The sequence below is a fragment of the Panthera onca genome, chromosome B3 (genome assembly GCF_046562875.1).
Source record: "Panthera onca isolate mPanOnc1 chromosome B3, mPanOnc1 haplotype 2, whole genome shotgun sequence".
In the NCBI taxonomy this organism is placed as follows: Eukaryota; Metazoa; Chordata; class Mammalia; order Carnivora; family Felidae; genus Panthera; species Panthera onca.
In genome coordinates, this window is record NC_138344.1 from 62,359,205 (window position 1) to 62,420,152 (window position 60,948).

At 51.0% G+C, this 60,948-nt stretch overlaps 2 protein-coding genes across 7 annotated transcripts; both read right to left on the bottom strand.

Annotated features, from left to right (window-relative positions):
* Positions 1–30,366: 30,366 nt before the first annotated feature.
* CHST14 (carbohydrate sulfotransferase 14) lies at positions 30,367–32,437 on the bottom strand. The gene has a single exon (XM_060618941.2). It carries the CDS (start codon positions 32,196–32,198, stop codon positions 31,068–31,070), a length of 1,131 nt encoding a protein of 376 aa, XP_060474924.1. The 5' UTR covers positions 32,199–32,437; the 3' UTR covers positions 30,367–31,067.
* Positions 32,438–34,878: 2,441 nt separating this feature from the next.
* On the bottom strand, positions 34,879–59,918 carry BAHD1 (bromo adjacent homology domain containing 1). 6 transcript variants are annotated; one of them, XM_060618940.3, is made up of 8 exons: positions 58,538–58,890; positions 44,850–44,933; positions 42,298–43,737; positions 40,100–40,482; positions 38,969–39,128; positions 38,480–38,556; positions 37,584–37,684; positions 34,879–37,110 (listed from the first exon to the last, which is right to left on the bottom strand). In XM_060618940.3, the coding sequence occupies exons 3-8, from the start codon at positions 43,721–43,723 to the stop codon at positions 36,921–36,923; spliced, it is 2,337 nt and encodes a 778-aa protein (XP_060474923.2). In that variant the 5' UTR covers positions 43,724–43,737; positions 44,850–44,933; positions 58,538–58,890; the 3' UTR covers positions 34,879–36,920. The 6 variants fall into 6 exon arrangements, with proteins under 6 accessions (XP_060474923.2, XP_060474921.2, XP_060474915.2 ...); XM_060618938.3 differs by lacking the exon at positions 44,850–44,933 and adding an exon at positions 54,215–54,306 and having other exon boundaries at positions 58,538–58,636; XM_060618932.3 differs by lacking the exons at positions 44,850–44,933; positions 58,538–58,890 and adding an exon at positions 59,850–59,918 and having other exon boundaries at positions 40,100–40,479.
* Positions 59,919–60,948: the final 1,030 nt, after the last annotated feature.

Genomic DNA, 60,948 nt, shown 5'->3' on the forward strand with positions numbered 1-60,948 from the left:
AGAATGCTTTGAATTGTCACCTATATACTTTGAGTGGGTTCACTTCTCCAGACACGGAGACTTCCCTCCACCTGGAAGACCTTGTTTATTTGAAGGACGAGACACGCATCAGAAAGACCAGACTCAAAAAGATTAAAACCTACAGCTTGTTTCTAAGCATCGACTATACTCAAAGAAAATAAAGAAATAAATAAAACCTTCATCTTTTAAAATTCATTAAAACTCACATTTATAGAAAAATGGGGACTCGTTCTATGTCAGACTGTCTAGGTGTTGACCTCAGTGGTGAAATGGAATATGGTTCTGTGTGAAATTACCATAACAATAATCACTCATCTTTACAGTGCTCTGGAGTTGAGCCGTCCAATAGAAATATAATGTAAGTCATACGTACAATTTTAATTTTCTAGTAGCCACATTAAAAAAAATAAAGAGGGGGAGCCTGGGTGGCTCAGTCGGTTAAGTGTCTGACTTTGGCTCAGGTCATGATCTTGCAGTTTGTGGGTTTGAGCCCCGCGTCAGGCTCTGTGCTGACAGCTCGGAGCCTGGAGCCTGTTTCAGATTCTGTGTCTCCCTCTCTCTCTCTGCCCCTCCCCACTCGTGCCATGTCTCTCTCTGTCTCTCAAAAATAAACAAACATTAAAAAAAAAGAAACAGGTGAAATTAATTCTAGTAATATATCTTATTTAACCTGATATATTATCATTGTGACATATCTTCCATGGGAAAAATTATTAATGAGATTCCTTGCATTTTTTTCATACTAAGTATTCAGAATCTGTGTATTTCACACTCGCAGGACATATCAATTCAGACTAGGCATTTTACAAGTGTTCAGGAGCCACATGTGGCTAGTGGCTCATGGATTGGCACAGTTTTTCTTTTTAATTTTTTTTTTATGTTTATTCATTTTTGAAAGACCGAGAGAGACAGAGCACAAGCAGGGGTGGGACAGAGAGAAAGGGGGGGACACAGAATCTGAAGCAGGCTCCAGGTTCTGAGCTGTCAGCACCAGAGCCTGATGCAGGGCTCGAACTCATGAACCGCGAGATCATGACCTGAGCCGAAATTGGACGCTCAACCGACTGAGCCGCCCAGGCGCCCCGGATTGGCACAGTTTTAGTGAGGGACACTGTCTCATCTAATCCTCTGCTGTAGGTATTATTGTTCACATTGTACAGATAATAAAATTTCTGCAGAACTGAAGCGATTGCTCCAAGACACACAGCCCTAATGGAAGAATCAGGACTCAAAGCCAACTTTCCCAATGGGCAGTGTATCCGGGTATTAAGTGGGTTGACGTGGAGTCACATGGAACTGGCTTCAAATCCTGACTCTGACGGTTACTTAACTGTGTTACCTTTGGCACATTTTTTTACCCTGACACTCAGTTTTATTATCTGAAAAATAGTGATAATAAGAACTCTCATCGGCTACTGTGGGATTAAATGAGACAATGCATGCAAAGTGCTCATCACAGCGCTCACCCACGGCAAGTAGCATGGTCATTACCTTGACAACATGCCTGGTGCTCTTTCCACCTTCCCCACACTGCTTCCCAGGAGCTTCATTGCATTCAATGAGGGTTCATTTTTTTTTTTTTTTAATGTTTATTCACTTGAGAGAGAGAGAGAGAGAGAGAGAAGCAGAGAGAGAGGGAGACACAGAATCCAAAGCAGGCTCCAGGCTCTGAGCTGTCAGCACGGAGCCTGATGCGGGGCTCGAACCCACGAACTGCAAGATCATGACCTAAGCCAAAGTCGGTCGCTTAACCGACTGAGCCACCCAGGTGCCCCAATGGGGGTTCATTTTTAATGGGTAACTCTTACTGCCTGTTCTGACTCCAAAGGGCCTCACCCTTCTACATCACAGCTGCTTTGCTGTCCATCTTGTTTAAATACATTGTTGCCACCTTCCAACAGCCCCAGGGTGCTGACAAACCACAAAGCAAACCCAGAAATGTTGTATGCTAACCACACAGTCCCATTCTGAGATCCCCCATCAAAGAGCCACCTCATGGCTGTGGGGGGTCATAGGAATACCTGGCACTTGGTTCTGGGACTGTCCACTCCTTCTTTAAGCCCTCTGCAATCCGCACAGCGGACGGGAAGTGGTTGAATGTCCCCAGGCAGGACCTGGGTGTTCTCCTAGCCTCCTCCCTGCCTGGCACTGATATGCTCACTTATCTGCAGTGTCGTAACATGACCCCTTCCCCCAGAGCCAGGTTTAACCACCCGCAAGCCAGTAACACAGTGTTTTTTACCGCCCTGAACGAAATACTTTAATAAAATATGGGGTTGGAGTATCGAGCCCACAAGTAGAAATATTGTGGTGCTCACACAAGCCATGAGCACCGGTGAGAGACCGCCTCCAAAAGTGTTTTCTTTGCCATCGTAGAGCAAGGAGTTTGCTGAAGACAGGCTCTCAAAAGCTTGACATGTAATGAAGTGAAATCCTAGTTCATCCACTCGTTCAACAAATATTTATTGAGCCCCTACCACAGGCCAGGTGTGCAAGATGCTGGGGATGCAACAGTGGGCAAAAGACAAAATTGCTGCCTTGCATGGCCTTATCTTTTCAAGGGGGATGTAGATATAAATCAAATATAGGATTACAAACTCTCGTAAGAGCTACAGAGGGGAGGGAGCAAACCTCCGAGAGATCTGATCTGGTCTGTGGGTCAGAGGAGGCTGCCCTGAGAAGTAGCAACTGAGCGGAGGAGGCATAGCCTATGTGAAGGGAGGCATCTTGACAGGGCGGAAAGTGTAGCAAGGATTATGCTGGAGTCACCTCAGGGTCCAGAATAACAGAGCTGGCTCTCAAGAGCCTCTCTTACAGGAAGGCCCTCTCTGTGCCCTGGGAAAATGGCAGAGCAGAGAGATTTTGGGATTCAGGTTAGACTCTGGGGGCTCCACAACCAGCACCCCTAAGTAAGAAAGGTAGAAAAATGCTGCCCCAAACTTCTAGCAGAAGCAAGCCCGGTGGGCAGGTTGGAGAGAGCTGGGCTACGTGACAGCATCCGGAGAAACTAGCCGATGGCCCATTCACAAGCCAGACTGTTCAGGATTTGGCTAGACGAGAGGGAGAGAGAGAGAGAGAGAGAGAGAGAGAGAGAGCTAGGCTTAGTGATGGTGGAAGAACCCTCCCACCCCTGAATTGAGAGGGGATGGCAGCTGCAGCTGAATGTCACAAGGGCTGGGGTAGTGGCCCCGGTTTCTTTCAGCACTCAGTGGGCAGAGCAGTAAGGAAATGGTGGCTACTGAGAGTGGCGGATGGGAAAGGCAGGAGCAGGGACGGCAGCTTTAGCTGAGTGTAAGCGAGTGGCATTCACCCAGTGGAGAGGGTGGGCCCGGGGTGTTAGGGTCTCACCCAGTGACGTTAGCGTGTCGGGGGCTGGCCACTAGAAATCGTTGCTTTTTCCAATGCCCTTGACTGACCTCCAGACTGTCACGTTGCAGAAATAAGATGATAAAACCCCCAAAATGTCCACAGTTGCAGGGTATGTGTGGGGAGCGCAGCTCACGTTCCCATGAAGCAAGTGTCAGTCTCTCAGGGGACATTTTCAGCAGCACTGAGAAGCAGCAGGTGCAATAACCACCTGGCACATTCAGAGTTTAAATAAGATCTAGGACATGAGAAACAGCATTTAGTGTAGGCTCTGACTCTTGGGGTGCCCACTCTTCCCTCATTTTTGTAGATCTACCCACAGCTGAGATACATATCAAGAGAAAATAGGTAAGAGTAGGGAACTTTCACATTTATGGTCATTTAAGGAAATGTAAATAGAAACCCATTAAATACTTAAAAAATTTTTTTTAATATTTATTTATTTTTGAGAGAGACAGAGACAGAACTGCGAGTGGGTTAAGGGCAGAAAGAGAGGGAGACACAGAATCCGAAGCAGGCTCCAGGCTCCAAGGTGTCAGCACAGAGCCTGACGTGGGGCTTGAACTCACGAGCTGTGAGATCATGACCTGAACCAAAGTCATTGGCTCAACTGACTGAGCCACCCAGGCATCCTGAAACCCATTGAATACTTTCTTAAAGCAAAGTTCAAAAGTCACTTTTATTGTTAAATTGTTTAACATTTTGAGTACTTGTAATAAGCTAAGTCTGCGAGGCTGAACCAAGGGTTGGACATAGTCCCTACCCTCATGAAGGTCACTGGCTAATGGGGGGGAGAGCTATCAATTCAGTAATTGCACTAACAGATATGTAATCATGCAGTCAGGGGAGCCATAAAGATGAGAGATATGTCTCACTGTGGGAGCTTATGACAGGCCACTTGATCTACTGCAGGGGGTCAGGGGAGCTGCTCCCCTGAGGAAGTGACAACTGAGAAGATCTGAATGATGAGGAGTTAACCAGGCAAAATGAAGTGGAGGCCGAAGAAGGAGAACATTTCAGACAGAGGGGACAGCATGTGCAGAGGCCCTGTGGCAGGCAGGGAAGCCGGGGTAACTAAGGAACAGGAGGTGTGTTCTAGGAAATGGAGGTCAGAGAGGAGGACAGGAGCTGGATGGACCATTCAGGGCTTATGGCTGTGTTGGGGATGTTGGGTCTTCACCTTAAGAACAGAGGGAAGCTATGAGACACCTGGGTGGCTCAGTCGGTTGAGCACCCAACTCTTGATTTTGGCTCAGGTCATGATTTCACAGTTGGTGAGTTCAAGCCCTGCATCGGGTTCTGTGCTGACAGCTCAGAGCCTGGAGCCTGCTTCGGATTCTGTGTCTCCCTCTGTCTCTCTGCTCCTCCCCTGCTCACACTCTGTCTCTCAAAAATAAACATAAAAAATAAAAAGAACAGAGGGAAGCTATTGAAGGATATAAGCAGAGGTGAGTGGGAATGGAGCAATGGTGGTTTGGGGAGAGAGAAAGGAGGCTACTGCAATAGTCCAGGCACAAGATAATGTTAGTTGTCCTCAATTTTGGTACTAGGGAGATGGAATGGAGATAGAGAGAAGTGGAGATGTTCTGTAGGTAGAAGGGATGGGATTGGTGACTGACTAGAATCTGCACTTGGGGAGAAAAGATACTAAACAAGATTTCGAGGTATGTGGCCGTGGAACTGGATGAATCGTGGTCATGTTCATGGTGACAGGGATGGAGTACAAAAAGCAAGCCTTGCTTTTTCACCATTCTCTCCTCTCCCTTTCCCTTCCCTTTTCCTCTTTCCCTTTTCTCTCGTCTCCTTTTTCTTGGGGGAGAACCGTGAGTTTTGGACTGAGTTGGTGATGTTAATTAGCAGTTGGACACAAGAGTCTGTAACTTAGAGGGGGAGGCTTGGGCTAGAGATCTGTGTGTGAGATGATTGGCACATATGGTATTTGACATAGGGCTGGGAAGAAAGCATACAGGAAGAGGGAAAGGGGCCCAGGAAAGATCTTGATGAGTTTCAACACTCAATGGCTGAATGGAGATAAGACCACGAGACAGCCAGAGCAGTAGGGTCTGAGAGTGAGAAGAACACCAGTAGAGGGGATGTCCAGAAATCTAAGGGACAAGGGTGTTTCAGGAAGGAGACAGTAGGGCGCCTGGGTGGCTCAGTTGGGTAAGTGTCCATCTTTGGTTCAGGTCATGATCTTTCGGTTCATGAATGTGAGTCCCACATCAGGCTCATTGCTGTCAGCACAGAGCCCACTTCAGATCCTCTATCCCCCTCTCTCTGCCCTTCCCTTGTTTACTCTGTCTCTTTCTCAGAAATAAATAAACATTAAACATTTTTTAAAATAAAAAAAATAATTAAAAAGAGGAAGGAGAAGTGGTTCACAGGACTGAATACTGCTGGGAGGTCAAGCTAGATGCCCACTGGATCTAGTGAGTCAGCAGTCACTAGATTTTGACCTTGGGGAAAGATGTTTCTGTGGAGTGACATGGGCCAGGGTGAGGAATGAATAGGAAGTTAGGAAATGGAGACAGCGAGTATAAACAACTCTTTCTAGAAGCTTGATTATTCTGTTAGAACACGCAATTGTGATGTTGAAACCTGTGCATTAGCATTCACTGAAGCAAGTGCCATATTTCAATGGAAAGAGAGCCATCATTTGTCAATGGGAAATCCACATGCTAACAAAATTGGCACCCCCCCCTTAATGAATCTGGGGAGCATTGATTCTGGTGAGATTGCTACATATATCAAGGCAGCAACAAGACAAATGCCCTTCATTTTGAGTCTGCATCGGTAAACCTAAACAGCATGATCTGTATGTGCAGATCGTTTGGTAAACACTTACCGATACTGGGGCATTTTTAGCCCCTTGATCTGCTAGAAAACAGGAAGTGACAGGGAAAGAGACTCATCACAGTGATGGATACATGCATCAGAATGCCTTGCTCATGGCATGTATCAGCACCCAGGTCTCCCCACCATTGCCTGTGACGCTTCAAACAGCACTGAGGCCACCTCGAGACTGAGAGGAAGGGTCTGCTATGGAAACACAGGTATGTGACATTCATTCTACTCTGACAAATGAGAACCACAAGGGACCAGGATTCGGAGACTGAAACACACACTAACACCCTCAGCTTTGATACCCAAAGTCAAAGGCAGAGGATTATTTCGGTCATTTTGGATCCCAATACTTCAGACATTTTGACCCATTTAAAGACATTGACAACACTCATTTGATACTGAATAGGAATAGCACATCTCTTTTTGATCTGTGTGCATATGCCCCAAATCTCCTAACATCTGACTCCCAAAGGCTCTGATTTAGAGGCTGGCACCCCTCTTTCTATTTTATTCTTTTTACCTGGCAAGAAGCAGATCCTGAAAAGTTGAAATACATGTCAGGAGAATAGAGAGTGTTTGAAACTTTCAAACTGGTGTTCATCAGGGCAAGTATCTGTGTGGCACATCATATTGACCTCAGAGATGTTATACACTGAGAGTGTTGGTGCTTAGTTAAACATGGCTTGGGGCACCCTTGAAACATATTTACTCAGCCTGGGTGGCTCAGTCGGTTAAGCCAACTTTGGCTCAGGTCACGATCTCGCAGTCCGTGAGTTTGAGCCCCGCATCGGGCTCTGTGCTGACAGCTCAGAGCCTGGAGCCTGTTTCAGATTCTGTGTCTCCCTCTCTCTCTGACCCTCCCCCATTCATGCTCTGTCTCTCTCTGTCTCAAAAATAAATAAACGTTAAAAAAATTCTTTAAAAAAAAAAAAGAAACATATTTACTCATAGAGTGTGCATATATTAAAGGGAAGAGTTTTCAGAGACAGTTATTTGACAGCGACAGTTATCTGTGCTCATACATCTCATGCTTGCTTCTCCTCATGCCTTAGCTCCTTGTTGGGTTTAAGAAAGATGCCAGAGTTGCCAAACTAGCCGTTTGGACCACAATTCACTCTAATAAATGCTGCCGTCTCCACGTCTTTGGAGGAGGAGAATGAGGTAGGTGAGCTCAGGCAGAACGCCCACGTGGACAAGACCAGAGGACCTCAGGGTCTCCTGGCGGAGCTCACCTGGTACCAGGGGAAGAAGACGACCTCCTTCCCAGGTGAATGTAGAGTGCCTGGAAAAGGCCCCCTGGGAGAAGGGTGGCAATGGTGACAAATTACAATCACCGAACTCCCCCAGTGTGCAAGTGAGGAATCCTCCAACAGGAGTTAGACATTAAAATGTAAATGCCTATGGCCCTGCAAGAGGTAATTCTGAGATTTAAATTCACCCTCTGGTGTAAGTGATGCTTCCAGAAAATTGGTCGGGCTTGAAGGAGTGTGGGAGAAAGACCGGAGCAAAAAAGGCGAGGGGTGCTGCAGGTAGGGGTGGGGTGGGCTTTGTCCGTGCAAGGCAGACAGAATCCACATTTTGGTGTTAGCTCAGGGCTGGGTCAGACAGGGAGGGAGGGGAGAGAGAAGGAGAAACCATCAGAGACGGGAGCGGGTTCTTTCCACTCTTGGGCGCCCTGCTCTGGGTTGTCGGACAGTGGGCATGTCAAGGAGGCGCCACCCTTGGGCTGCCCTCTCTGTGAGCATTAGGCACTCATTTGCACAAGGTTGCCTCCGACTGCCTTTTCATAAGTCTTGACAACTACCATGTCAACGCAGGACCTTAACATTTGTTGCAAGACATGGTTTTTTGGAGCCTATGCTCAGAAGAATCAACCTTGTCCACCACCTTCACTTTCTGAGAGAATCAAGGTGATAGTTGGTGGGGACCAAACCAGATTCAGGCGAAGGACCCCATTGAATTCTTCTATCCCTAGTTTAATATGATGGTTTTAGCATTTGCACATGCCCTTTAAATAACATTTAGACTCTTAAAAGTTTCCATGTGTCTGTGTATGCATGGACTTCTCACTATTATAACTTTTATTTGTTAGGAAAAAGAGTTTTTATAATGACCGGTAATATAACCTAGTGTTTAAGGGAGTAGGTCTTAGAGCCAGATGGCCAGTGTTCAAATTCCAGCTCGTGTTTGTGAGCTGTGTGACCTTGGGCAAATTACTAAACCTCTCTGTGCCTCACTTTCCTTCTCTATAAGTTAAGCATGATAATCACACCTGCTCCATGGGGTTGTTACAAAGATTAAGTGAGATCATACACAGAAAGCCAGGACAACACCTGGCATGTAGTAGCACCTAATAAAAGTAAACCATTTTTGTTGAGAGTTGAGGGGCTTTGCTTCCATAATGTCCTCCCAGCTCCCTAAATCACAGTTCAAGATGTTTCTCTGTCCTTGTATTTCCTATAAATTGGCAGTTGGTCATCTCACATTTTGTGAGGTTAGCAGCTGTTGAGGCTCAGTGCCTAGAGATCTATTTTCAGTGGGGGTTGCAAAATGATGATATTCCATCATTGTATTTTTTTTTTATTAATTGGGGTACTTTATTTTTAAAATGCTTCATTTCGTCTACTATTTGGTTTACCCAGTGGTAAAGTTCAATAGAAAGGCAAGATCAATGCTTGATTCTTTGCTTTTATTTACCAGTTTTGAAGATAATGACTATCATTGTCTGAAGATTACTGGTTTTTAAGTAGCAGTATGAACTCATAAATGTGAACACAGCTAATGGTTTTAATCAGCTACAATCATCATCCTTTTTGAAGTGAAAACTTTTTAAGTGGGCTCCTGCATCTTTTGACCTGACAGCAGTAGTCCTTGATCACTTCCTTGCTATCTAGTAAAACAAGATGTCCAGGCTGATCTTGTACATTTCCTAGCTCACAGCTGAAATCAGCCATTTCTCCAAGAAGCTCTGCTTTCTTCTTGTAGAAAATGGTATTTGAAGACTACAATCTAGATACTATGCTGGGGTGGGGGCGGGTAGCACCTGGGGGGCTCAGTTGGTGAAGTGTCTGACCCTTGATCTCAGGTCAGGTTTCAATCTCAAGGTCGTGAGTTCAAGCCCCATGTTGGTCTCCACACTGGCATGGAGCCTACTTAAAAAAATAAGAATAGGGGCGCCTGGGTGGCTCAGTCGGTTAAGCGGCCGACTTCGGCCCAGGTCATGATCTCGCGGTCCGTGAGTTCGAGCCCCGCGTCGGGCTCTGTGCTGACAGCTCAGAGCCTGGAGCCTGTTTCCGATTCTGTGTCTCCCTCTCTCTGACCCTCCCCCATTCATGCTTTGCTCTCTCTGTCTCAAAAATAAAATAAACGTTAAAATAAAATTAAAAAAAAAATAAGAATAAATAAATAAATGGATACTACAAATACTCTTTGCTACTGGGTTAGTCATTGTTTCTAGTCTTCTTCAGGTGACAGAGCTGGAATGGCTCGATCAACCAATAGATCAATCAAAAGATAAATATAAAATATCTCATGAATTTCTAATGATACTTCCAATTCAAATTCAGGGCTAAAAGGGTTTTTTTTGTTCTTGTTTTTTTAATTAAAAATTGTTTACTGTTTTTATTTATTTTTGAGAGAGAGAGAGAGAGAGAGAGAGAGAGAGAGAGAACAAGCTAGGGAGGGGCAGAGAGAGAGGGAGACACAGAATTCGAAGCAGCTCCAGGTTCCGAGCTGTCAACACAGAGCCTGACGCAGGGCTCAAACTTGTGAACTGTGAGATCATGACCCCAGGTGAAATCAGATACTCAACTGACTGAGCCATCCAGGTGCCCCAAAGGTTTTTTTGTTTTAATCTTAGGGAGCTTTATTAGTCATGTATACTTCAGTAAGAATTAGCTAGATTCTTCCCAAACTGACAGGTGAGAACACGTTCTCAAGCGTATGCAGAAAAGGGAAAATTATAAGGATACACAGAGCCCAGCACAGAAATTCAGGCAGGCCTCAGGAAAGAAGTGGAACTGGGGACAAGAAAGTTGTCAGAGATCAGAGGTAGCCCTTCTCTGTGGGGCAGCTTCTTGCTTTTCTTTCTCCAGATCTGCCTTCTCTACTTCATCATCCACATGGTTAAAAGGTGTCCAAACGCTTCCAGCCAGTGGGTGTTTTCGTGTGTTATGAACATGGGCTATTCGGAGTGAAGAGCAAGGAGGGAGAAGGAAGGGCCATTCCTGGGTGACAGGGAACCTCAGTAAGCTGGAGTCCATGTCATGCTGGGTGTGAGAACATGAAGGCTGTAGGCACAAGGGAGGGCGACTGTGGTTTCTGCAAAGAATACAAGACTACAGGGTTTTCATTTCACCTTTTCTATATTACTTCTGTATCTCTTTTCTGGCACTCTACGAAGCCTGGTTCTCCAAGACACAGGGCAGGGTATAATTAGAACGCCCATTAATAATAATCAACTTTATCCCATCTCACACATACGGTAGTCTCAGAATAACGTGAATACTATCATCACTGATAGACTTACTGAGGACAGTTAAAATACTTTTTGTTGGGGCGCCTGGGTGGCTCAGTCGGTTGAGCGGCCGGCTTCAGCTCAGGTCATGATCTCACGGTTCGTGAGTTCGAGCCCCGCGTCAGGCTCTGGGCTGATGGCTCAGAGCCTGGAGCCTGCTTCCGATTCTGTGTCCCCCCCTCTCTCTGCCCCTCCCCCATTCATGCTCTGTCTCTCTCTGTCTCAAAAGCAAACATTAAAAAAAAATACTTTTTGCACTTGCTATCCCCATTCTCCCCCCATTTCTGTAACTGTGCTACAGCTACATTATATGAGCATGTGGCCCTTGCACTCTAGATTTCTCCATTTTAACTCTTAGAATCTTCAGTCTCCGTTCTATGAGGAATTGCATATTTGAACTTCACACCAGGCTTACGTTGATGTTTTCCAGTCATTTTGACTATCTTAATTGTGAATTTTTAAGAATAGCTACCAAAAAATGGGGCGCCTAGATGGCTCAGTTGGTTGAGCATCCGACTTCGGCTCAGCTCGTGTCTTGCAGTTTGTGAGTTTGAGCTCCATGTCGGGCTCTGTGCTGACAGGTCGGAGCCTGGAGCCTGCTTCGGATTCTGTGTCTCCCTCTCTCTCTCTGTTCCTCCCCTGCTCGTGTTCTGCCTCTCTCTCTCTCTCTCTCTCTCTCATAAATAAATAAATATTAAAAAAAAAAAGAATAGCTACCAAAATTATAACAGTCACAGTTCTCCAGAGAAATAGAACCAATAGGGCGTGTGTGTGTCTGTGCGTATGCGTGCATGTGTGTGTGTGTGTGTTAGAAGGAATTGGCTCAGGCAATTATGGAAGCTGAGAAGCCCCAAGATGTGTGGTTGGCAAGCTGGAGACCCATGAGAGCAGATAGGTATAGTTTCAGTTCAAAGCTAGCAGGCTCTAGACTCAAGAAGGGCCAACAATTTATTTCAAGTCTAAAGGCAGGAAAAGACCAGTGCTCCAGCTCACGGTAGTCAGCTACCTGGAGGAGTTCCCCCTTACTCTCAGGAGAGTCAACCTTTTTTTTTCTTTTTTTCCTATTCAGGGCTTCAAGTGACCTGATGAAGCCCTCCCACGTTAGGAAGTGCGCTTTACTAGCTCTACTGATTCAACTGTTAATCTCATCCCAGAACACTCAGTACAGTGTTTGTCCAAACATCTGGGTACCCAAGACCCAGGGAAGTTGACACATGAAATTAACCATCACAAAGGTAGTGTGCAGAAAGACTTTTTGCTGTCCCCCGCCCCCTCCTTCTGCCTGCTAGTTCACAAGGCCACACACCCGGTAAGGGTACTGGTTTGTACTTCATATTATGAATGGCTGCAATTTATAGAGCATTACATGCATTATCCCATTTAAATCTTCATGCAAATCCCATTCTATAGATCCAGAAACGGAAGCTTCTAGAAGTGACTCAGTTACCCAATGTCAAACAGATGAATAATGAAATGGGGATTTGGATATACATCTCCTTGATTTCCAACCCTGTGCTCTAAACCACTATGCTAGGTATTTGGGAAAGAACAGGGGCTTACAGAGTGAGCCTTAAAAGGTGACATTTTCTACTTTGTGGCACACAGTTCACCTGAGTGATTTTTACAGGCATTCCAAGTCTCACAAGCTCTTTATGTATGCCTTAAAGAAAACAGATGTCAAATAGTAGGTAAGTGAGAAAACAATAAACCTGCTCTGACCAATTTTTAAATTTGCTTACCCATTGCTAGAGTCAACAAATAATGGTAGATGGATTATAAAGACTATGGTACTTGGTAAGAAAGCAAGAAAAAAGCAAGCAAGAAAGAACTTTTGACAAAATAATTTACAAAAGAGTATACACAAAATATGTGTACAGTTCAAAGAGTAATAAAATACTCACATACCTACCACTCACCTTTCTACTTAAATCATACCTACTAATTTCTGCCACTTCTAGAAATTAGAAGTAGATGGAAACATCTAGTACATGTATTTATCTACAGCAAAGCTGATTTAGGAGCTGGTTTGAGTCTCTACAGATTCGTCTTTCTAAAGTGGACTCAGATCTGTGAAAAAGGGGATTTATGTAGTCAAATAAGTTCGGAAGAATAGTTCCACTATCTTAGTCTTCCACTCAGATCTATAAGACACATTAAATATCAAGAAAAAAGTCCTACAGTGATCTTTTAAATTCTGCGTAACTCTCGATTTCCCCACCACATATGATCATCAAAACTTCATGAGGCTTGTTATCATCTGAATGTGACTTATATTCTTCTGGGGAAATACCAGCATGGTCCTGGTCCAAGGTAGGCGCTTGCTCATGAGCAGGGCACAAATGGATGCTTTCCTGACCAGAGATGATGGTGACAGCACACTCTGACTGGCAAAATACCTCGGGCTCCTGAGTAAAGCGGAGGTTCAAGAGAGAGGGGGATTGCAGACAAAGTCACACCAACTCTAGCCAAAGGAAAAGGCAGAGGAGGGAGCCTACACAAGACGGGCAAATTTGCTCTGCTGTTCCAAGGAAACACAACCTTCAAGTTTGTAATCCGGGGGGCAGTTTCCAGGACAAAAAGGGTGCTTTGGATTATAACAAATAAAGTATAAGATCTTGTTATTTGACTTGTGTTTTTATCAGTCAAGAGTATCTGTCTTTGTCAGTTGGGCTTCTAGAACAGAAAAGCATAGACTAGTGGCTTAAACAATATACTTTACTTTCTCACAGTTCTGCAGGCTGGGAAGTCTAAGGTCAAGGTACTGGGAGATCAAGTGTCTGCTGAGAGCTCTTTTCCTGGTTTGCAGATGGCTGCCTTCTCACTGTGTGCTCACATGGAAGAGAGAGCGAGCTCTGGTCTCTTCCTCGTCTTATAAGGACACTAAATACCATTACGGGGGGATCCACGCTCATGATGTCACCTGAACCTAATTACCTCCTGAAGGCCCTGCCTTACTAATACTATTACATTGGGGATGAGAACTTCAACAAATGAATTTTGAGAGGATACAAACATTCAGCCCATAGCAGTGTCATCAACAATGGTTACGTTAACAATTACTGTGAAAAGTGTGTTGTCCCATTATGCTTAAGTATACAAGCTGCTAGGGCACCTGGCTGACTCAGTCATTGGAGCATGTGACTCTTGATCTTGGGGTTGTGATTTTGAGCACCATGTTGGGTGTGGAGATTATTTTAAAAAAACCTTTTTTTTTTTTTAAACATTTTTTTAAGTTTATTTATTTTGAGAGAGAGAGAATGAGCAAGCACGAGGGGACGAGGGGCAGAAAGAGAGGGAGAGAGAGAATCCCAAGCAGACTTCATGCTGTCAGTGCAGAGCTCAACACAGGGCTCCATATCATGAACTGTGAGATCATGACTTGAGCTAAAACTGAGTCAGTCACTTAACCGACTGAGCCTCCCCAAAAAATCTTTTAAAAAAAGAAACAACAACACCAGGGGCTGAACAGAATGTGTCAACACATTGTGAAGGTTCTCCCAAGCTGGTTGGACACCAGCAGGAAACATGTACAGTAACAACTTCATTACCAAACTCCCATACCTAATACAATGAGGCAGGGACAATTAAACATGACACTTGTCCTTTAAGCCCTGTAGGGTTTACAGTCTGAGATGATAGGCCACCAGAGACCCAAATAGAAAAAAAGGGCAGGTTTTGAAAAAAGGAGACATCCATTTTAGGGCAAAACACTCCTGTAGCCATAATCAATTAATAGAATGTTGCTCTTTATAACAAAGCCTCCTTCAAGAGTATGGATTAGGACAACAATTATCTTTTCCAAAGTGTCAGTCATGGTAACTAAACCATCAGTAACAATATCAAGTAACACTAAGGTCAGATGTGTATTCCCTGAGTTCCTTTGGATTTTATGCCTATGTGTGGTTTCTCCTTGTATTGTGACAAATTGACTGCCCACGGCGATCACTCTTGACCTTTGTGGACCTTTCAGGACCCAATCTGTAGGCTCCTGAAAACCCTCAGATGTCTGAGCCGAGACCAGATAAGAATGTTTGGACATAGACACACACAGTTCCAAGGGGCTCTTAGAACCCCCAATGCCATCCAGAGATTCTGAGACCACAGGTTAAGAACCTGCTCTACCAATGGCATTTTTTGCAGAAATAGAAAAAAAAATCCTACAATTCATATGGAATCTCAAAGGACCCTAAACACGTAAAACAAAAAACAAAAAACAAAAAAACCAAAAAACCAAAAAACCAAAAAACCAGTGGGTTGAGTGTCTGACTTTGGCTCAGGTCATGTCCTCGCAGTCCGTGAGTTCAAGCCCCGTATTGGGCTCTGTGCTGAGAGCTCAGAGACTGGAACCTGCTTCTGATTCTGTGTCTCCCCCTCTCTCTGCCCCTCCCCCGCTCATGCTCTGTCTCTCAAAAATGAATAAAAGTTAAAAAAAAACACTTTTTTTTTTTTAAAAAGGACCCTAAACAGCCAAAACAACCTTGAGAAAGAAGAACAAAGCTAGAGGCCTCACACCTCCTGATTTCCAAACATATTACAAAGCTATGGTAATCAAAACAGTATGGTACTGACGTAAAGACAGACATATAGACCAATGGAACAGAATAGAAAGCCCAGAAATAAACCCTCACATCTACGCTCAAATGATTTTTTTTAATGTTCTTTTCATTTATTTTGAGAGAAAGAGATAGAGAGCGAGTAGGGGAGGGGCAGAGAGAGAGGGAGACAGAGAATCCCAAGCAGGCTCTGCAGCTGTCATTGCAGAGCCCAATGCGGGCTCAAACCCATAAACCATGAGATCACAACCTGAGCTGAAATCAAGAGTCAAATGCTTAACTGAGTGAGCCACCTAGGCACCCCTATGCTCAAATGATTTTTAACAAGGGTGACAACACAAGGGAGAAAGGAAAAAGAATCAGGATGGATTCTTATACCATCTACAAAAAGGAACCCCAAATGGATTAACGACCTAACTATAAGTCTTGCAGCTATAAATCTAGAAAGAAACAAAGGAGGAAATCTTTGTGATATTGGACAGGCCCTGATTTCTTGGATACAATACTAAAAGTAGAGGCAAAGCAAAACAAAACAAAAAGCAAAAACAGACAAATGGGACTATATCAAACTTAAAACTTCTGTGCAACAAAGGAAATAATCGACAGAGTAAAAAAGGCAACCAATAGAAGGGGAGAAAATGTTTGCAAAGTATATATCTGATAAGGAGTTAATATTCAGAATACATAATGAATTCCTACAATTCAACAACAAAAAAAACAAATTTTATTTTTTTTTAATTTTTAATGTCTATTTATTTTTGAGGGGGGAGGGGAGAGGGTCAGAGAGAGAGAGGGAGACACAGAATCCAAAGCAGTCTCCGGGCTCTGAGCTGTCAGCACAGAGCCAGACTCAGGGCTTGAACTCGTGAACCATGACATCATGACCTGAGCTGAAGTCGGACACTTAACCAACTGAGCCACCCAGGTACCCCACAAATAACCCAATTTTAAAATGAATACATGGGGGCGCTTGGGTGGCTCAGTCGGTTGAGCGTCCGACTTCGGCTCAGGTCGTGATCTTGCACTCCGTGAGTTTGAGCCCTGCGTCAGGCTCTGTGCTGACAGCTCAGAGCCTGGAGCCTGTTTCAGATTCTGTGTCTCCCTCTCTCTGACCCTCCCCCGTTCATGCTCTGTCTCTCTCTGTCTCAAAAATAAAGGTTAAGAACAAAAATTTAAAAAAATAAATAAATAAAATAAAATGAATACATGGGGTGCGGGGTGGCTCTGTTGGTTAAGTGTCCGACTTCGGCTCAGGTCATGATCTCACAGTTTGTGAGTTCGAGCACCACAGTGGGCTCCACACTGACAGCGGTGAGCCTATTTGGAATTCTCTCTCTGTCCCTCCTCTGCACTTGCTTGCATGTGCTCTCTCGAAAGAAATACACTTTAAAAAAATAAAATGAATAAAGAACTTCAACAGACATTTCTCCAAAGACGATTTATAAATGGCCAACAAGAGCATGCAAATATGCTCAACATCATTAATCATCCGAGAAACGCAAATCAAAACCACAATGACATGTCACCTCATACCCATTAGGACAGCCACTATAAAAAACAAAACAAAAACAAAACAGAAAATAACAAATGTTGGTAAGGATGTGGAGACATTGGGACCCTTGCGCACTCTTGATGGGGTGGTAAAATAGTGGAGCTGCTATAGGAAACAGTGTGGAGGTTCCTCAAAAAAATAAAACTAGGGGCGCCTGGGTGGCTCTGTCAGTTAAGTGTCGACTTTAGCTCAGGTCATGATCTTGCCGTTGGTGAGTTCAAGCTCTGCGCCGGGCTCTGTGTTGACAGCTCGGAGCCTGGAGCCTGCTTCAGATTTTGGGTCTCCCTCTCTCGCTGCTCCTTTCCCACTCGTGCTCTGTCTCTCTCTTTCAAAAATAAACATTAAAAAAATTTTTTTTGAATAAATAAAAATAGAACTACCTTATTATTCAGCAATCCTACTTCTAGGTATATATCCAAAAGAGTTTAAAACAGGATCTTGAAGAGATATTTGTACATCCATGTCCATTATAGCATTATTCACAATGGCCAACATGTGGAAGCAACTGTCATGTTCAGCAGATGAAAGGATAAACAAAATGTAGTATATACATACAGGGGACTATTATTCAGCTTAAAAAAAAGAAGGAAATCCTGACGTATACTACCACAGGGGTGAAGCTTGAGGACATAATGCTAAGTAAATAAGCCGGCCACAAAAAGACAAATCACACACTATTCCACTCATATGAGGTATCTAAAGGCGTCAGGCTCATAGAAACAGAAAGTAAAATGGAGGTTGCCAGAAGCTGAGGGAAGGGAAGCAGGGAGTTCTATAGTCTAATGGGTTTGGTTTCAGTTGTGCAAGATGAAAAAGTCTCGAGATCTGTGGTACGGCAATGTGCATACAGTCAACGGCATCAAACTGTACCCTTAAAAAATTAAGAGGGGACATTCAGGTTATGTGCTTTTTACCACAGGGACACGTGAAAGAACTCCTTGTCTAGGAACGTTTTCTGATACTGCCCTGAGTGACGTTCCTCATGCAGTATCCTCCAGCCAGGCCCTGGGAGACTTCTTTTCCAAGTTCTTTCTAGAAAAGGAATGTAAAACCGAGCTCTCCAGCCCTTCAGGAGCTGGAATGATAGAAGGAAAACTATCCCAAGCTCTAGGGGTCAGGTGTGGTGGCACGGGAGGCTGGTTTGCGGGTAAGGTCACAGGCATGCTAGCAGGGTGGCGGAAGGCAGGGCCGAGAGGAAGCTGCCCCAAGGAAGGGCACAGCCAAGGGCAAGGGCACTGTCCAGGGCTGGCTGCCACTCCCCAGGCTGTTGAGTAGCCTGCAAACAGAGAGCGAGGTCACCAGGACAGGTGGAAAAGCGCCCCCAGCAGTGCAGAGGCAATGTGAGTAGCCTTCTCTGAGAGAAGGTAGCCTTTCGTCCCGGGAATGACATTGCCACATTGAGTGGGACTCTGAGGAGAGTTACCTGCTATTTTAAAACACCAGCACGGGTAAATTGCTTGATATGTGATCCTCAAGAGGGTCAAAGTTAATCACTACTTGTGACTTTTTGGGACTGACTTTAAAGCTGAACCCTCTGAAACTTCGTAGGTTTTCTTTAAATTTTTTTTCATGTTTATTTATTTTTGAGAGACAGAGAGAGACATGGCACAAGTGGGAGAGGGGCAGAGAGAGAGAGAGACACACACAGAATCTGAAGCCGGCTCCAGGCTCCTAGCTGTCAGCACAGAGCCTGATGCAGGGCTTGAACTCACAAGCTGTGAGATCATGACCTGAGTCGAAGTCAGACACTCAGCCGACTGAGCCACCCAGATGTCCCAACTTTGTAGGTTTTCTAATGTTCAGGCCCTGCTACAGGAAGAGAAAAAAAAAAAATATATATATATATGGCATATTTAGAATAGCTATCAATAGATCAATTGATCAAACTGTAGGAAACAGGACTTAAATACTTTCCAGAGTAGATAGGAAAGGAAGAATATTTTATTCACCATATGTTCAGCCTGGCCTCTCCCTTGACTTCATAAAGTATGGGTTCCCTCACTTCATGATTAGTGCTTATGTCCCAAGGAAGCCCTATCTTTTTTGTTTTTAAATTTTTTTTAACGTTTATTTATTTTTGAGAGACAGAAACAGAGTGCAAGCTGGGGAGGGACAGAGAGAGAGGGAGACACAGAATCTGAAGCAGGCTACAGGCTCTGAGCTGTCAAGCACAGAGCCCGATGCGGGACCCGAACCCACAAACTGTGAGATCATGACCTGAGCTGAAGTCAGAGGAGGAAGCCCTATCCTGAGAAAGTCAAACATAGTCCAAAATGCCCACAGAATAAAACTACCTATATGCTTCAGTCCTCACAGTGTGGGAGAGAGACTTTGGACAAATCAAGGAATCACACATATGCTTGCCATCTGCAGAAATTACTAGGTAATTTGCTATTTAACCCTGTATCTGGGAAGCCTCTGAAATGGAGTCATTCTCATGCTTGAGACCCTAACTCAGTCATTCTTCAAAAGAAAACGAGATAAACTAGAGAAGGAAATACGAAGAGCGATCAGTGAGTACCTCAACCCGGCATTTCTCACCCTTGAGGAACGTCCTCCCATTAAAGGAGAAGAAAAAATGCCCAGATCTGGCGGTAACTTGCTAATCAAGCAAGTACAAAACATGAAGCTGAGGACACTTCCACTAATAGTTATCACACTAGTGCGAAAACCAAAACAAAATTACAAGTTCAAACAAACGTTCAACTACAAACGATCCAAACTGAAAGCATCAATTTTATGGGATAAATGATACCGTGTACCACGTTCCTGCAGCAGAATTCTACAGACCTAACTATGCTGCTGACTGATGGGGGCAGCTTCTTGGAGTTCAGCACACTTTGTCCTACCAACTTCCCAGCCACTTTTCTTTTCTTCTTTTTTGGTACTTTCACATTACATGTCTCTCTCTCTCTCTCTTTTTTTTTTTAACTTTTTTTTTTAAATTTTTTTTTTAATGTTGATTTATTTTTGAGACAGGGAGAGACAGCATGAATGGGGGAGGGTCAGAGAGAGAGGGAGACACAGAATCCAAAACAGGCTCCAGGCTCTGAGCTGTCAGCCCAGAGCCCGACGCGGGGCTCGAACTCACGGACCGCGAGATCATGACCTGAGCCGAAGTCGGACACTTAACCGACTGAGCCACCCAGGCGCCCCTTTTTTAACTTTTTTAAAAAAAAATATAAGCTGTACACCCAACGGGGGCTTGAACTCACGACCTCAAGATCAAAAGTCACATACTCTACCAACTGAGCCAGCCAGACCCCCCGTTTCTGTTCTTTTCTAATCCGAATGGAACAATTTGGGTGGAGCTGCTTGCCATCGCCACTGCTGTAAATGCAAACTCACAAGCTGATACGGCTGGTGTGTCAGTACTCGATTCTAAGGCAGTTGTTCAAACCCTCAGGAACAGTGGACAATAATTTGTTTATGTTACCATCCACACTGAACATTCAAAATGAGGCAACTCCCCAGAATATTTCCTTGGGTCTTAGTTTGACAAAACTTCCATAGGTTAAACCTGAGGCTTTTAACTTTTTTTTTTTTTTTTTTGGTACTGCAGCTCCGTGTGGCGGCCCGGTGAAGCCTCAGAATAATTGTATTAAAAAACGGAAAGGATCGCAGAGGAAACCAATTATATCGACATTTAGTTATCAAAATATTAAAAAATGAAAGCGTGATCTGGATTTGTGCTTCTTCATGAACACATTAAGGATCTAATAATGGCTGGTCTAATACCTTATAATTTCTAAGTAGTGATGAGTATAACCGATGGCTGTAATATCTTCAACAACTGTAAAGTGATATAAAAATACCTGTGATTTCTATGACAAAGTCACCAATTTTACTCTTTCATAAAATTATGAATTTGTAACACCTCAAAATATTTCATACATTTCAGAAGAGGTTTGTGAAAACAAAGATGTAACTTTTCCCCCACAGACCCCAGGCAAGAACCCTTGGCCTAAATCTTATGCCCCCCAAAAATGGTTAAAGTTATACACACATTAAAAAAAAAGTTATACACACATATTCGAGATTAACTGTAGGCTTGGATGTTTAATGAGCTTCCCGGTACATAGATTATCCATCTCTGTCCTTTCAAAGAGGCAGATGGTCAGTACCCAAACCCAGTGCTCTCGGCCAGCGGGTCTCTGAACCTCTGACCACCAAACCACAAGAAGCTTAACTGTCCTGGCAATGGTGAGGCTCTTACCTGGATCTTTTCCTTTTACTCTTTTCCCTTCAAAGATTCACTGCAAAGGGAGATATGTGCCCTCCATTTTAGCTCCCTGGAACCCCTCCCTCAAGGAGCCCCACATTCTATAGTGGACCTATGTGGCCCTCCCAAGCCAGGAGGAAGCCCTAAAGAGGTTCTGCTCATCCCCTATGAGGAGGAGTGGAACCCCCAGAGCACAAGGACCCCTTTGGTTGTTAGGCAACTAGACATAAGGAAGCAGGGGCAGGAGACCTCCAGAGCAAGAGGTACCCAGCCAGTCACATGATTGCCCTCTCTACCTACCCTCTGGCTGGGAAGGGTTGAAATGCCCTAGGGTTGCTAGGCAACGGGACAGCATTCAGTGATGATGGTCTCCAGAAGATCGTTATATCCTTGGTAGTGTAAGGCACATGGTGAGAGTGTGTGTGTGTGTGTGTGTGTGTGTGTGTGTGTGTGTGTGTATGTTGTGATGCATCATTTCCCCCGGAGGCCTAGGATGCAGAAAGTCAAATTTCTAAAACAGCCAAAAGGAAAAAAATCCAAAACATAAAACACCCTAAAGGAACTTTTGGGGGTTCCAGGCTGGGCTGACCTGGAGGCTAGGGCTTACTACAGGGTGTGTTGGAAGTGCTCCCTCCCTTGGGGTGTACTTCTCCCCTTACTGGCTCCTGTCAAAATCTGCTCTCTGTCCATGGTCAAGGTGTTACAAGGGGCTGATAACAAATCTGTCATAAGAACCCAACTGGTAAGACTTCATGGCTGCTCCTGGCAGCTTGGAGCCTGAGCCCAGACTGAGAACCAAGCTCTCTGCTCCCAATTCTAGGTCAGCCTCTCGGTAGCTGTGTGGCAACCTCTGTTTCTGTAAAATGGGGTAGTAAAATCAATCAGGGAGCCACGAGGAAGGTCAAACATGCAGGTCAACCTGAATCTAACCACGAGGAAACCGTCAGAAAATCTGAATTGAGGGACATTCAGCAAACAACTGGTTTGGATGCTTAAAAATGTGGACGGCATGGACGATCAAAGGGAAAAAATGGTGGGAAACGCTTGTTGATGAAAGGAGACTAAGAACTAAGGGGTCATGACAACTAAAGACAGTACATGATCCTTGATTGGGTTTAAAAAGCAAAAAAAAAAAAAAAAAAAAAAAAAAATTCCAAGACATTATCCGAACAACTGGACAATTTGAATGTGGACTTACACTGTTGTACTAATGTAAAATGTCTTAGGTTTGATCATATATTGGGTTATAGAGCAGAAAGTTCTTTTCCTTAGAAGACACATGATGAAATATTTTGGGGGTGAAGCACTGGGATGTCTGTGATCTATTCTGAAATGGTTTAGTAAAACACACATACACAGAGAAATAAAACCAACGTGGCAAAATGCAAACCGATGAACCCACATGTACGGGTTTTCAATGCACTACTGCATAACTTTTATGTAGGTTTGAACATTTTCAGAATAAAAAATAGGAGAAAAGGTATATAGACATCTCTTTTCTGGTACAAAAAAGCAGTTAATGAATGCTAGCTTCTTATGATTATATGACTTTTGCATCTACGTGGGAATGATTTCTTAAACCAAAGAGTGGCTGTAGCACAGCTGAACGACTCTGACACAGGATGGTGGCAGGACTCAGGGTGCTGGAGCCTTGCTGGAGCCTCCCCTCCTCTGCCTGGTCCCTCAAGGGCTGATGACAGTGTTCCCTGACAGAGAGGGAGCTCTGGGAGGAGGATGTCTGAGCCCACCCAGCCTGGGTCGGAGGCCACGTTCTGAGCCCGGTCTGCAGACTGCTCGTCTGTGGAAGGGAAGACATTAGAGCCAGAAATGACACTTTTAATCCCAGGCTTGCTGGAGGCGGCCTTCCAGGTGCAGACCTTGAAGAGCAGATGGTACTTTTGTGAGAATGAACAAGAGGTGCTCCTTCCTCTGGGAGACCCAGGCTATGTTTGGGCCATGCTGCCCAAGTGCACACAGCAGCCTGACGAATCCCTTCTATGTAATATTCGCTTCCATTCATTGAGTGCCAGGCATGTCCTGTGGCTAATTTCCAAACCACCACGACTCTTCGGGATAGATGTTAGTGAGTTTGCTCATTTCACTTGTGGGGCAACAGGCTCAGAAAGGACTGTTCAATTGGCCCAGCTGGTAAGTGTCTGAGCAAGAGAGCAAATTTCTCAGGACCTCCTGACTCCTAAGCTCTTATCCCTCCGCTGTCCTCCAGCCCTCCGTTCAAGTTTTATGCCATGGAAATCTCCTTTCCTCGTGGACCACAAGTCCTCATAGTAGTGAAGGTGCCATGTGAGGAAACTGAGGCTCAGAGAAGGGACTTAGGAAGATCATTAGACGCTTGTGGCAGAGTCTGGACTGGAAGGCAGGAATCAGGTTATTCATTATCCTTAATACCTCAAGGGACTCCCTCCCTAATAACAACTGGAGATTGATACCCACTTCCTCTAGGCAGCCTGGACAGGTTAGGAACAAGTAAATGCAGCCCCCTTTTACCTCGGCTTTAGTGATGCCATTTCGATTGTTGGAGGTCTTCCTTTTGGAGAATTCCCATGGCTGCTCCTCACCTCCCGGGCTCCTCTCTTGGTTCCACCTTTCTTCTCTTTTTTTTTCCTTCAAGAATCTTGTACTTAAAAAAAATGTTTATTTATTTATTTAGAGAGAGAAGGGGGAGGGGCAGAGAGAGAGGAAAGAGAGAGAATCCCAAGCACTGATAGCGCAGAGCCCGATGCGGGGCTTGACCCACAAACTGTGAGATCATGACCTGAGCCGAAATCAAGAGCTGGACACTTAACCCACTGAACTACCCAGGAGCCCCTCTTGGTTCCACTTTTCAAGACAGCTCTCTCTTACCTGGCTATGTTACTGCCAGTTCAGGCGACACCCCTTCTCTCCTGCTCTGCCTGAGCTGACATTCCAGCTCTGTCTAGGCTGCTTCCTCCCTCCACCTCTCAAACCTTTGCTATTGTTTCCTTAGTGGAACATCTCTCCTTCCTTCCATTCTTCTCCTTTTAAGAAGCAATATACTAGGGGTGCCTGGGTGGCTCAGTTGTTTAAGTGTCCAACTCTTGATCTTGGCTTGGGTCATGATCTTATGGTTTGTGAGATTGAGCCCCATGTGGAGCGCTGTGCTGACAGCACCGAGCCTGCTTAGGATTTTCTCTCTCTCTCCTTCTCTCTCCCTCTCTGCCCCCCACCAAGCACTCTTGTGCGCTCTCTCTCTCAAAATAAATAAATAAACTTTAAAAAAATAAGCAATATGCTAACTGCCAGATGTCCATTGTGATTCCTGAGATCTTTTTCTGCAGAAGTTCCTTTTCCTCTATTCCCTTGCTGCCATTTACCCACCCACCCATCCTTCCATCCATCCACTTACTCACCTAGTTATCCATCATTCCATTCACACACACACACACACACACACACACACACACACACACATCATCCATGCACTCACTCATCCACCAATCCACCTGTCTGTCAGTCTGTTCATCCATCTATCTATATATCTCTGTCTACCTTTCCATTCACACACATCCATGTATTCATCCAGCCAATCATCTGACTTTCCATTTATTCAACCTTTACTGAGCACCTACCATGTACCAAATACAAAGCAAAACAAGGCCTGGCCTTTTCCTGTGGGAAACCCTCAGTCTATAGGGTAACACCATGGGTTGAAAACTTTTCTAGAAGTGTGTACTAGGGACCATGGGATTTCAGAAGAGGGGGGGTTAACAGGTCAGTAGCTGAGAAAAGCCTCAGGGAGTTCCTGGTATCCAAGACTATGAGTCCCCTTCCTTGTGGTTTTATTCCTCTGTGCCCATCACTTCCCCAGCCCCCCATCTAATTCATTTTGTTATCTGTGGGTGTTTGGGCTGAGGCTAGGCTCGGAGACAAAAATCAAAAACTCCTCCCTTAAAGTTTCCCAGGGGCTGGCTCTTCCCCTGGCTTTCCTGCTATAGTTAGGCCAGCTCTCTCTTTCATCTCTCAGAACAGCTCCCTTTTTATTACTGGACACTTGTACCCACTAGCACAGCTTTCCCACTGGAGGGCTGAGGGGCAGGGGACGACCTGGCCTGACCTTGGTCCTTCCTATCCCCTCACAATGGCACAATCAGGACGGATGCTGTGATTCTCTTTGTCTCTATGAAGTTGGGTCCAGGACCAGGCAGTAACAGGCTGACGAGCTCAGTAGGGGGATGCTACAGAAGACGAGGTACTCCTGGGCATGCGGGTCCCTAGAAGCTCCCTTGAGGGCAACATCGCTTCCCTCTCAGCTTGCCCCCTCCCCCTCCCCCCCCCCCCCCCCCCCCGAGTTTAAGTCCAACTGAATGATCACACTGGGAAGAAACCTAGACTATATCCCCTGGGAGGTACGGGTGAGTCTGTTCTCAGCTGAACAGCTGCAAGCCTAAGCGAGATGGAAGCTAGGTGAAGGTAGCAATAGCCACCCAATTAACGACAATGACACAAACCAAAGATAATCAAAACCTGCAGCGAGGTGGGTAAACTGCTGAGAAAACACCCTGAAAATTACAGTATGGGCATTTGGGCATGGTGATGCTATATGTCTTCCAATTTCCAAATGAAAGGCAGGGGCAGTGGTCTTGCTATAAAGCCAGGGAAAGGCCACGGGGCAGAGTTTTAGTTCAGGATCCTCCCCGATCCTTCCCCCCCACCTCCCCATCTACAGGCTCTTACTAGGCCAACAGCTATTTTCTGGTTGTTGAAAAGGTCATCACAGACCCGAAGGGAAGTGATACCCATAAGTCAGAGTATCCAAGCTGGGGCTCTGTGGCAGCCGTGGAGGTACCCTGCTCAAACCTCCCTTGGAGAGAACCAGCTGTGAGAAGCACCAAGCCCCGAGCTGCTGTACCTTCCAGCCTGCCTCAGTGCTCTAGGCCCCCACCCCCTCCCCTTTCTGCCCAACAGGCAATCTGCCTGGTATTCCCCACTGGCCTTGCTGGGATCTTCCTAGAGCGGCACTGTAATATGAGACTCCTCTCACCCAATTCTCCCTTCCCTCTCTCCTTTCACAGGTGCCAGGCTCTTCCTCATGACTCCTGCTCCTTCCCCCTTTATCCTTCACAGCTGTTTTCTCCTATAAATCTCTTGCTTGTCTAATTCTCTCTTGACATTTGCTGCTCAGAGGACCCGAACTAAAATCTAGTATATATGCCGTCTGAGTCTGGCACCACTAGTAAGTTGATCCTCGGGGCGGTGGGGAGCAAACCTGGTGAGTTTTATAATAGCTGGACGGAGGCCCTGTGGACAGGATCACTTGTGGAGCGTTGGGAAAGACGGTTGATGAAGGGTACAACATTCCGAGAAAATGAACACAGTGCTTATCAGCACTTGCGATGAGCTAGAGAGCCGAAGATGCATGTTCCCTCTGGGGGGCGCAAACATTACAGGGAGCTGGTTTTAATCCCAACTCCACCATCTCTTCAGGAAAGTTTCCTCATCCATAAAAATGGGAATAATTTTACTTACCTTGCTGGGCTGTAAGAATGAAGAGAGTGTTGGGGCGCCTGGGTGGCACCCCCAGGGTGGGTTAAGTGCCTGACTTCAGCTCAGGTCATGACCTCGTGGTTCGTGAGGTCGAGCCCTGTGTCGGGCTCTGTGCTGACAGCTCGGAGCCTGGAGCCTGCTTCGGAATCTGTGTCTCCCTCTCTGCCCCTCCCCCACTCACCCTCTGTCTCTCTCTCTCTCCCTCTCTCAAAAATAAATAGACATTAAAAAAAGACAATTTTTAAGAAGGAAGAGAGTGCCACACACAAAGGACTTGGCGGGGTCCTGGCACAGGTGCTCTCAATTCAGAGAAGCTTTGCTAATTATTTATATTTTCCTTTAGGAAGAGAAGGAATGCCCCCTCCTGTTGCTTGAAGCCAGGCAGGGACCGGTTCCGGTTCCGCTTAAAAAGCACTGGATCCACCCTGGGAGGGGCCTGCAGGCTTGCCCCCCAGGCCTTGGAAAAGGTGAGGGTTCTGTGTTGGGGGAGGGGTGTCAGCTCCCGCAGAGGGTCTGGGTGGTGGGACCCTCCCGAAAGTGGGGGGAGGTGGGAGAGGGGCCCCGGTGGGGGAGGGGAGGGAAGGGGAGGGAAAAGGGCCTCAGAAACTCAGGTAAGGTGGTTTCTGACCGGAGAGGAGAGTGGAGTCAGGGCCCAGACGTGGAAGGCCAGCCCCCTCGGGCTCCTCCCCTTTCCTTTGTTCATTGCCCTCAGCTGGTGAGAAAAGTTAAACTGCCAGCCCCATCCCTGTGCCCAGGGGAACGAGGCTGTATGGTCGGAGCCAGTTTGAAAGGGGACCCTTGTCCTCCTAGGCGCCAGGCAGTGGCAGTAGCTCTGTGTGGGGATGAAGGCGGGCCCAGTGAAAAGGAGGGATTGCAAGAAGACACGGTCCAGGTGTCCGGTTCTGCGAATGCCCCTGCTCCCCCCCGCTGGTGGCCCAGAGCTTGCCACGTACCCCTAGCTCTGGCCTGGGTACCCAGCACAAGGGAGGCCCTACTAGGGCCACCTCCCTTTCAGAATTCCATTTTCCTGAGTAGAAGGGTGGGTAGATGACAAATTAAGTTCCTCAGGGTTGACTCTGGGGAAAAACAGTGGTGGGTGACAATTTATTTGTCTTAGCAGGTCCTCTCCCTCTTACCTCAAATCCTCCTGCCCACACCACAGGTGTCTGGTCCTGGCTGTCAGGTTGCTCTGTGGCCTGGCACCCTTTTCTGCCTGGGAGGAGAGTAGCCAATAAGCTAACCACATCAAGGACTTCATGGGTCTCCCACTCCTCCGGGGCAGGGACTGGTAAATGTCAGCTGGGCTGAATTGGATTCTCCCAAAATGAAGAAATGAAAGAACTGAGAAGGGAAGATGTGTGCAAATGCCCCCCAAATGCAACCGCATCCACCCTTCATCTTCCTACTCCTTTCTCTCTCTACCCTCCCCGTGCATGGTCTCTCTCTCCGGCAATTTGGGAGGCACACAGACCTGGGTTGGATATTGGGCAAGATACTTACTCTCTCTTACTCTCCTGTCTGTACAACAGGATAACACCTCTGCTATTGGACCGCGGTGAGATTTAAACAAGGTAAGCACAACAGGGGGCCGGCATTCTTGGCCCCCTACCACCCCCAAGCTGCAGGCCCTTCAGAGCTGGACTGAATGGTTGCCATAGGTCTGGAGCAAAGGTTCCAGCCAAGGGGAGAGTAGATGGCGGGAGTGGGGGCGGGGGGGGGGTTGGGTTGGGGGAGGGGGTTCCTGAGGGGCTGCAAGCTCAGAGGAGGCCTGACCGGTTGGCAGGGGAAGTGAACCCACGGGTCAAAGGGGCTCTGCCCAGGAGCGGCTCCAGTCTTCTAGTCTCCAGCGCTGGATGAACACCCTGTCCTGGCTCCTCACTTGTCTCCACAGGGCTCTCAGGGATCGGGTGTTTAACTACCATTTCAAAGAACATCCATTGAGCCAAGTGCTGGGATGGGTGCTTTTCCTCATTTTGTCTTCATTCATCCTCACAGGACTCTGCATAAGATATTATTCCTAGGATTAGTGGAGCAGGTGGAGACTCAGAGGTGGTCCGGCAGCTGGGGGAGTGGGGCTGGCACTTGATCGGTCTGGATGACTCCAAGCACAGTGCTCTCTGTTCTGCAGCAAGATGCACACCTTGTTTTTGCCTGGCCATCTGCAAGCCAGCCCCCTGGGCTAAGTTCTGGGAATGTCAAATGAATGAGACAGACATGGTCTCAAACTCACACAATCACATTCTCAATGGGGGAGACTGATAAGTAACTGGGCAGTTACAACACAGCAAGTAAGTGCTATCAGAGGTGAAGTCCCAGAGCCAAGGCGACCTTGAAGAGGGGCATCTGACCCAGACCAGGAATCAAGTAAAGGCCTCCCGGTGGGTCATGGCAGAGAACCATGGGTGCCCCTAGAATTACCCTCCCCTGATTGCTCTTCTGAAGTCAGAGGATAAGTGCTGTCTGCAGGGGGCCCTTCCCACCTCCCTCTTTTCCTCCCTCCCTCTGGCACCACCTCTCACCACTGCCTCAGGTCCCTGAAGTACAGTGATTCCAGCTGGGGGTATAGGAAATAGGATTAACAAGGAAGGGCCAGCTCTGACCTTGCATCTGTCCCATGGTCATGGGGAGCCCAGCCTCCTATTCTCCATCGCCTGGTGGTCCTGGGATCTCTGGACAGCATTGGGGAACACACTGAGGCCTGTCCTCCACTGCTCAGATTGTAGTCTTCCTACATTGCCCACAACTTCCTCTGGATCTAAGTTAGCAAGACCCTGCCCCTCACTCAACCTCTTTGCCCTCTTTGTAATTCTCAACACCAAGAATAACTTCCCCTGGCTCACACCACAATCCCCTTTTTCATCTGGGGCCTCCTCAGTCAAGAAGTATTCCTGGAGCACCTGGGTGGCTCGGTCAGTTAAGCGATTGACTTTGGCTCAGGTCACGATCTCACAGTTCGTGGGTTTAAGCCCCGCGTCTGGCTCTGTGTTGACAGCTAGGAGCCTGGAGCCTGCCTCGGATTCTGTGTCTTCTTCTCGCTCTGCCCCTCCCCTGCTTGCAGTCTGCCTCTCCCACTCTCTCAAAAATAAATAAACATAAAAAAAAAAAGTATTCCTGCCTAAGAGGAGGAGGAGCCAATGTCTCACACCCACCTCTTCTTCAGGGAATATTCCAGGTAGCTGTGCTCTAGACATGGGGCCATTCCTAATGGGGCCTGTCCTTTAGTACCATCCCAGAAGCTGAGTTTGTGATCTGCTATGGCCCATGGGAAGCTGCCAAAGGCTCCCTGGTATGTAAATGGCTCACTGGACTGGCCCAAGCAGCTTACACTGGTCTCACTCTCTCTACCTGCAAACTCCCTCTTCTGACCTGGGAAGACAGGCATTATGGAGAAATTTTGGATACACAGGGGCTCAGAGGGAGAATTACAGATGCTGGCTTTGTATACAAAACAGCTTTATTAAAAATTCAGCAATTTGGAAAACAAAGCCTTTACAAGGGTTCTATCAAAAAGTACAAATTTTATTTTATTTTATTTTATTTTTTTTTAATTTTTTTAACGTTTATTTATTTTTGAGACAGAGACAGAGAGAGACAGAGTATGAACGGGGGAGGGGCAGAGAGAGAGGGAGACACAGAATCAGAAGCAGGTTCCAGGTTCTGAGCTGTCAGCCCAGAGCCCGACGCGGGGCTCGAACTCCCAGAGCGTGAGATCGTGACCTGAGCTGAAGTCGGACGCTTAACCGACTGAGCCACCCAGGCGCCCCAAAAAGTACAAATTTTAAATAAATGAGTCAGAAAAGTGGCAGCCAGATTACACCAGCCACAGTTACAACCTTGGGAGAAGGCAGGAGGTGCCCAGAGCCCCCCCTCAAAGGCTGGGCACAGGGGTCTTTGGACTTGTGCAGGGACAGGCAAGGGCCCTGACTCAGTTTCCCTTTCCTTGGAAAAAATGGAAAGAACCTGGAAAGTGTAGGAAAGTGAGTGAAGCAGAAAGGCACAAAAGTCATTTAAAAGGCACAACTGACGACCCTAGCCCTGAGGCGCATGAAGTGGGTGAATGGGTGATCAGAGCCACAGGGCCCCTGGCTCTGGTCATTTTCCCGATTGGTGTCACCTCTAGGTTTTGGCCACAGGTTAAGGTGGACCAAGTGGACGGCACAATTCCTGCAGCCCGGGGCCTGGAGCCAGTCTTTGGAAGGATCTGTGGTTACTCATTGGCAAGCTGGTGTCTAGCCCTGCCAGGGCAAGCAGGGTTGCATGGCCCCTAAGAAATTCCCTCAGTGCAGAGCACCAGGCCTCTCGTCTAACCCCGTCCTCTGAGCCTCGGTGGGCACCCACCCTGGACAAGGAACTTCTGCAGGCAGTCCTTGCCATCCAGGCATCTGGAGAAGCCTCAAGTCCCCCTAGCTAGGGTTTCTCTGAATGGCAGGGAGCTGGCATCGTCAAAACCAGTCCCCAACATACCCGGAGTCACTGGTGACAGGCCTCCCTGGTGACATTAGGCAGTGGGTAGGCAAAGAGGGAGAAGTCTAGGATATACTTAGGAAGCACATCCTGCAGGAGGGCCCGTGGGGCACTGCACAGGTGGTAGTGCAGGCTCTCAGGGCTGGCTGGCCGGTACCAGGCCTGGCGAGCCGGGAATCGGACATGGGGTGGTGCCCGCACCCACTCCAGCACCTGGTTGGCGTCAGCCTCCAGCCTCTCATAGGAGCCTACAAAGTCGTAGTGCACGGCACAAGGCTGGCACAGGTGGTACACGGGCATCCAATGCTCATTCATCCGCTCAGGGTCCTCGTCCACCAGGTATCTTAGGAACTCGGGGAAGGTGACGTCGTCCCCTGCAGGGCTGGGTCCCGCTCCGGCCCTGTACCGCCTCACGATCTCAGCCCCATAGCGCTGCTGGTACTCTCGGATTTCGCCAAACTTGTTGCGGTAGGCAGAGAGAAGGCGTTCCAAGGGGTCCCGCACAAACAGAAACTTGAAGTAGTGTTGTAGGCGGTAGCGAATCTCCTCAGGCCGCAGGTCTGCCAGGAACACCAGGTCATTGCGGTGGTCCATCTTGAGGCGGACATCCACGCTGTCCAGGACGCCTGCCAGCACCTTCAGCACCCGCTTCCAGTTAGAGCAAGCCACCTTGGGGACGTAGCAGTAGAGGAAGCGGTAGCGGTCACTCACGAGGATGTGGCGCAGTAGGGTGCGCCGCTGCCCCACAGGCAAGTCCCAAGGGTCCCGGGGCATGCCTGGTTGTCCGCACACTGCCCGCAAAGTGCGGTTCCGGACGTCCTGCCTCACCTGCAAGTCCGAGTCCCCGGCCTCCAGGGACAGCCCCCCAGGCCTGGGGAGGGCCCGGCGCCAGGCCGCGCCCTCGCGATTGGGAGGGTGCAGGGGAAGGGGCTTCATCTCGGCCAGGATGCCCCGCTCGATCATGAGCAGCAGCCCGCTGGAGGCCACGATCACCGCGAACATCAGCATGGACGGCAGCAGCAGGGGCGGCCCCCCCAGCCCGGCCCGGGCCCTGCCCAGTGGGGCCCGCCTCAGCGCCCGGCCCAGGGATTCGGCGCCATTTGGGGCCGCCAGCGGGGTCAGCGGGCGGGGGAACATGGTGCTCCCGGGGTGGGGGCCTGCGCCGGCCCGGCCGATCCGAGGGCCGCCTGGGAGGCGGGCTCGGGCCGGGGGCGGGAGCCGAGGGCTTGGGCCCGCAGCGCGGGGAGGGCCCCCGGGAGGGGAGCGCCCGCGGGAGGCCCCGGCGCGCGAGAGGGGTGGCCGGCTCCCGGGCTGCGGCGGGGGAGCGGGCGGCGAGTGGCAGGCGGGCGCGGCGAGGGACCGTGGCCGGATGTCCCGCCCGGCAGCTCCCCGCCCCCGGCCCAGCCGTGACACAGGCGCGGGGGCGGGCCCAGGCCGGGGGCGGGGAGAGAGGAGGGCGCCCCAGCATGGAGCGGGCCAGGAGGGCGCGTACAGACCCCCACCCGGGAGAGGGCGCCGGAGCCAGGGCAGCTCTGGTGCTCCCGGCTTCGGAGACAAAAGCTGCTGACGCCCAAAAGGCAGAAGAGACCCAGGCCAGGGCTCCCTCTCGCGCAGCGCGTGCCCTCGGGGAGCTGCACGGAGAGGACCGGCACCCAATGCCCTGCCGCACACTCTGGCCTGGCTGAGACCTTCCTCCAACAGCGTGTCTGGAGGCAGAGGGCACCCTCAACGCTGTGCGCGAGTCCAAACTTTCGGGAAATCCTTCTTTCCCGCTGGAAGCGGAGTCCCCAGTGTGCTCCTCCTACTCACCCTGCCCTAGCCACTCCAGTAAAGAGAAGCAAGATTGTCAGGCACTGGCCAGTGGCTCATCTCCATGGTGACCATTAGATTTAACAGTACCTGCTGGATTACAGTGTTCATCCGCTGGGTAATGCTGAAATGTCTGGAAATGGAGACTTCTCCCTGACTGTATGCCTTTCCCCAGACCTGAAGAAGTGGGAGAACTGGGACAATCTCTGATGAGGGGCCAGTTTGTGCATGGTGGTCACTAGTGTGACCAGACACATTTTGAAGGGTTAGGAGCTGGAGGCACAGAGCAGCAGCCTCCCTCACTGGAGCCAAACATGCCTCAGTGGCACCGGACTGACCATGTGGGCTAGAAGCAGATATGGGAATGCCTAGGATAGCAGTGGCCAGCCTTTACCCACCAAACTGGGCACCTAGCTTAGGGCCCAGAGTTCGTCCTGTTATGGATGTGTGGGGAGCCCGTGAAGTCCCAAAGGGGAGTAGTGATGTGATCAGAATCCACATTTACCAAGGCAGGTGCCTGCTCAGTGTATGGTATGCTCTCTTCCAGTTGTCACAATGACCCCTGGAGGCAGGGACTACAGGCATTCCCACAGCACAGCTGAGGAAATAGGCTCAGGGGAGCTCAGACTCTATCAATCAGTCTGATTCTAAAACCTACACTCCTAATCGAGATTAATGAACCACTGACACGGAATGGTTTGGAGGAAGCAGCTGACCCTAGGTCACAGTACTGAAGGGGTGAATGGAACAGGGGTAGAAGATGCCAGAGGCTTTTAGTGGGAGAATGGAGGTACCACTGATTAGATGAATTCATAAGCATGAGGGGTTCTGGAGGATGAGACGAAGCTAAAGGGTTCATGGAAGGCCCTCAATCCCTAGCAACTTAACACAGGGGGAGGAATTGAAGTGTGGCTTTTCAGCTCCTCAGGGTTAGGCTCCCAACATCTCACTGCCTGAGTGCTGAGTGCATCTCAGGATGCACCATCCACTGACTTACAACTTTGTATCAAGTTCAGCCTTCACCGAACTCCTTGCTTCCAATAGCAGTGAATGCAGATTTCTGATGTTGGGATTATTTTCTACTGGTTAATTTATTTATTTTTGAACAATAAGCATCTTTTATACTTGAAGGAAAAAAAAAACCTTTGGAAAAGTTTTGATAATACGGCCACATATGCTCATTCCTCTGAAGAATTTTCTGTGTTAGCAGTCACAGCAAAGCAGTCTGAGTACAGGAACAGCCACTTACTCTGGGGGAGTCCTTGGGCAAGGTACTTGTCTCCACACCAGTTTCCTATCTGTTAAATGATGGGACATTGTTCACCTCCTGAGACTCCTGTGAGAGAACACACTGATGGCAGTGTCTGTGCCACTAATACCCTCTATCAAAATGCACCTGCCCAGATGTCCTCATCAAAATGAAGAGAGTAGGGCAGCTATGCTCTGTCCTATGGAACCCCCATGCCTCCGTTCCCATGCCTCGTAGGAACTCCCATGGTCACAGAGCTTGCCCCACACTAAGCAAGGACAACACTAAGGCTTTCGGGCTGGGGTGAACCAAGGTCCAGGCAGTCACAAACCCATGGCCTGTGATGTGACCTTCATTCCCTCAGCAAGGAGTGCCAGCTGCTAGATACTGAGGCCCTAGCGCAGTTTCTGTTGGCCAGTTCCTTAAGCATATGACCCAAGGTGATGAGGTGGAATCTTCATCATGCACCAGTTCCCAGGTCACTGGCTAGGTGAAGGCTGGCAATCCAAGGACTTCACCTTGTCCAGTTGGTAGCTCTGGCCACCATGATGTCAAGAAGTCAACCCCAAGTTCTCACTGCCTCTGTCTCCTTTCCTCGGTCTGCTTTCCTTCTACTTCCCTGCCCTTTTTGTTTATTGGCCTTAGTTAGCCCCTGCACTGCAAGGGTTAAGAGGGACCCCCAACATAAAAAGTAGTGAGCCCGTCTGCATGCACACCCTCCCACCCCCACACAAAGATGACAGGACACACAGGAAACAATCCTTTTCTAAATCAATACAATTTTTCAAATTTATTTTTTTCTTAAAGAAGTACTTCTAATCTCTGTCAAAAGGGAGGTGAGGAAAGGTCCTCCCTCCCTTGTAAACACTGAAATACAGATCTGAGAAACCAGGGTTGACACACACAAAAAGTGCATTTTACAAAATATCAACTAAAATATATTTTACATGAATTATGCTTCCAATGAAATTCTACCAGCTGCATTTTCAGGTTCGAAAAAATATTTCGACATCTAAGATTTCAAAAGCATTTAAGTTCTGGGCAGCAGACCCTGCCTCCTGGGAGGAGGGGCCTTGATCTCCTTTCCTGCTAGGTGAGGCTGGGCTCCTCAGCAGCAAGGGCCAAGCACCCTGGGAATGAGCAGGCTCCAAGGCTGGCTCTCCAAAGGCCCCATGGCCACTATGCCAACCTCTCTTACTGCCCCACGCCTTCCTCCTGACAGCTTATTCAGTACAAGGGCACCCTAGCCCCTTCCCTTCAGGTTTGGGATTGGGCTTTCTGTATGGAAATTCACCTCTGAAGCCTCCAGGGCCCCCCTAAGCCCAGGGACCAACTGGGAGCAGCCTATAAGCACAAGGCTGGGAGCGCCCACAGGATGTGCTTCCACCTCCCTCTCTAGACCCAGCTTGACTGTCCTCACCCAGTGTCACCTCCTTACATGCCGGGTCTGTGCCTGCCCCTTCCTAGGGGAGAAGAGGGAGTGCTGCCCTCCTTGGCTCCTACCCCCAGGGGTGTGCCCTGTGTAAGTGCTCACAAGCAGGGCCCAAGCCACACTGTGCTCCCCCCTCCCCTCCCCTCCCCACCATGCTCCTCTTTGGTACAAACAGGAAAGAACCAGGCTGCTTCAGCCCCCTCACAGATAGCCCCAGGGCCAGGGCCTAGTCCTGACTAGGACAAGAGGGGGCTCAGCCTCTAATCTACTCTGGGGAGCAGCATGAGGTGAGAACGGGGCCCCTGGGCAACAGGAACAAACTGAAAATGCAGGTCCTTAGCTCCTAGAGTGAGTGGCTGCAGCTCAGCAGGTCTGTGGACTGATACAGTGTTGATTCTCGCAGGGATGTAAATTAGTGCAATCTACAAAAGACTAGGGTAAGGGGTGGCAGGGCAAGGGGAGCCACAGCACTCCTTTGGTTTGATTTCAGGTGGGTGTGGCTTGAAGAGTCATGTATGAAGTTCTGCAAGAGGTTTCCTAGAACCTCCAAGTGTAAGGCAAGAGGAAAAGTCTTCAATAAATCAGGTAGCAATTTTCCTTGCCCCCTGCCCCCCACCCCCTCCCAGCTCCCTTCTGCCCTCCCAGACATGATAAACCTCATGTTGACCAGTTAGCTTCTGGGAAGCCAGACCTGCTGGGTGGCCCTCACCAGGAGGCAGACAGGAAGCTGACTCCCACAAGTGGGCCACACCCATGACTATGTGCACTGGGTAACTTGTCCCAGCACCAGGGGCTACTGCAGGGGCAAAGGAGGAAGCCAGGGAAAGGCCCCGAGTCTAGAAAAAGCAAGTCCATGCTCTGGAAGCCAGACTCTGGCTCTCTATGCCTCAAAGGAAGGAACTCGGAGCTGTGCTAAAATCTGGGAGAGCCTGGTCCCAGGCTGATGGGGAAGCAGCGGGTCACAGTGGGTGAGGTAAAGCTGGCTCCCACTCCCTCTTGAAGGGCCCAGGGGAGGCTAAAGAGCCTAGTGGGCCTTGTTCCTGAAAGACTCTCCCCTCCCCCAGGGCCCCATGCCCCTCAGGCTTGGCCCAGTCTCAGGGAAGACTGCTTCTTTAAGCCTCCACCCAGGCAACCATAGAGAGGTACCCTGGGCCAAACTGAGGGCTGTGATGCTTTCCCTATACCCTGGCCTCCCCTTCCCTCCCAAGGGCCCAGTACCCATAGGGATCCCTGCCCTCCCCCCCAAGAGAACCACAGGCCAGCAACTTCAGGTCCCTGTGGCCCCTTAACCAAGTGCTGTGCTTCAAGCAGTACCCCCTGCCCCGAGCCCCACTTGCCCGTGGGCAGCCTCAGTGTGAGCCTGAGGAGGCTACTGAGGGTTCTTGAGGATGCGGCCATGGCGGAAGTCATAGACATGGCGGCAAAGAAACACCAGCTCAGGGTCCGTGTCCTCGGGCACTGTGCGGTGTGGCGGGGTGGAGTAGTCCGCAGAGGGGGGCACCAGTGCTGTCTTTCGGCTGGGGAGGCCCTCGCCTCGGCGCTTGGCCATGGCACAGAATCTGCAGTAACACACCACCATTTGCTGTCTTTACCACAGCCACCTTTGCAGGAAGATCAGTTCCTTCCCCACCCTGCCCATAGAGCCGGGGCATCCCCTCCCACCCCCACAAGGGCTGGTGCTGCCTCCATCCCTGTCCTGGGGGCTATGCCCTCTCTGCCAACCGCCAGTCCATCTTCTCTGTCACTGGGGAAGCACATCTGCTGGGTCCTCCCTCCCAACACCTGCCAATTCTCCTCGATGGTTCTCTGAGAGCAGTACTGTAACCATCCTCAACTCTGCCCCAACCACTCTGTCTTAGAGGAAGAACAATTTTTCGTTCTTCTACAAACATCAGATGGTGGAAGGCTGTGAAGAAGAACATTCTGGGAGGTCGGGCCCAGTGAATGAGATCCCCTTGGGAATTTCAGCCCCCGAAACAGCCCTGGGGAGTCTGAGGGGAGAGGCTAGACAGAGGTGCAGGGCACCACCCACCTGCAGTACTCAGCAAAGGTCAGCACGTAGCACTTCTCCTCGATGCAGGCCACACTGTTCTGGTCCTGATGTCTCGATGCAAAGACTTCATTCTGCAAAGGCTCAAGGAGAGAGAGGAGGTTGTTGGTACCAGGATTGGAAGCACCTACCTCCAGTAGCAAGGTGGACGTTAACTCTTCTCCTGGGACTTGTGACCTGAGGTAACTCCAGCTAGTGCCCAGGAAGCCAGGGAGCATCTCTGGAATTCTGGCCTAACTGCTCCGCACCTAGTGCCCACCCCAAGGCACTCCTCTGTTCCCTCCTTAGGTCCCTCTTACTCAGGAATAGCCAGGGGCCTGTTCCAGCACCGCCCCCCCAGCCCATGTCATCAGCCTCCTGACCCCCAGCTCAAGGGAGGAGAGGGGAACGGGTGCCCATCTCCCCATGAGATGGAAAGTCCCAGCAAGGGAAACAAAGTGAAAGGGAGCTCAGACTGCGGGCGGAGTGACCACACCGATGGCACTATCTCTCCTGGCACACAGCTGGGTAAAGTGCCCAAGAGTGTCTGGAGTCTCTTCTCTCCTCCCTCTCATGCCACAGACGGTATCAAAGGGGGCCAGGTGTGCAGTTCCACCTCCCCTTTCCTGCTGCCAGGAGGACACATCTACTTGCTCCCATTCTGGCATGCCCTTGGGGGCTTCCCTTCCTGTTCCCCTTTTAAGACAAAAGTTACTGTTCCCTTTAAAACATGAATTGGATCAGTGTTGGGAAAAGAGGCTAAAACCCAGGCCCTTCCATGGCGTCCAAGGCGACGATCACTCGACTGCCCATGGCTGCCTCCCCAACCATGTTCTTGGTGCCGCAGTTTCTCCCTCTGCCACCCCTGCCCTCCCCAACACACCTGCCAGGCGGCTCACCTCGTGCATGCTGGGACTGCGGCCTCCCTGTAAGTGCTCTGGTCTGTAATACCACAAGAGGCTCATCATCAGCTCTCCTAGGGGGACAAGAGAAGCAGTCATGGCTTGAGCTGGCAACCCCAGAGTTACTTAGACAGGCAGGAAGGCTGGCCACCTGCCCTGCAGTCTCATCCAACTTCAACGCCTGGGCCAATCCTGCAGGCTCCAGCCACCCATATCCCCTGCCTCAGGCCAAGCCTGGCAGCTCAGTGGCCTGGAATGCTGTCAGGCATGGAGGAAGAAGGGGGAAAAGGCACTGACAGGTGAGGGGGAGGGGGGGGGCCGGTGCCTACCCCTCGGTGGCAGGAAAGGTTAAAGAGCTGATCCAACCCAAACCACAAGGCCATCTGCAACCCTCAGCAGCAGACAGATGCCGGCTGAGTGGAAGGCAGACTCTGTGCCAAGAACATGAGGAGACTAGTAGCAGGTCAGACTCCAGGTAGGGGGTACCTGATTCAGGGTTCTCCCAGAGGGCAGAGATCTTGGCCACATAAGGTGTGGATGTCTTTCGTGGGCCTGACTTGAGGAGGACAGTGTCCCGGACCCGGATGGTCTCTCCGTGCCGCTCCACTGCCTGGTAGCTCTTTCGGATGGCTGGTTCTGGTTCATCCTAAGCAAGAAATCAATGACACAAACAGGCTCGTGGGGGCCACATTCAGAGTGAGGAGGGGGAAGGGAGGGAGCGAAAGACATTCTCTTTGTGCTTTCCTCAGGGCAGTCAAACCACTGAGGATGGGAAGCTGTAAAAGCAGCTTGCACAGTGGCCTCTTCTCCCTAAGCCTGGCTCTCAGGAGCAGGATGCGGATGGGAGATCCCCATGGCTGGAGAAAGAAAGAAAAATAGGAATAGGGCTGGGAAAGTGGCCTAAAGCTTCTGACGCTGCGCTATGAACACCACACCCCAAGAGCTGGCTCTCTTGCTCCAAGCCCACACCACTGACAAAGTCCTCAAACTTCCTATTGGGGCAGTATGGGTTTGACCCGTAAGCCCTTAAGTGGGGGTAGCCCTGGGCAAATTAGTCTGCTGCCATGCCTCAGTTTCCTCATCTGTGAGATGGGGATAATTATATGAACACGGGATATGTACCTCCCAGGGTAGTAGTGAGGAATAATACAGTATTTACTTTCTGCCACCCAGAAAGTACTCAATGAAGTTTAGTCAAGCATTTTCATCATCTGCATCTCCAACGTTCCTGGCATCACACTCATTTTCTCTGCCTATCCCAACGATCCCTATGCATACTCATCCAAGAAGCCTCCATGAAATCCTCCATTTTATAATCCAGGATAGAAGGGACAGTATGATCAAGGATGAGCTGTGAAGCCACTTCAGATGGGTTCCCTGAGAGTCGGCAACAGAAATGGAGGTCAGCAGCTCTGACTGTATGTCCCTGGAGCTCCTCAAAGCACATGGTACAGGATCGGTGGGGCTAGGGAAGGAGGCCGGGCCAGCATGACTGGTTCCCAGGGTAGAAGCCTGGGAACCAGGCTCGAGTCCAGGGTTCCTGGAACCCACCTCAGAGCAGGTCCTGTCCCCACTGGCCCCTTCCCTCCTCCCCATCGGCTAACAGCTGGCACTCACCAAGACATAGACCGCCTTCTCACAGGCAGCCCCAACGGGAACCCAGCCGTTAGTGCGGCGGCGGCGGCGGCGGCGTGGACGTGGGCGCTGGACGCGCGGTTGCTTGGGGTGGCTGGGCCTGCAGGCAGCCTTGCTTCTCGCAGTGTGCCTACAGCTGGAGCCCGTGCGCAGACCTGACTTGGAGCCGCTAGGAGGCTTGGCGCTCTGAGGGCACGCACGGGCTACCGTCTGGGGCTCCGAGGTGGGTGTCTGAAGATGGGGGACGGGCTCCGCTGCAGGTGGCACACTGGGCACAGGGCATCCCAGGAGGGGGTGGGCAGGTGAGGCAGGGTGGCCGGCTTCCGGGAGAGGAAATTCCAGCTGGCCTAGGGACCTGCAGCCTTCTGGGGAAAAGGAGAGAGGGGTTAGGACAGGTAAGGACAAGCAGTAACAATCCCTCTGGCCCCCCCTGCTTTCAGAGCCTACTGTCTTAATTCGGAGTGTGTACCCAAGGGTCCCTGAGGTGCAAGTGGAGTCAGGGGCCTCTGAGGTAGACTGTCAGAGTGACTGGCCAAGGGTGCTTCTTGACCTTGGAGACCGGCCCACAGCTATCTCCCCCTTCTAGCCTGCAAGAAGGGCAGGTAATGGGAACAGAGTCTCTAGCTCTGACTTATTCTCCTCCGGGGCTTCCACAGTGCTAAGGAGCAGGGGAGTGGGTGTCAGCCCAGGATGTCAACCCCAGACCTGCCACTCACCGACTGTGTGACCGCAGGCAAGTCATGCTACCTCTCAGTGCCTTGCAATAGAAGCAGGAATGGCAAATATCATATAGAGTGTCCCAGGCGTTTTTCTTATCAACGTATTAACTCATCTCATCCTTACATCCTTACATCAACCCTAGGAGGTAAGTACCACTGCCACCATTCTAAATTAAGGAAACCGAGACACAAGCAGTTACTGGCTTGTCCCACGGTCACGTGTCTAAGGAAGTGGGGGAGAACATTTCACTCTAGGCAGTCTGGCTCCAGAATCTGTACTCAATTACATGCCATGTGGCCTCCCGTATGTAAAGTGCTTGGAACAATACCTGGCACGTGGTGCTTACTGGTGTTCCAGGGTAAGGGGGTAGGGTCTTGGGTCCCATGGTTTAGGGGGTCTAGATTTGGGAGAGTGGTACAAAAAAGAAGGAAAAGCCCAAAAAGCAGCCTGATCTCATTTCTTAGTGCTCCAACTCACACCAAAACCTGAAACAACCAGTCGGGCCAGAGTCAACTGGTCTATAAAGTTGTTTTATAGACCCCTACAAGATGGGGTGTGGGGTAGTAGCAACGAGAGCCCTGGTAAGGCCCAGCCTCTCATTTCATCAGCAGCAGGGTAGACTCGCTAGACAGGATGGCTCTGGTCACCTCATTTCCACCCAGGAGCCAGGGACAGAGCCTGGAGAAGCATGTGAGGACACGCCTGCCAGTCTGGGGTAAGAGTGATCACCGTGGGGGTGTCTCATTGGCTACAGCGCAAGCCTCCCTGGTGTCTGGGTCTTGCTAGGAATGGGCCTTGCTAGGAAGCAGACACCAAAGCCACGGACCCTGTCAGCACTCTGTCTGTGCCAGGGAACTCTGCTGGTCTACTCTCGGAGTGTGCCCCCTGTTAGCCCCCAGCAAGGCGATGCCAAGTCTGGGCACCACCTCTCTCTCAAGGCCTGTATGGCCAGGGCAAAGCAATCCTGCCGCGTCTGGCACCACCTATTGGGCCTGGTTACCCACCCTCCTTCCCATGAATGCTGAACTAGGCCAGCATGCAGATGGAATGGGCTCCTGGAAGGTAGAATTCTAGCTCTCGAGGAAGGCAAAGGGACATAGGAACAACTTGGCAAAAGCACTAATTTCAATACCTAATTTGCTATTCAAGAGTCTGAGAATGGGTATCCTAATGGGGAGGAAGGGATGGCTCTCCCTGCCCCCTCCACCACCACAGTGCTACCTAACTACCTGGCCAAGAGATCTCTATACACAGGGGAGCCAGAGCAAAGAGCTAGACACAGGCCCCTTTTCTGGGAATACTCCTTGGCTTGGGGCATGAAACTAGGGGAGTCTTCCTTTTCCAAAGCCCCCTACCACCCATGTTGTAACTAGACCTCAAGGAACCCCACCCAAAACATGGCCCACCCTCCTAGGACACTATCTGACTCCCTGGGACATCCCACACCTAAGAAGGCTTACCTGCTGCAAAAGGCATTTTGTAGGGGCAGCCGCCACAGGTGGTGCCAATATGGGTAAGAGACGGGGGCAACATTTCACAGATGCTGTAGCCATTCACTCCAGTGTCCTCGCTAAAGCAGTAGCGAGAGCCCCAGGGAGGGTGTTGGAAAGGGGTGCCCGCGGGCACTGAGCTCGGTGCCAAGAGGAGCCCCTCGTTAGGTGCAGCCACTGGGGACAACTTGCCCTCAGGAAGCATGGGGCAGGGGGAGTAGCCTCCACGCTGCAGCCCATCTTGGCTGCAGTACAGGTAGAAGCTGCCTAGTGCAGGGAGCTCAGGCCTACCACACAGGCCACTGTAGTGGGCAGGGTTGCCAGGCATCGGCAGGGGGGACAGCTGGGGTGCAGGGAAAGAAGGCTGGTGCAGTTCCTGCTTGGGGGCAGGTGACTCCTCGCCTGGGCGCCCAGGCTCCGGCTTCAAGGCTGCCTGCCCACCCATCAGCAGGGGCAGGTGGGGGCGCAGCCCCAAGGGGCTCTCCAGAGCCTTGCTCAGGGGCTGGTAAGGTGGCTGGCTGGCCGGCCCACGAGGGGTGGCAGATGGCCATGGCTCCTCGGGGTGCTTTTGCCAGCCGGGTGGACCTACAGCCTCCCCAGAGCCAAGCCCCTGCCGGGCCTTGGGATAGTTCTTGCCATTGACTTTAGCCCACTTTGGCCTCGGAACCCTCAGTGCTGGTGGCTCTGTGGAGCGCCCATCTGCTTCTGGGTGGGCACGAGGCGGCCTCAAGGGTAGCTCCCGCTCCTGGCTCAGCTTTAGGAAGGCAGCTGCATTCAGGCTGGCCAGTCTCTTGGGAGCTGGGTCACCATCTCGACGAGCACCCTCCTCAGGTGCTGGCTCTGGGGACAGGTCCCGACTTCCCCCTCCGAGGTCCTCTAGCCGGGGCCGCTTCTTGGAAGAGGACCAGCCCCCACTGGCCCGGTCACGGTCCCGACTGCGGTGAGGGTCTCCCCCTCGACTGCGACGAGTGCCGGCCAGGCTGCTGGCATCCTCCCGCTCCAGCAGCAGGTTATTGAGGGCCTCCGCATTGAGGGAGGCCAGGCGCCTCTTGCGGGGCTGGGCAAGGGCAGTGTCCTCACTGGATGGGGCTGGGCTGAGGGGCTTGGGCAGGTCAGGGGGCAGCTCATCAGCCTCATCTGCACTCCGTGGACCAGCCACATTCTCCAGGCGGGTCAACAGCACTTTGCAGGCCTTAGGCTTCTCAGGAACTAATGGGCGCTTACGAAGTGGGTAGTTCTTGCGGCGCCCTGTGAGGTGCCCTGGGCTCTCGGGCATGCCTGCTTCCACACTCTCTGCCCCCTGCTCCATATTGCTGCCTTCCATCTGCAGGGGCTCCCGGCGGCCAGTGGGGCCCGAACTCAGCATGGGAAGGGACTTCCTCCGCGTGTGTGTCATGGAGTACTTTCGATCTGCAGGGCAGAAGGCAGGCAATGAGAGAAGCCCACCTTGCCCTGCCCTGTCTGCCTCTCCTCTGCTGCAGCCCATCCAGTGCCACCCCCCGCCCCCAACCTTCCGTCACTCTGGCCTACACTCATCCCATCTACAGCCTGGCTTTTCCCAAGACCCCTCTTCCGGGCGGGGGGCGGGGGGGGGGGCGTCCAGTGGGATCAGGCTACCAACAGCTGTGCAAGGACTGGCTGCCCCACTCTTCTCTTAACCTAGGGTCCTTCTTTGAACTAAGCCCCTATGGAAGGATGCAGACCCTGGGATGAGAAGACAGAAAGTGCTGGGGGCAAAGTTCTCAGTCTATCTATTCTTCTCCCACTAGATACTCACTGCAGGTCAAGAAGAGGCTGTGAAGATGCCAAGCCAGGATGGGGGCTTGGATGGTGGGAGCCCATCTGTTCCTTTAAAAACATCACCAACCCTTCCCCCATCCTGGGGCTTCTGCGATTGGCCACAGGAGGATAAGGACATGGACAGTGGGGAGCTAAGGTGAGGAAGTTGCCTGCTCGACTGTGGAGGTAGCAAAGTCCAGCCTGTGGGGACACCCTGCCAGGCACATACAGCAGGAAAGCCACAACGTGCGTTTTGCTGGAAAAGCCCCCTGAAGGGGAAGGCCTGGCCTTGAGGAGTCCATGGTCAGGGGAGGTCTGGGCCAGCCCTAGAAGCCAGACCCACCATGGTTCAGATTCTAGGGAAGGGCAGCCCAAACAGTGCCTGTGCCCAGAGAAGGGATGTCCATAAGGCAAGGGCCAGAATCCCTGGGTAGAAAACTCGCAGAACACAAACTAGGCCTGTGGTATAGCTTTAAACCCTCACCAGCCACTAAGAGGGAAATGAAGTATCAAAGGAAAGAACTAACTCAGGGGATAAACTGGGCTGCCTTGCTAGTCCTGCCCTATTTCTCAGGTCTCCTTCCTGGTAGGCAAGAAGCTGGGCAGAGAAGAGGGCTGGGGGTGGGGTGGAGTGGAGTGGGGGTAGCGGCAGAAAGCCCAAAGCCCCAGAGAGAAGATGCCCACTTGACCAGGCATCATCCCCTAACTTTACTTGGCAAATACTCCCCTTGCCCCCAACATACCTGGGGCAGCCTGGGCCCCCTCCTGAATGAGAGGCCAGAGCTGGGCTGTATCCTGGAAGCTGGCATGGCCAAGGCAATGGAGAACTGGTGGGTGGGGGGTGGGGGTGTCAGAGTCAGTGGTCAGAGACTACTGAGCTGTTCACTCCTTACCTACTCCCCAAAGCAAAGCAAGGTGCTGCCAAATAAGGTGTCAGACAAGGCTCTGCCCTCTCTGGCACCCTGCAACCCCCTCCCCACCCAGCAAGCCCAGGCTTTCCAGCTTAATTTCCCCACTGCTATTGTTATTCATACTCACTCTCCCCAGAAGCTGGGAGCAGTCCCTGCTGGGCCAGGATTTAACCCTGAAAGTCCCAAGCCTGACAGCTCCCAGGAATTCCTGAGCCCTTCCCAGCTAGCTCCTTTGGACTTGGGCCAATGGCTGGGGTCACTGGGTACCTTTTCTCCTGACACATACTCCACTAGTTGAGAAAGAGTGCTCAGAAAACGAGGCTGAGGGCACCGTGGGTGTCCCTCGCCCTCAAGAAAGGACTCGGAAAACTGGAAAAGGGAGGCACTGTGCCAGGCATTGCTCTGGCCACGTGCGGGGACCTGCCACTGCCCAGAGACCAGGCCGGGACAAGGCAGAGTCACAGGAGACAAATCCATTCCTTCCTGAAGCACAGACAGGAGAGCTCCTTAAAAAATCCCAGGCATCTGCTAGGCTCCCTAAGACTTTTTCCTGCTTCTAATCAGGGTGACCACCCATCCCTGTTTGCTCAGCAGGCTTATTAGCAATGCCTCCTTTTACTCTCAAAAGCATCCCAATTGCTTAAAATCCACAGGCCCCTTTCTCAAATGCAGGGCACCCCTGTGCTGGAGGAGGCGCAGCAATAAGAAGCACATCTGTATTTCCTACGAAAGCCTAGGCCCAGCCCTTCCCCACCCCCAAAGGGCCTGGAGACAGAGGATTTGTGAACAGACCGCATAGCTGAGCAAGAACCGAAGCCCCTCAACAGGCCCCAAGTTACCAGAGGAGTCCGGCCTGGGAATGGCTGGGGGCCAAGGCTGAGGTCACCTGGGCTTGTGGCCTTTAAGGACATGGACACCAAGTACAAAGCAAGTACAGGGCCAGATGGAAAAGAGAGGGTGCTCAGGGAGGTGCTTTCAAGCCTGGCAAACAAAAGAGCTCTTAGCTGAGAGGTGACTGGCCTGTCCCTTATTCCCCCCCATCCACCCCCAGTTTGCTGGTGGACCAGCTGCAAGAGTGGACTCTGGGATACTTGCCTCCCTTCTCAACACGCAAAAGGTCCCAGCAGGTGAAGGTTGGGAGGGAGCCTTCCACTGTAGGGAGACTGGCCCCAGAACTTGGGGTTGCATTCCCTGTAGTATCGTACCCACTGTCCCCTGATCCCAGGAAGCCTCTAAATCACAGGATGCAAGTCACATTTCCAAATCAAGCATAAGAGCCTACTGCTAGCTTCCCTTGAATCCACCAAATCCCTCATCACCAGCAAAAGAACTCCTAGCTTTCGTGTGGTGCCTAAGGCAGCAATGTCACTCACTGTTCTGAGGAGAGGCTGGGGTCTCTGCTGCCTCCCTCGCTGCCCTCCAGTCTGAGGAGAGCGAGAGAATGAGTCATGCTTTGAAGCCAGACTTGTGAGAACTTCGGCTGCAGCTTTTCCCTGGGGTGGGGCTGGGTGGAGGGGGCTCCTAGCCTGCCAGGCCCCTCTAACCTGCAGGGGTGGCCCAGCTCAAAGGGGGAAGAAAATCCTGGGAAAGCAGGAGGTGTGGCTCCCATTCCAGCTCTGCCAATGCTCCTGCTGTCCTGTCCTTACACACTAGCTCAACCAGAAACTTCCTACCACTGCAAAGAGACAAGGGTGCCTGGGTTCTCTCAGCACCACCCTTCTCTCTGGGAAGCCTTGTCCTCCCAGGCATACATGGTCTGGGCCCCCTTGAGAGAAGGTTCTTAGGAGGGACTCCCCAGGACACATTACTGCTCACCTAGACTGTGTCAAGCTAGCTCACACTGAAGAAGACCAGTCTGATCGTCCCTAGCCTGATCGGCCAACAGCCAGCTGCCATGAAGGACAGTGGCTGGCCGGTGTCCTCCATACCAAAGATCCAGCAAACCACAGGTTGAATCTAAAATCACAAGTGTATTCCAAAGACAGCAAACAGGCCATCACAGCCCCAGGCACTTTGGGTCACAAAACTGAGCTGAAGTGTCCATATCCTGTACCCCATGTCTGCTCAGGACTAGAAGTCAGCTCTACAAAAGTAAAAAGGGAAGGAAGACTTGAGTCTTGCCCGCAAACTGCGGCAGCATCATGCACCACCCTCCGCTCTCACAGGCAGAGCACACCCAAAGTGTTGTGTGCAAGGGAGGGTCAGAGGCCTGGAGGAATGTGGGCTGTGGGCACTGCTGAAGGGAAAACCAGTGTGTCAAGTCCAGATCACTCCTGCAAACGGAGGCTGCCCTTGGGCTCTCAGCTTTGGCCGCACCTCTCCCCCTACCCTTACTTACCCAGCTTCTAGAGTATACACCCACCCCCATTCTTAGGGGTTCAGGACCCAGGACTCTGCCCCACTACCCTTCCTGAAATCTCTGCATTTTAAATTCTACTTTTCAGGCTTTTAACTTTACTTTTAATAGGAGGAAAATATGCAGGGGGGTCTTAGGCAAAGGCAGACTAGCTGGTCACCTGGGTGAGGGTCAGGAAGGTCCCTGACCCAAGCCACCTCCCAACTCCGATTACACCTAAAGCCACATGGTTGGCACTGAATTAAGCACTTCCTTCCTTTGCGCTCTCTCGGAATAATTTCCACACTCCCCCAAAGGAATAACAGTTTTTCATGAGCACTGACTTTCCTGAATCTTCTATCAGAGAAGAAAAGCAGCAAGAGCACAAAGGCACGCTCCTGTTGACTGAAATTTAGTTGGTGTTACTTCACGGAAAAACAGGTGAAGCTGCTGAAATTCTTATGATGAAGCCAGGTTAAGTCGAGTCTGGGGTCCCTCCAATCCCCCATGGCTGGTAAACTGGAAAGAACCAAACCTTCAAGCGAGGTGGACCTGGATTCGAATGTCAGCTCCGTCCCTGGTTAGCAACTTATTTAACTTCTCTGAACCTGATTTGTTCATCTAAAATGGATAAACCAGAAGGAATTTTAAGAATGGTGGTGAGGATGACGCTAGTCTCTGTGCAGAAGCCTAGTAGGGTAGGAAGCAGGCAGACCAACTTCTCCCCCACCCTCCAGACCCACAGAGGAAGGCAGTGGCTCTTGGCTTGGGGGGCAGGTTCCCCACATCAGGAGCCCAGAGCTGTTGGGGCAGAGAGAGATCTGAAAACCTAGCCTACACCTGAACTCTGCTCTGCTTCTACTCTGCCAAAGACACCCAAGTGTCAACCCCAGGTAAAGATGGAGAGGCTATGGCGGGACTTGTGTGTGTGGGGTTCCATCTACCCCACAGGGAGAGGACAGGGGCAGAAACTGTATCCCAACAAACCCTAAACAACAGCTCCGTGCCTCTGGGAAACACTCAACTGGATGGTGAAAAGCCCAGGGGATGGGGTCAGGGGGGCATGCGTTTGCCAGCTTCCGCCATCTGACTGCTGCTTCAGCACGGACACCCACAGACAGCAGAAGTGCCCGAGTCCCCGGGATGCTGCCCTGGAAGAGGAACCAGTGGCCTCAGCCACCACCGGCTCCAACTCTCCAGTGCCTGTTTAGCTTCACCTGCTGTGGGCACCCAATTCACTCTGCAGTCAACCTGATATCCTACAACCCTGGGCAGGAAGCACCCACCCCACCAGAGGGAATTGGCCTGACCCATCTGGCCATAGCTTGTTTTATAGACTGCCTTCAGGTCTAGTGGCCAGACCACCTGCTCCTCATACTTCACTGTGGAGGCTCCCAGGAACTCAGACAGGTGGGAGCAGCTGTACGGTGAAGGTTCACACCCATCACACATTGGGTCTGGTATCTCAGCCAACCCAGCCTGGCATCCGGGTCCCATCTTTGACTACTTCTGTCTACCCGGACCATCCCAGCAAGAGGGCCCAGGCATACAGGCCCAGAGCAGCACCCACGTGTCCAGAACCCCCACTTACTTCTGGCTCCAGACGCAAAGCTGGACACCAGCCTCTCGTAACTGTAAAGGAACACAGATCTCAGTGGGGAGTTTTGACTCAAACTATAAAGTGGACTCTTCGATTTTATATGAGAATTACAATTACGTTCATGAATATAGTTAACAGTACAGATGGTGGAATCTCCTCAGTAGAAAATGCCAGGGCCCTCAATGTGGGACAAGGCCCTTCTTTTAGTGGGGGCTGAGAGTGAGAGAGACAGTGTACCCCTAGGGTCCAGAAATCAACATACACACATGGACAACTGCACTACGACAGTGGGCAGAGAGCACTGTATTTTAGTTACACCATGGTGCTCTGTTTTAAGAAATTCTAACCTGACAAATTAGAAGGCAATCACATGCAATACAAAACTGGTCTTTAGGGGCGCCTGGGTGGCACAGTCGGTTAAGCGTCCGACTTCAGCCAGGTCACGATCTCGCGGTCTGTGAGTTCGAGCCCCGTGTCAGGCTCTGGGCTGATGGCTCGGAGCCTGGAGCCTGTTTCCGATTCTGTGTCTCCCTCTCTCTCTGCCCCTCCCCCGTTCATGCTCTGTCTCTCTCTGTCCCAAAAATAAATAAAAAAACGTTGAAAAAAAAAATTTAAAAAAAAACAAAAAAAAACTGGTCTTTAGAGGGTTTCCTTAAAGGCACACGCACCTACTTCAGGTGATGTGCTTTCTCTAGCTTCTTCCTAGTGCACAGCTTCTCTGTGCACAAAGTAGACCTGTAGCTGCAGGGGCCATTCCCGCTAAGCCAGAGCACCTGCTACTCATTCCCAGGCACATGGCATCTCTTGTCACCTTTGCTCATTCAGCCAACATATGCTGACTTCCCATCGTGGCTCAACACAGCAAATGTGACACCTGCAGGGGCTAGAAGCCACTTCATACTGCTGCTAATCCTAAGTGGGCTTGGTGCACAGCCTGAACTCTGAGCCTTGGTTTCCTTGTCTACACAGCAAAGTTGTTATGAGGATCAAGTTGAATGATCATGTGTGTCAAGTGCCTAGCAGAATACCTGGTATAAGTCAGATGTGCAACACAAGCTCGTTCTTTTTCCCTGCGTGTCAAGTATTAGGCTAAATGCTGAAAAAAATGCAAAAAAGACTACGAAACTGGAGCGTGGGCTGGTAGGAAGAAAGAGGACAAGCGAGTGTGACAAGGATTGTAACACGGTGCTTAGAGTTTGATGTGGAGAGCTATGGCTCCACGGTAGCCTCACTAAGTGACATATGCACCAGGTCTTCGTTTACAGACACTGACTGAGGGCCTGTTTCATGCGCGGTGTACTGAGGGAAAAACAACCTGAGAAATGTGCTGCATCAATGCTTGGATGTAGGAAGGAGCGGTGGACAAAAACTGAAGTCCTGAGGCAGGAGACAGATGAAACTATTCCCAGACTCACCCTTATTAGCTCCATGTAGGATTACTCCAGCCTGGGGGACAAGAGAGTTCCGGGCTAAGGCTCCCTCAGACTCTCCCAACCAGACTCCACAGTGCCCAGGCTGGGCCAGCAGCAGATCTATTCCTGCAGCAGGACCCATTCACTCTGGGCAGTTAAAAGTGTGGGAGAAATAAAACAGAAAGATACAGGGCACCCCAAACCTCAGCAACAGGTCCTCAGCAGAACTGAGAGGAAATGTCATGCTACTGACACACACAATTCTTCAAAAAACACGACAATATCTCACGGGCCTGCTCTGGGCACCTGCCCAGAAGGGCAAAGGATATGTGTCGGTTCAACCACCAGGACACTCCAGGAACCAACAACTTAGATTTCTAAAGCGGCTTGCCAAGACTGGAGGTGCTATCTCTTGTCCTGAACAGAAGAAGCTGGCTGGCCAGGCCAAGCTGGGAGCTCTGCCCTCAGCCTCCCCAGCAGAGTGCGAACCTTCTGAATGAGCCAGCCATGAGCAACGAGACCCAAGACCAGGCCTTCCCAACACTCCACCAGCACAAGCAGAACCACAAGGCCAACCCTACCAGAGTTACAGGCGCCCCACACAAATAGCTCAGACATGACTAATTAACTAAGTGATTAGGGCCACCCTCATTAGGATGCAAGCTCTATGGGGACAGGTGGGCTCTGCCTGCCTTACCACTAAATCTCACCCACAGGGCTTAATAAAAGCTTGTTGAGTGAACAAAGATCTGGCCACCTACCTGCTCCACCACATTTAAAACATTTCTACCCTAGACTGATGGCATCACTTGGAGCCCAGGACAGGAAACTCTGACCCCCTAATTCTCTCCCATCCCCAGGACTGTGCCTCTTCGACGTAATCAACAGTTCAATAGGGCTACTTTAGGAAATCTCTCGTATTTACACAGCACAATGCTCTTTCACTACTATCCTTTTCCTTCTCTCTCTCAAATAGCCCAGCTATACCTCAGGAATATATTCCGCTCACTCCACTTCTTACCATAAACCGTTAAGCAAGCAAGGGTGGCACACTCTAGTATAGAGGCACACTTGTATTAAGACAAAGAATGCCACAGATATTAAGGTGAACTCAGCAGCGAAGAACCAGGGTTAGCATTATCAGTCCCCAAATCACCTAAGTGTGCAGTGTAGGGAATTCTCAATTCAGCACAGAGGCTTCTAGTCTAACAGGATGGCTGATGTTTGTCAAGCACTCACTACCCACCCACCCTCCACTCTCTGCAGGTACCATTCACTCTCATTTATCCTCACAACCGCCTCATGAGGTGGTTGCTATCATCTTGTCCTAACAAGGAGAGAACAGGTAGAGAGGGTAAAAGAACTCGCCCACACTCCTGTGCTGTCAGTGCTAGAGGCAGGGCATCTAGGGTCAGTCCCCCAAAGCCCACAGCCCCAATGCAATACAGGACAACTGTGGGCTCACAGACCAACATTCAAGATCAACTTGTACATTCAATTTTGTTTTTCTGTGTTGTTTTAAATTATTAGTAATAGCGTCTTATTTATTTTTCCTAATTTTTCACCACAAAGGAACTAAAGATGTACTCCAATTAAATGGCATTGGTGGGCTGGCCAGAGAACATAAACATAATTTTACAAACTGTTTCTACAGCAAAGTCTGCTCAAAATCCCCAGTCAACTCTTATATGCGCTTTGGAAAGAAATCCATTTTATATCCTAGAAAGGGGTGAGGGCTTCAAAGATACGTTGTCTTGATTTTACAATAAATCCAGAAATGAAGGCTACAGACTTCCCCCACGGATCTCACCACATCGCTTGAACCAGATGGAATCTTCCTCCAGTCTGAACTGCAATCAAGACTGCAATTTGGTCATCACACTCCAAACAGCAATCTTAATATTCAAAGATGTGTCAGCTACCCCTTGGCTACCTCCCTGTGGGCTGAGTAAATCTAAGTCCTTTCAATGTTCTCTGGAGATCATCTCTTACAGTCGTTTCACCCACTTTATAATTCTTTTCTACATTGTCTGATCTGTGTGAACCCCTCCAGGCACATGGCAGGGGACGCCCCTCACTTCATGATGAGGGCCTGCCGACTTTGACTATAGTAGGAATGTGACTCCATCTTCCCTCCTGGCATACCTGTCAGGGTATCCTGGCATCAAACTGGACCCTAATTTCTTTCCCATGATTTCTTCCAAGATCTTCTAAACCCTAACGATTCACCTCTATTCAACCACCTGGCCAAATGAGAACGTGATTAACAATCTCCTCTCCACTCCCATTTTAGACAGGTAGGCTATAGCTGGAGACGGGCCTAAGTGTGGGCCACCCCTCTCCTCTGCAGGAAACTGAAGGAGCTCCATGGGGGTTCCAGACTGAAGGGAAGTAGGAGCAGCCATCACCACTCCAGGTGAGATCTTGGGGTCACAAAAGGCGGAAAGCATACCAGGTCCCTCCTCCTTAACCAAGGATGGAGGGGAGGTGGACAAAGCTCCCACCCCAACCCCCACCCCCTGTTCCACCACAAGCCACTGGAAAAGGAAACTAATGAGAAAAAAGACATAGACACCAAGTTCCTGCCTGGCATTGATCCTGTTAACTAAGAGTCACTTATTTTTCGTTCAGGTAACTCGGTCACGGTGCCTTGGAAAAAAAATTCCCATTTCAAATCTCAGAAAGGCTCAGAGACAAACCCATTCTTTTATTCCTGGTGGATCAGGCCTGCGGGATCTCAAGGACAACATTTTTGTTTTTGTTTTTTGTAGGATGCTGAGTCAGGTGAATAACCAACCAACCTCTGCAGGTGTTTCCCGCTGGGAAAAATGGAATCTGGCTGAAAATCCTTCCCAGGACACAATACAAAGTCTCGAGCAGGACTCTGCCCTGAGGCCTGCTCACCAAACCCACAGTCCTCTGGTTGTGAGCTTCTACACCACCCCGCCTAGGGCACCGATCTCCCCACTGGAACCCCAGGGCCTGCTGCTGCTACTCAGCTCTGCAAAGCCAAGGGGGAGAGGGAGCTCAGTGGAGCTGAGGGGGCTTGTCCGGCCATCTGGACAGGCCCCTGCAGCCTCGACTGCTGCTGTTCCTCCTGTTGTTCCTCCTCCTCCTCTTCCTCTTCCTCCTCCTCCTCCTCCTCCTCCCTGTTAGCTGGGTTACTGCTCATTAGTGGTAGTACCAGGAGGTGGGCAAGGGACACGTAAAGGAGCTGAAATTCAAACCAGCCCATTTCATTCCAGTTAGGTGCCTCCCATAAAACCAGGCAGGATTTCATCATCCAAGTTCTCCCCGTCCCCTGTCCTGAGGAGGTCGAAAGAGCCCAAACTTTGAGGAGCTGCAGAATCTCAGGACCCCAGGTGTCAGGAGCCTAGGTTTCTAATCTTCGTGAGCTGTTAACTATTCTCTGTATTTTCTGTCTTGTCACGGTTAACAGACCCTCTAGCTGTGAGCTGACCCACAGAGTCAAGGCCCTGGACCTACAGAGCAGGAGTGCATGCTGGGGCTGCCCTTAGTATCGAAGCACTCTCCTTGTCCCTCCAAAGTCCCCGGCATAAATGGCAAGTTCACAAAGGAAGTGAGTCTTGCCAGACTGTGCTAGCGAATTCCCATAAATACTTGGGCCAGGGTAGTACTGCTTATGTAAAATGCTTCCCCATTGAGAGATGCTGCTTTATTTACATTCTTCACAACCCATTCATAAAAAGGAGGCCCTTTAATGTTGGGGCTGTTCGTATAATGCTCCATAAACCCGGCAGCTTCGGCTGGCAGCCTTAGTTCAACACAGGCTACTTCTCAACTCCAGAGACTTTTTTCCCTTAAGATTTTTTTTTCTTTAATGACTCACCTTGCGACAGGGTGCTGAGGCCAGATGTTGCCGGAATAAGGCCAAGAGGAATAAGGACAGATAAAATTAAAACACACAAGTCCTCCTGAATGCTAGGACAGAGAGGTGGGGAGAGATGAAAATCAATAAATTGAAAATCCCCATACAACTTCAATGTGAAGTATGTATTTTGGGAAGTTGAATTCCTTCCAGGTTTACTGAAACTGCCTTTAGGGATGTCAAAAGGGTCCCCGACTTATACCTCTACATACCAGACGTGGTGTGGAGGAATTTTTTTTTTAACCCCGAAACAAAAGAAAGATGAAGGCTCATTCTGGCTTTTAACTTGCATTACGGATGAATAAAAAACAGTAATTTTCTCTGCTTCTTCACAGACATGTTCCAGGGGCTGCTGGATCCAAGAGGGGCACAACTGGCTCAAGGTAATGAAACTCAGACAAACCCCAGAAAGAGAAGAAGGACTGTGCTCGAGGATGCACAGCAAAACAGCCTGAGCAGCTGAGGAGAGAGCCCAGGAAATGCATTCTGAGGTAGCTTGTCTTCCGCTATAGTAGAAGCAAGGAAGAGAGAAGTAGTAGGGATTTTTTTTAATTGACGGGGAGCGGTCTGCATTGCCATGGCAACTGTGAGGGGTGGCCTTCCCGCTTGGAAGGGAAATGCTGGTCCATTAATCATCAAACTGGGGCACAAAAGGGAGGTTTGGGGGAAAGGGGATGGATGCACAATTTATTTTTTCACTGTCTAGACTCAAACCAGTCACCAGCCCTCTTTCACATTTTCCCCATGGTCCAAGGTTTGATGGTAAACAAAATCGGAAGTTCCAAGAGAGCTGGGATCCTAGTTTTCCCTTCTGATGGGTCCAGTGTGGGGCTGATCACGCCTCCATGTCAGTGATAATCACCTCTTCCAATGCCAGTCCCCAAAGTCCCATCCACGGGCCAGACCAGGAATCTTTTTCTTTTCTGTTCTCAAAACCGTGTTTTCTCCCTCATTTACACCCAGGATTTTGAGAAGAGATAAAACATATGGATTCATTTAGCATGGACAACAAGGAAAATTGCATAAGAGCAGCAAAGCCAGGTGGAGAGAATGGCCTGGTGGGGTAGGGGGAAAACAGGATTCCAGCCCTTTTCCAATTCATGTCTATATGGTGTCATGTGAGCAATCCACAGGACAGACTCTCCACCAGCTGGTATATCAGAAACAACAGCTAAGTTTCGTTTGTTCCCCACGCTAAAGCAACCCCAACCCCAGTGTGCCCTATGTGTGTGCTTTTGACAGAAAATATTGGAAACCACCAAGGACTCCATACTGAGCATTTCTTAGGAAGAAGGGAAGGTTTCCCCTGTTCCCAATCAACTAAGCAGCCAATTGCATTTATTTATTTATTCAACAAAAACAACACACAGTGCACTATACTAGAAATCCTGAAATACTCTGTCTCTCTCTCTCTCTCTCTCTCTCTCTCTCTCTCACACACACACAGATTTAACACTCATACTGTCCCTTGTCTTAATAAACTTCCAACTTACAAAACCACTCAAGACGACACCATGTTATAAAATTCAGGGTCACAATCCCAGAGGCAAGCAATGTTGGCCTGGAGTGGCCTGACAGCAAAACAAAGATGAGTAGGGTTCAGGTGGGAAGAGAGGAAGGCAAAAGGCTCCTCTACTGGAGAGAGCAGCAGACAGAAAGATGCAGGGAGATAGCTGTGTCCAGCATGGCCAGGGGAGAGCCACAGAGGACACGTCTAGGGTCAGACTGCAGGAAAAAAAGAGCCACTCAAAGTGTGTGAACAGGGGAGTGACATGGGGGAAGGAGTGCTTTAGGAAGAAGGCTCTAGCAGCTGTGTACAGACTGGATCAGACGGGCCAGAGGAAGCAGGAGGGAAAAGGGGGCCATGACAACATAGGCCTGACATGGGGACAGCAGAACAACAGGAAGAAAAGGGAGATACAAAAAACAAAGAAAGTCTTAACTGGAGTATACTCTCCAGAGCAAACCCTCCTAAACACCTGAGCTGTCTGACTTGAGTCTGCTGCCAGGCAAGAGCCTGTCAAAGAGGGAAACACTGTTTTGGTAATTTCCCTTTACGTCCCAGTGGCCAGACCAGCTCACCCCCTTCTGACTGCTACCAAAAGAAATCACATACCGTGTGGCCCTAGGGGAGGCAAGAAGGCCTTGAAATTCTTCACCATTCTCTGAATCTTAGACGTACAATTACATCCTCTCAGAATAAACTTTAGTCTCTTGCATGAGGTAATACCTCCCTTTCCCATAAGCCTCAACTCCACTCAGGCTGGGGTTTAGACCCTTCTGAGGAGGGGGCCAGAGGGCGACCATGAATTAACTCCATGCCCATACTAAGCAAGGCTGACATGCAGCCTTCCCAGGATTATAGCCAACCACAGCTAGGAGCAGCTCCTAATTAACAGCCACCTGAGGTGGGACTTGAACCCAGAAACTCAGCAAAAGCAGACATTCAAAACAGTCTCAGCCTCCCTGTCTTTGTGATCACAACTCTTCAAAGAGGTACAGGGTCCCATGAGGAGCCCAGGAGTTCTGAGTGGGTTTTTAGAAATGGAAAACAGCATCGAGCTTAGAGCAGATCACTGGTGGGGACAGATGCACTCAGTAGCTTAAGCCACTGGTTCCCAAGTGTCCTCTAGCTAGCCAAGGACAGTGGTGTCCCTCCAGGACATGTGCTCCCTCTAGGGTCCTTTTCTCCGTTTTTCAAAAGACATGGGAGTGGAGATGGTGCTGGGAAAGTCTCTCAGGTGGCATAAAGGAAAAAGACTGGAAACCTTTTCATTTAATCATTAAATTCCTGCCTGGATTTATAAACTCCAGCTACTCATTTCCCTTTGTGGGTACCTTCCTAGCTAAAGAAAAGTGCTGAAAACAATTGTGGATGGGTTGCTGGAGAACACTGGGGGGGGGGGGGGGGGGGCATCTCCTAGTCTTCAATCCAATTGGTCTTCTGCCCTAAGACTGTCGACAATAGACGACTAGAAGATATCCCAGGTGGGACTAAACCTCTGTCCATGGAGCAGACACTGCTTGCTGAAACCCCTCGTTCCTGGCAGGGTCTAGAGTGGCTCACCAGACTGTTGCCTTGGAGTCTACCAACCCGGTCCCATCAGCCAAGGCCCACCTTGTGCACCCCACCTCTGCCCCTCTGCTCCGGCCGGGTGGACCCCACTCTTCCCAGAACCAGGAGGCGATCGGCGGCTGGAGTGGTGAGCCACTGCCGCGGCTTCTCCCGGCGGGCACCCCGGCCCCCGCAATCCCTGGGGCAGAGTCCGGCCCGGTCGCCCGCCTCTGGGGGTGGGTAGCTCGGACCTGTTCCCCTCCCCGACGCCACCACCTGCGCCCGCTCAGGCGCCGCCTTTGTCCGGCGCTTCACCGCGGAGCGGGCCCCTCGGGCCCGACCTGACCTGGCCCCCGGCCCCAGAGAAGAGGCGGCGAGGCGGGCAGGGCCAGACCAGGCCCGGCCGCGAGCACGGGGTCCCGCTGTCACTTGGAGGCGGTCTGACAACTTCGATCCCCCCGCCCCACCTCGGACTCGGCCGCCGCTCCGCACGGTCTCCGCCGGGCCTCCCGCGGCCCACACTCGCTCCTCGAACCGGTTCCCTTCCGTCTTCGGCGCCTCCCTTCCTCCCGGCACGATAGGGTCGGGTCTACACTACCCCCCGCCCCGGTGTGGCCCCCATCCCCAGCCCCCCATCCAGCAACAACCGGTCACCTCCCAGCGCGGGAGGGCGCCCCCCACCCTGAGCCGGCGATCCCGCGGCGCCGCCCCCGGCCGCGGCCCCTTGCCTCGGGGACCGCGATGGGGGAGGGGGCGCGGCGGGAGGGGGTGCCGGGGGCCTTGCCGCCCGCGCACTCGGAGGCGAGCCCGCTCCACCGCGGCGAGGAAACGACCGGCGTCCTCCCGCCCTCCGCGGCCCGGGACGCCCTCGCCGCCGCCGCCCGGCCGAGCTGCCACCCTGCGGCCGCCACCCACCCCGCCCCCAGCCTGAGTGGCGGGCGGCCCCCGGGGGCTGTCACCTCGAGGCGCGCTGCGCTCCCCGATGGCGGGACCGTGGCGCCGGACCCGGGGGAGGGAGGCGGCGCGAGCAAGCGGGCGGCCGCACCTGCTTCGCGTCGTCCGTCCGTCCGTCCCTTCCCGGGCTGGCGGGGGCGGCGGCGCGGCGCGCTCGGTGGGGCGCGCTGACGGGCGGCCGGTCCTCTCCCCTTCACTCGTCTGCCTCCCTAGCTCGCTCCCTCTCGCCCGCTCGTCCCTTTTCCCTCCCTCCTCGACCCCGGCCCCTAGCTCACCCGGACAGCGGCGCGGACGGCGCGGCTCTGGGCGCCCGCAGGCCCCAGCCGGGCTGGAATCCGGCGGCTGGAACCCCCCGGGGGCGCTCAATTCCCGGGCTCCACGCTGCTGCGTCAGCGCCTCCTCCTGGGGGCCGGGGCCGGGCGGGCGGAGCGGGGGCCGCGGCCGGGCGGGGCCGTCGGGGGGGCGGGAGCGCCTGGCCGGGGCGGGCGGACGGCGGGGGCCGGACGGGCGGGGCAGGCAGCCGGACGGGCGAGCGGCGGGGGCCGGGCTCCGGGATCCGCTACGCCGCTCGCGGTTCCCCCACAAACTCCCCGAGAGCGGAGCCTCCGCCGCCCTCCTTCCTGCTTCCTCGTCCCCAGCCAATCAGCGGCGCGCCCCTCGCCCAGCTCCGCCAATCAGCCGCCCCGCCCTGCGCTGGCCCCGCCAGCCAATCCGGCCCTGGGCTCCCCCTCCCGGTCTCCGACCAATCAGAACCGTGGGTCGGTCGTCCCAACGCAGGGGGCAGCACGAGGCGGCCGGGGGAGGCGGTGCGGGGAGTGGTGGGGCCTGGGGGGAGGGGTACGGTGCCAAGGGTGGTGGCGGGGGGTGGTTTTCTTTGCCGGCTTCTTGGATTTTTTCTTCGGCTGCAGAGCCTGAACCGGTATCCCATGGTGACCCGACCCAGGAGCCCCAGTCCCCCAGCTGCTACCCCATCCCCCGAGAAATCTTATCTCGCCCCCGCCCTGGCCGTCACCCCTCTACATCCCCTTTCCCCCTTCTCCTCCCTAGCACACACTGTAGAAAACTGCGGACCGAGAAGCACCCCACCCTCGCCAGCGGCTGCTGCCCCCCGGGCAAAGGCTCGGGAAGACCAGCCGAAAAATCAAGCGAGGACAACCCCCCTTTCCTGCAGAAAGGGCCCCAGACTCCAGCGAAAGGGCCCCGACTGCTGAGAAGCCCCTCCCGCCCTTGCCTCATCTTTCCGACTTCCCTGCCTGCCACGTCTCCTTTCCTTTCAAGCAAGGTCGGTCCTAGCTCGGTAACCCCTCACCCGCATCTCTTTTTCCTCTTTCTCCCCTTCACCTACCGCCCCCCACTCCAGCTCCTAATTCACCTTTCTCAGAAGCCGAGTGTGGAACCCTCATCCATTCCCAGCTGACAGCAGAGCCTGGTCTGTGAGTCCTTGACACCCACACACCCTCTTCCACCACCGCGGGCAACATCTGAGCTCTCCGGGGGAGGAGGGAGGGGGCGGGCAGCCTGACAGCCCTGACTGGACTCCCTCCCTGGCGTCCCCAAGCCAGGATGGGACCAAGCGTGGACACTTACCTGCCTTCCCCCTAGTCACCGAATGCTGTGGCTCCGTCTCACACCCACAGACGTGCCTTTCCAAGCCCGAGCACGCTCGCGGGGTCAGCGGGGTGGGTGGGCACAGCAGGCTGAGGTCACACGGAGGTGTGGGAGGTCCCTGGGAGGTGCGGGAAGGGGCCGTGTCTTGGACAGCTTGTGTCGCCTGAGTCGGCATAGGGCTTCGCTTCAATAAGCACTGGCTGTGCACATAGTAGGTTCTTGAGAAATGCTGAGTCCACCCCAGAACAAAGCCTCATTCCCAATTCAGGCGGGGGAGGGGAGCTTTGGGAGGTAAAAGGAGCAGCAGCAAAAAGGGTAGTGTCAAGTCACCAGAGCGCTGGGAGCAGCCCAGGGAGGGGCTGGGCCGAGGACTGCCTCTGGCAGAGAGAAGCACCCTGAGTGCTGGGGCTGCCTGAGTGTGAGGAGAAAGCCAGCCTTGGAGCGTGGCTGAGGGGCTCCTCCTGCACCACACATGCTGCCTAGTGTTTCCTAGCCCTTGAGACTCCGGCACTCACCCAGGCAGCCTTTAAGACCATCAGGGCTGTTAGCCCCTATGGCGGGGAAATAGAACTCTAAAAGATGGTTTCCCCATCTGCCTCCAGAGCTGTCAAGGGGGCCCAGACAGTCTAAGCTGTGTTGGGAAACACGTTTAAAGGACATGGTCACCCAGTAGGGGAGGTGTGTGAATGAAAGCTGAAAGCTAAGACCATGGCATGGAAACTTCTCAAAGAGCCAGGTCCTCCTAGATAAGTGCCCCTACTTCTCCTACCTCCCACCCTTAGGGAAAGCAAATTCCCCAAACCTATAAAAGTAGGACACTAAAGGATTTCTCCCCTCCCCGAGCCTCCCAGGATAAGGATTCCTAGCAGTACCCCCCACCCCCAGCAGCCAGGCCAGCCCTACCTCCCCCCCCCCCCACCTCCCAAAATGCCCCTTCTCCCTGTTCGGGTCTGCTTCATGTGCTGATGTCCCCCACCCCTCATCGGAGACTGGTGGTGGAAGGTAACAGCAGCAGTGGCCGCTGGAGCTGAGCCATGCCATTCTGGCAGCCTGAAGCCAAAGCAGAAGAGGGGACAGG

What these genes read in the sequence shown, in the direction of transcription:
- BAHD1 (XM_060618934.3), bottom strand. Translation starts at nt 59,665, where the DNA reads ATGAGGGTTCCACACTCGGCTTCTGAGAAAG. An exon ending in ACACTCGGCTTCTGAGAAAG is followed by an intron (nt 43,738 to 59,634) that starts GTGAATTAGGAG and finishes TCTGCCCTGCAG; the next exon opens with ATCGAAAGTACTCCATGACA. An exon ending in GCAGTCCCAGCATGCACGAG is followed by an intron (nt 37,685 to 38,479) that starts GTGAGCCGCCTG and finishes TCTCTCCTTGAG; the next exon opens with CCTTTGCAGAATGAAGTCTT.
- CHST14 (XM_060618941.2), bottom strand. Translation starts at nt 32,198, where the DNA reads ATGTTCCCCCGCCCGCTGACCCCGCTGGCGGCCCCAAATGGCGCCGAA.